This window comes from Lithobates pipiens, unplaced genomic scaffold, assembly GCF_037356315.1.
Source record: "Lithobates pipiens isolate NorthernLeopardFrog02 unplaced genomic scaffold, aLitPip1_a1.2 Scaffold_8, whole genome shotgun sequence".
NCBI lineage: Eukaryota > Metazoa > Chordata > Amphibia > Anura > Ranidae > Lithobates > Lithobates pipiens.
In genome coordinates this window covers 548,615,953-548,688,041 of record NW_027507903.1, presented here as the reverse complement: position 1 = coordinate 548,688,041, position 72,089 = coordinate 548,615,953, and the positions used below count along the sequence as shown (strand labels likewise).

At 44.0% G+C, this 72,089-nt stretch overlaps 2 protein-coding genes across 2 annotated transcripts in view; one reads left to right on the top strand and one right to left on the bottom strand.

Moving 5' to 3' along the window:
• The window catches only part of SFTPC (surfactant protein C), a 4,349-nt gene extending 4,022 nt beyond the window's left edge, over positions 1–327 (bottom strand). Inside the window, exon 1 of the mRNA XM_077469827.1 lies at positions 184–327. Within this exon, the coding sequence (XP_077325953.1) occupies positions 184–222 (39 nt within the window). The 5' untranslated portion in view covers positions 223–327. The remainder of the gene's footprint in view (positions 1–183) is intronic.
• A 26,218-nt stretch (positions 328–26,545) lies between these two features.
• REEP4 (receptor accessory protein 4) lies at positions 26,546–63,262 on the top strand. The gene is made up of 8 exons (XM_077469826.1): positions 26,546–26,647; positions 33,454–33,526; positions 35,114–35,190; positions 43,672–43,792; positions 48,091–48,204; positions 53,876–54,008; positions 56,789–56,949; positions 58,711–63,262. The coding sequence occupies exons 1-8, from the start codon at positions 26,616–26,618 to the stop codon at positions 58,774–58,776; spliced, it is 777 nt and encodes a 258-aa protein (XP_077325952.1). The 5' UTR covers positions 26,546–26,615; the 3' UTR covers positions 58,777–63,262.
• The last annotated feature ends 8,827 nt before the right edge of the window (positions 63,263–72,089 follow it).

Here is a 72,089-nt window from a genome sequence, read left to right as displayed (position 1 = left end):
AAACAAATCTAGGAACGTGAGTGCATAGATAATACACATTATTATAAATTATAAAATAAATTAGAGTAATAATTATATAATCCAACCCACTGGCATCCTTCCAAAAATGAAATAACATAGTGTTTATTAAACCTTATTCTCAGATTGTTTCTCCCTCTCTGGCTAAGCTCATACATCACTTACAGGTGGTGTGTCCATCAACACAGACTTGCTCTGATCCATGGCTGCTTGTTCCTTGTCTGCTCACTGCTGTACAATTATGGTGCAGTTGCTTCATCATACATATATATCCTTAAAATTGGAATAGCGTCATCAGTTTGAAGTGCTCCTCAGCTTTCAGCTTGTTAAGTGTTTACTTATGCACCAAAAATATTTCAACAAAAGGCATTCTTCTTAAGTTTCAAGAGTTTTCACGAAAACACTTTGTGCCAGAGAATTGCACATCATCGCTCAGTTAATGTCTTCTCTGCTGACAACCAGCAGAGTATTTCTTTGCTAACCCTTAACCTGCTGCCCAAGTACACCCAAGGTAGATAGTCAATGAAGCTGCATTTTACAATAAATTATTTTAGCCAGCCTTGTCAACCAACAACAACTGACAGGTTATAATGAGAAATGCAGAGCAGCAGATTTTCTGAAACTGGAGTGTATACAGTATTTGTCCCATTCATTTTTGCCTATTCTGTTTGTCCCAGTCTGTTTAACCTCCTTGGGGCTTATTCCTATCAGATTTTAGTTTGATGAAATAGGTACCATGAAAGATGATTGGGTCCTGAAGCCACTGTACATGCTGTATATGAATAAAACACTATCTTTAATGGTCCGTTCACACTAGATGCACTGTGATGCATTGTTGACTGTATTCCAACTGCGTAGACAGTTCAAAATTCCGGTTATTCTATGGGCATAGTTCGCACTATTGCAGTGCAGTAAAAAAAGTACAGCATGCTGCATTTTTCTGTATTGCAAATGCACATAAGCACACACAAATGCATGCAAATAAATAAAATGTAGTGCACATAAAAGCCAAAAGAAGAAAAAAGACATAAGTGACCTCAAAGAAAATGCAAGCTTGGGAAAAATGCACTGCAAATGCGCATAAAAAATGTGTGTCAAATGCATATCACTGCTCATGCAAAACTGTGCATTAAATGTACAGTTTCTGCTTTGACTGGCCCTGAGAAAACATTTACTAAGGTGTCAATTTATTGGGTTAAAGCAGTATTAAACCCAAAAGCAAGCATGTATTATATTGCAGCGTAACAATTCTTAGATGCCCTGCGCCAGAACTCTCGAACATCACAAAAGTTTGGACAGGAACCCCATAGAAGTCTATGAGACCTGAATTTAAAAAAATCAAAAGTCCCCATTTTGAAGGCTTATATCCAAGTTATTGGCTATAAAAAGGGTACGGGGGCCCAGGTACTGCCCTGGAGGACATGTATCAGTGCAAACATTTTTTTTAAAAAGATAATTTTTACAGGAACAGTGATTTTAATGATGCTTAACCACCTTCAGACCGGACCATTTTGCTGGTAAATGACCAGAGGTCTTTTTACAATTTGGCACTGCGCTGCTTTAACTGGTAATTGCGCGGTCATGCAATGTTGTACCCAAACAAAATTTGCGTCCTTTTCTTCCCACAAATAGAGCTTTCTTTTGATGGTATTTGATTGCCTCTGCGATTTTTTTTTTTTGCGATATAAACGTAAAAAGACCGCAAATTTTGAAAAAAAATGATATTTTCTACTTTTTGTTATTAGAAAAATCCAATAAACTCAATTTTAGTCATACATTTAGGCCAAAATGTATTCAGCCACATGTCTTTGGTAAAAAAAAAAGTCAATAATTGTATATTTATTGGTTTGCGCAAAAGTTGTCACATCTACAAACTAAGGTACGCTTTCTGGAATTTACGCAGCTTTTAGTTTACGACTGCCTATCTCATTTCTTGAGGTGCTAAAATGGCAGGGCAGTACAAAACCCCCCCAAATGAACCCATTTTGGAAAGTAGACACCCTAAGGAAATTGATAAGTGGCATGTTGAGCCCATTGAATATTTTATTTTTTTGCCTCAAGCGATTGAATAATGACAAAAAAAAATTTTTTTTTTTTTTTACACAAAGTTGTCACTAAATGATATATTTCTCACACATGCTATGGGCATATGTGAAATGACACCCCAAAATAAATTCTGCTGCTTCTCCTGAGTACGGGGATACCACATATGTGGGACTTTTTGGGAGCCTAGCCGCGTACGGGGCTCCGAAAACCAAGCACCGCCTTCAGGCTTTCTAAGGGCGTAAATTTTTGATTTCACTTCTCACTACCTATTACAGTTTTGAAGGCCATAAAATGCCAAGATGGCACAAAACCCCCACAAATGACCCCATTTTAGAAAGTAGACACCCCAAGCTATTTGCTGAGAGGCATTTTGAGTCCATGGAATATTTTATATTTTGCCACAAGTTGCGGGAAAATTACAAACTTTAATTTTTTTTTATTTTTTTTTCACAAAGTTGTCACTAAATGATATATTGCTCACACATGCTATGGGCATATGTGAAATGACACCCCAAAATAAATTCTGCTGCTTCTCCTGAGTACGGGGATACCACATATGTGGGACTTTTTGGGAGCCTAGCCGCGTACGGGGCCCCGAAAACCAAGAACCGCCTTCAGGTTTTCTAAGGGCGTAAATATTTGACTTCACTCCTCACTACCTATTACAGTTTTGAAGGCCATAAAATGCCAAGATGGCACAAAACCCCCACAAATGACCCCATTTTAGAAAGTAGACACCCCAAGCTATTTGCTGAGAGGCATGTTGAGTCCATGGAATATTTTATATTTTGCCACAAGTTGCGGGAAAATTACAAACTTTTTTTTTTTTTTTTTTCACAAAGTTGTCACTAAATGATATATTGCTCACGCATGCCATGGGCATATGTGAAATGACACCCCAAAATAAATTCTGCTGCTTCTCCTGAGTACGGGGATACCACATATGTGGGACTTTTTTGGAGCCTAGCCGCGTACGGGGCCCCGAAAACCAAGCACCGCCTTCAGGCTTTCTAAGGGCGTTACAGTTTTGAAGGCCATAAAATGCCAAGATGGCACAAACCCCCCCCCAAATGACCCCATTTTGGAAAGTAGACACCCCTAAATTTAGGGGTACACTAGTGAGACTAGGTAATAAATGGCGGGTGCCCTGAAACTATAAAAAAAATAACTAACCAACCAGCGTCACCTGTAACAGTTATATGGTGATCACTGGTGAAAGGGTTAACTAGGGGGCAATCAGGGGGCTTTATGCGGTAGTATATGGGGGTCCCTGGCGCTATAAAAAGCTGCGGCGAACCTAAATACCTACCTGCCTAACTAGCGTCACCTGTGACACTAATACATTGATCAGAAAAACGATCGCTTATTAGGCTGGGTTCACACTGGAGCGATGCGGGAACGCCATGAATCCGCAGCGGGTTCCCGCATCGCATGCCTCCCGGCGGCAGTTCACACTGCCCTATGCGAACTGCTGGGAGTGTCAGTGAAATGTTAATGACACCCCCAGATCAGTTCGCATATCGCAGTGCGATCTGCAAACTCGGATCGCATGGTGTGAACACCCATGCGATCCGATTCTGCTGCGGACCAAAAAAAGGGTCCCGTGCGAGTTTGCGGCGGGTGCGGCTGGTGCGACACGAATTCAGCCATACTATCTGTATGGCTGAACTCGAATCGCACAGAGATCGGATGTGATTTGCACTGCAGTGCGGTGCGAATCACATCCGTTCTCATAAACCGCTGCAATGTGAACCCAGCCTTAGTGACACTGGCGACGGGGGGTGATCACGGGGTTAAACCTTTATTGGGGGGGTTAGGGGGGTACCTTAGAACTAAAGGGGGCTAACCCTAACTGCCCTAACAGTTATTACAGTCACAAATGACACCCGCCGGGTGATCAGGGGGTTAAACCTTTATTAGGTAATAAATGGCGGGTGCCCTGAAACTATAAAAAAAATAACTAACCAACCAGCGTCACCTGTAACAGTTATATGGTGATCACTGGTGAAAGGGTTAACTAGGGGGCAATCAGGGGGCTTTATGCGGTAGTATATGGGGGTCCCTGGCGCTATAAAAAGCTGCGGCGAACCTAAATACCTACCTGCCTAACTAGCGTCACCTGTGACACTAATACAGCGATCAGAAAAACTATCGCTTATTAGGCTGGGTTCACACTGGAGCGATGCGGGAACGCCATGAATCCGCGGCGGGTTCCCGCATCGCATGCCTCCCGGCGGCAGTTCACACTGCCCTATGCGAACTGCTGGGAGTGTCAGTGAAATGTTAATGACACCCCCAGATCAGTTCGCATATCGCAGTGCGATCTGCAAACTCGGATCGCATGGTGTGAACACCCATGCGATCCGATTCTGCTGCGGGCCAAAAAAAGGGTCCCGTGCGAATTTGCGGCGGTTGCGGCGGGTGCGGCGGGTGTGACACGAATTCAGCCATACTATCTGTATGGCTGAACTCGAATCGCACAGAGATCGGATGTGATTTGCACTGCAGTGCGGTGCGAATCACATTCGTTCTCATAAACCGCTGCAATGTGAACCCAGCCTTAGTGAAACTGGCGACGGGGGGTGATCACGGGGTTAAACCTTTATTGGGGAGGTTAGGGGGGCACATTAGAACTAAAGGGGGCTAACCCTAACTGCCCTAACAGTTATTACAGTCACAAATGACACCAATGCAAAAAAAAAAAAAAAAAAAAAAAAAAGAAAAGCAATTGGTGTCACTGTGACTGGGGGGGCAGGGGTAATTGGGGGGTGATCGGGGGGTAAAGGGGGGGGTGTGAGTGTGCCTGGCATGTTCTACTGTATGTGTGGTGTGTTGGTGCAACTCACCGAACCTCTCTCCTCAGTGCCGGAACGAAAAATACCGACACGGAGGAGAGAATACATCACTTCCTCTCCTGTGTTTACATTACAGGAGAGAAAATGATGTCACGGGACATTTTCATTCGTCGGGAGCGATCGCGAGGGGGTGGCCATGAATGAATGGCCGTCCCCTCGTCCGGGATCGCTCCCGAACGAATACCGACCGTCGCAGGCACCGGGTGGGGGCCCGATCGGGCCCCCGACCGGCGGGCAGGCAAGGACGTACATGTAAGCCCTTATGCCTGCCCGTGCCATTCTGTCGACGTACATCGTCGTGCGGCGGTCGGGAAGTGGTTAAAGTGAAACAATAGAAATGAAAAATTCCTTTAGGCTGGGTTCACATATGAGCACGCAGCAGCTCAGAGCAGGAGTCCAGTGCATCCCCATTCACTGTTTCAGGTCCGATTTCAGCCCAAAAGCCCCGATGCGGAGATATGTGAACCAGCTCCATAGAGATGTGGTCACAATCTCCTGCTGTGCGAATTAGATGTGGGAAATTCACACTAGTAAACCCAGCCTTAAATATAGTGCCCGGGGGTCCCCTTGTCTGCCTGTAAGGTGGCGCTTCTGTACCGTGTATAGAACCTGCTGCAGCAAAACTGACACATATAAAGAAAAAAAAGACATTTAAATTGGCGGCAATAAAATACCATTGTCCACAATACAAAAATGTTTAAAAAAATGGCATGGGTCCCCCCCAAAATTCATAAAAGACCCTTATCCGAGCGTGCAGCCTGGCAGGACAGGAAAAGTGGTAGGGACGAGCAAACACCCCTCCTGAACAATACCTGGCCACATGCCCCCCCACCCCAAAGCACCTTGTCCCCATGTTCATAAGACAAGGGCCTCTTCCCGACAACCCTGGGTGGTGGTTGTGGGGGTCTGCAGGCAAGGGGCTTAATGGAATCTGGAAGCCCCCTTTAATCCCCCAGATCCTGCCCCCTCCCCTCCATTTGAATGAGTATGGGGGTACATTGTACCCCTACCCATTCAAAAATTCCCATTCAAAAATAGTGTCAAAAATAAAGACAGGAGGCAATTCCTTTATTGAAAAAAGAAAAAAACAATGTCCCCCTTTGTAGATCCATCATCAATCAGGATGCTCAGTCGCACCGCAGGACCCTAAAATATAATTTTCTCAAAAGGCTTTGGGCAGACCGTCAATCAGGCATCAATCTCTGCTAGAAAATCTATCTGCAAAAAATGTATAGTAGGTAAATTTATAGAGTATATTGCAAGCAGAAAATGATGTTGCAATTAGTACAGGCAGATCCTGTTCATAAATATGTTCAGAAATCTTTCAAATACTCCTATAAAACGGGAATTACAGGTTTTATAATTACAATATCTGTCATTTCATCATCTGAAGTGATACTTTCTATCATCCATGTAATGGCAAACCCTATTAAAACTAGAGGACTTTTTTACAGATTTCTGCATTTATGTCTATATATTTTTTGAAATGCCCATGCTCCCTGCTCTATATACAGAAGACTATAGGACCTTTCAAATTTAAGTTTTTCAAAAACACTTTTCTGATATAACCCTAGTGTGGAAAAATAAAAAAAAGAACCCAATGCCAGCAAGCCCGTGGGCATGCAGTTTAGAAGACAGGCCACCAAATGTATAAGCTTGGGAGCCAGATAAAAGAGCATGTTCCTACTAACCCCCATAGGGGAGTAAATAGAGCATGTGTGCTTTTACACTGAGAGGTTTTTGGAATATATATACACTGAACATTTTGAGACCAACTGTTTTATATACAGACCATGCTATAGCCTGTTTTCTTGATGAAAAGTTAATTTGAATTTTTGTCAGTTTATCACGATGATTGGATCGGCCTTCATTATTTATTTTTGCACGTGATTTAATAATATGAGGACATGCTTTAATTAAATAATAGTTCGTTTGACCATATAGATCATTGATAAGGTATGTTCTTTATTGCATAGACTGCTTTTAATGCATATTATGAAGATTTTTAAGATTTATTCGTCGTTATGTTGCTACTTTGATTGCAGAACTAAATTCTTGTTTCCAAAAACATGCTGTAAGGTAGGATTATTTATTTATTTATTTTTATTAGAAAAGAGACTCTGCTTTTTTTCTTCTATAATAAATGCCAATATCTCTGTCAGTTTTTTCTTTTTATTTGAATATTCACTGAGCCAAGCATGTGCATGTAGAGCCCTTTAAGAGATGGAGCAGCCCCAGTTGTTACCATGGGAAGGCTTTGTCACTCAACAGATTGGGGATAGATGATAGATGTAGTTGGTGTGGGGAGCCAGTTTTGGTTGTGTAGTGGAGGACCAGCTTGAGCAGGAACTTAATTATTATTTTTTCTTCTATTTCAATATGTTTATTAAAATTTTAAGTGAACAAGAACAAGAAAGCATAGTGTGCACATTAAACGCCCACGCAGGGGCTACAAACATAAAAAGTAGTACACAGGGCAAACCATCATAAGTAACAGGTAGCATAATGTAACTAGGGGAGGATCTCAAGGTAGGCTGCAGTATAGAGTGTCCTGTCCCCTTCATCATCCCTAGACGGGAAGCCCATCTCCTATTACCCCCTTCTATGGGGGGCAGCCATGATTACTAGGAACATTAGAGGCTATTAAGAAAAGTGGAAAGAGCTAAGAAACAAGAGAAAGAAGGTCAGAGTATAGAATAGGGAGGGAAGGGACAGGGAAACTTGCGCACGGACGCCCCACCGAGGGGAGTCAGATCAGGCCTAGGCATGCTGCTTGGAGTGTTGGGAACTTGTAAGAGATCCACGGCTCCCAGATGTTGAGAAATTTAGCGTGTGAATCGCGCACAATGCTGGACATGCGTTCCTGAAAGTCTAGCCGCTGGGTCTTCCAGGCCTGGGCAATGGTCCGCTTAGCAGCTATAAAGAGGTAAGTGGCCAGCTTCTGCTGGGGACCTAGGAGCGGGAACTTAATTTTAAGAGAGAGAGAGACTTTATTATAGAAAATGTGAGTTGTTTAGGACATGGACTCCCCTTAAGGACAGCAGGGTTGCCCCCAGATGGGGCAGGGGGTTGAGGAGTTGAGTCGAGTGAACATCAATTTCTGCTACATATTGGGGAAAACAGTGATAGAGATGCATGAAATGTTGATGTAAGTGTACGGGACGGAAGCCATGAGCAAAAAATGTGTTTACGATTGATTAAAATGTTTTCGCCACAGGAAGGAAACTGAGGATGAGCCATGTTCGGGTTGGCCATCGACAAGCAGAACCCCAGACATTATCGAGCGAGTGCGACAAATGCTGGCACGAGATCAGTGACCGACCCTACGATTGACAGAGGAAATGGGCATTAGCAAGGACACTGTGTGCACCATCGTTGTCACGTACCTGGTGGAAGGAGCCCGGAGTGCAGGGAGCGGCCTCTCATAAGCCTCTGGCTCGAGATCCCCTGAGAGTGGGAACAGGGACTCTAGAGGTCAGAGGGCACAAGTGCCAAGCAGGTGATGGTAGGTTTGGCCCTGGAGCTGGCGTCAGATAGAGGCGGGTGCAGGCAGGTGGTTCTGGAACAGCTGGTGAGCAGTCAGCGGCTGGCAGCGGGTACAGGTGAAAGTACTGGAGCGGCTGGCAGGCGGGCAACAGGCAGCAGCGGTCACAGATGGCAGGCTGGATCAACAGGCAAACAGCAGGGTCAAACACGGGCCGGGTCGTCAACAGGCAGGCAGCAGAAGTACAAAGGAGAAGGCAGAAGCGTGGTCAGGCAGTCCGAGGGTCAAGGCTGGCAGCAAGCAGGAGTAGTCAGGAACAGGCCGGGTGGATCAGAGCAGGAACAATCAGGTTAGCAGAGGTAAGTCACAGGAACGCTGTAGACTGGACAGCCCCGGGGCACTAGAACGGATTCCTTAAGAAGCCCTCTGGGCGCCAAGAACGGTCGCACGGCGTGCCCGCGCGCGCCCACGTGAAACCGTGCAGCCGTTCGTGACCCCGCGCACCCGCGTGCGCACGTTCGCGCACCCGCGTGCGTCCGTTTGCGCCAACGCGCGCGTCCGTTCGGGCCAACGCGCGCCCAGGGAAACCTATTAGCGCTCTACGAAGGATTTCTGTGAATAGGTCTTCCATGGGCCGCTGGATTTTGGGGACGACCATGACATTCGTCCGCAAAGATTTGGGTAAGCGGAAAATCTGTTCCCTGTTTGTGACATACAAGCTGACAGACGAACAAAACAGATGGAAACCTCTGGAGATATCATTACCATGTGTGACCAGGATGCATCCTTTCTGTGAACGTCACAGAGGATGAGACCTGGTGCTACCAGTTCAATCCCAAATCTAAGCAACAATCAATGGAATGGCATTTATTGTCTTCCCCACGACCCAAAATGAGTCATGAAAGGCGTACATTTTGCAGACATGGCGACAGTCCAAGAATGTGTGACAGCCTTTCTGCGATCGATTCCTAAAGAGACCTTTGCTGAGTTTCCAGAAGCTTTATGAACATTGACAAAAGTGTGTTGTGAAGGATGGCGGTTATTTTGAAGACCAATAAAGGTAATTTTTTCCTTGTTTTGTTTTCGCATTCACCAGATTATGGAGTACTGAAGAAGGATGTACATCCCAGTTTTTTTTTAAATACATTTTTCCTCAGCAAAAATGTTGTTCAACTACAACTGGTTGTGACTCTTCCTTCTTGAAGAGTGTACCAGAATGTGCCAGTGTCCCCATGTCCCCACTGAGCACCAGTGTCCCCCGTTCCCTCCACTGGGGTCTTTTTTATCATTAATTTTGGATGGTAAGCATTTTCTTCCTCCCAATGACCACCAACTATGGGCGCTTTTCCTCCCATTAGCCACCAATGCAAGACATTTTTTCTTCCCACTGAACAGGTATTACCTCCTCGAACATAAAAACTGTGCATTTTTTTCCTCCCATTTAAGTGGTTGTAAACCCTTAAATAAATCCAGTGAAGTGACCAGTCACAGAGATAAAACAAATCCTCTTGCATAAGTTGTACCTGTTTATCTGCTCTCTTATCTACATCTATTCAAAGTCTAGAATTCATAAAGTTTGTCTGAGCTGTCAGAAAAAGGGGATGGAGAGCTGAAATGACACATTGTCAAGCTCAGTGAGGAGAGCTGATTGGAGGGAAGGAACAACAAACCCCCCCCCCCCCCCTTACCCCGCCTTCGCACAGCACACAGGAACAGAACTGTGACTGTTAATCTGCTGGAGAACCCTCACCTGTTACCTTTTTTCTCTTGGTGTCAGGAAAACTTGTCAGAAGTGATTCATGCAGATAGCAGAGAGAAATGACACTTGTGCTCTGGATAGAGAAAATTACCCACTATAGAGGGATACTGTATACTTTGTCCATATTTCATTATATACAATATACATTGTAATTTGAATGAATCCTCCAAACAGTGTTTGCACACTGCATTTCTGCAGGAGCTGCAGACAGTTCTCTTGTAAAATAGAGTATCACTCAGCTGTCAGTCAAACTGACAGGCTGGTTCTGCTGATTATACATGTAGATTGGCAGCAGTGAGAGGGAGTGAATACCTTCCTTCTCATCATCTATCCTTGTTTCCACCTCCCCTGCCAATCGTCACCTTAGTGGCAACTTGGAAGAAAAAAATGCCCACACTGCTGCTGTTTATTGTAATGAAGCAGGTGATTTGAGCTGCAGATGCTTCTTAGCCCCTGTACACACGGTCGGAGATTTCAACAACCAAATCCGTCGGATTTTGTCCATCGGATCTTGTCCAAAACTGTTGCATACACACGGTCGGACAAAGTTGTCGAAAAATCCGATCTTTCAGAACGTGATGAAGTAATTTCGTTACGATGGGACTACATTCAGGCTAGTAGCCAATAGCTTTGATGTAGGAATTTGATCTGAGCATGCGTGGCACTTGGTCCGATCAAAATTCTCTACACATGATCGGAGTATGTCCGATCGGCCCAGTTGGTCGGGAAATATTTCCAACAAGTTGGAAAATTGGGTCCGACGGATATTCCGACGGAATCAGTCCGATGCATACCACACACAGTCGGATTATCCGACAACACGGTCCGATAGGACACATTCCGACGGATTCTCCAACCGTGTGTACAAGGGCTTAGGGGCTTACGTTTTGTCAGCTACTATCATTTGCAGACCTCACCACCTCTTTATTACATAAAACAGTGGTGGTATATCATTTTTGAGGGTTTAACAATGTGCAGGGGGCATAGAATTAGTGGGTCTCAGGCGGTCGCTTTATCAGGCCCCACCTTATCAGGCAGAGCTAGAAGCACTGCTAGAATATTCTGCATATGACACTTCCAGGTGTGTCAGATGTCCCTTTGCACTGTGATTATACAAGCAAGTGTAAAATATATCTGTCACTTGAACAAAATTACAAATCTTCCCCTTAACCCTAAACTAGGCTCCCACTGCTTCCTGGACCTACCCTCATCTCTGCACTACCACCATTCCAATAACATCCGCTACCTCTGCAAAGTCATTGGCAGTTGTTGACAATACCCAGTACTGTATACATCATTCACAACATAGAACTGTCTACTCCTCTCAAGTAAATCTAGACAGCCACAGTCTGCTGAGAAGTCAGCCAACTTAAATCGGGGGACAATTTTTTTTTTTTATTGCCAAATGGTAAACTATTTTATAAGCATATTTTCCTCAAATTATATATGCAGTGTATGTGGTATGTGCTTATGGAATGATTGTATGATATATATGTTATTTCTCACATTTTGTCCATGAGATAAATAAAATATATATATTTCTTAGATTTTTTTGGGATATGACTACCAAATGTTAAGAAGATAAGATAGAAAACATACTTTTCAATGCATTTATTGATATTATATATAATTATACAATTATATGTAGCGGTACTCCCATTAGGGCTGCTGATTTGGTTACTTAGCAATCCGCCAATCACCCTGCTGCCAGGCTCCCCACATTCTGACAAGACAAGAAACAGTCATTTGCACGGTTTTGTCACAGCAGCTTGATACCTTTTTAAAGACGAAAATCTTTATCTGAAACTCTCTCTCTGCGGTTCCTCCATCCCTCCTCTGTGCTCAGCACATCCCCGTGTGAATACTTGAAATATCCATGGAGAGGGAAGCATTTTAGTATTTTAGATTACATTTTTGTTTTGGAGATTGTGGAGCTGTGGAGTCTGAGCCAGGTTTTTATTGGATTGTTTGGATACCTTGTACAGGGAAGCATGTGGCTCACCTTCCTCCATTTTTATAGTCTGGTAAAAATAAAATATTGCATATACCATATGCGCAATAGTGTTGATTTACTAAAGATTTACTAAAGACATATAGACTGTGTACTTTGTAAGTGCAGTTACACTCGGCATTGGAATTTGTATCAGAGCTTAGTAAATAAGGTTGAGTTTAGCAAAGAATACCCAATTGCATGCAAGAAAAATAAAACAACAGCATTTTTGCTTACACATGATTGAAAGATGAAAGTTAGCAGAGCTTCTCCTCAATTAATCTCTGCAGTAAATTTCCTTGCAGAGTGCAACTGCACTTGTAAAATGCAAAATGCACAGTCTATTTGCCTTTAGTAAATCAAATCCTATACATCATATGTAGTAGGGATGCACCAATACCAGTTTTTAAGACTGAGTATGAGTACCTTTTCTCATGTGCTTGCTGCTACCAATTATCAATACCGTACCTTTTTTTAGCGTCATGTGACAGTATTTTTAGAGCTTGTTCACACCATACATGCATGAAAACTGATAGGAGAACCGCACAGACATTGATGATCGAGTTTGGGGTGGAGGAACTTGACTGGCCTGACATCAACCTGATAGAACACCTTTGGGTTGAGTTAGACTGGAGACTGCAAGCCAGGCCTTCTTGTCCAATATCAGGGCCTGACCACACAAATGCGCTTCTGGAAGAATGGTCAAACATTCACATAGACACACTCCTAAACCTTGTGGACAGCCTTCCCAGAAGAGGTGAAGCTGTTATAGCTGCAAAGGGTGGGCCAACTCAATATTGAACATTACGGACGAACACTGGGATGCCATTAAATTTTAGGGACTTTTAAAGGCAGGTGTCCCAATACTTTTCACAGTACAGTGTATGTGAACCAAGTCTGAAGGTATCAGTTTTAGTATTGGAGCATTTGCAAATGCTTAGTATCGGCACCGTTATCTGTAATGGCATCTGTGCAATGCTAATATGTACTTTATGCATCCAACAGGTGGAACTGTAAGCTTCAGTTCACATATGTACTAGGGAAATGCCTGCTGAAAAAACATTTTGCTGTGCTAAACAGCTGAAGCTCAAATTAAGCGCATGGCTGAAAAAGGTACTATATACATAGTTTCAGTTATAGAGACAGCCAGCCCCAAAGTAAAACACTACTGCTAAACTGTCTCTATAGAAAACAGAATACTCAGAAGAAAATCTGTGTAATAAATTTTAATTTGTAATGATGTGATAAGTAAAATATAAATTATATTAAAAAAAACAGCTCAACCTAACTTATAAACCTAAAATCATATAAAACTGACCTAAAACCTTTAAAAGTTTCTATTAAGTATCATATACTTTCTCAATACTTTCTCAAGCAATGACCGTCCACTTGCAGAACACACAGAAGTGCTACACAAATAACACTTAAGTGTTTTAATGTACCCGAGTGCTGGACAAACACACACAGCGAAATGTGAATGATGTTTACTGACTTCTAGTGTTACTCTTCAGAGCAACAATCTCTCATCTTGCAAATTTTGTCTGCTTCCTCATATCCTAGTGCACCTGAGGCTGCTAAAAGTATATTTAATAAAAATGTCAACACAAGAATGTGAACTGTCCTCTCTTAGAGAATAGAATTTGAAAATATCTGTGTCATATAACAATAGGCTGCATACCTGTAAGCTTGAACATGAACTTGCAGGCCTAAAAACTAAGATATTTTTGGGCTTATGGATTTATATAATATAAACCCTAAACACCCAGTAATTCATGGCCTTAGAAGAATTATAGTATCGGTAATAAAAATAATAAAAAATAAAATAAAAAAAGTATCGGTAATTATGTGTAATAGAATAAACCTGTATAAGGCATTAATGGACCAGTCCTTACAGTATCACCATAGCACGGAGTTTAACCCCCAAAATGTTTTTATTTATTTTTTATATGAGCCCCCCATTCTTCTTCCCAACTTTGGAAGTTCATAGAGGGACAGCATGGAGAAGGGATAATGCGACGTGTGCTAAGTGGATGTGGCTACATAGCACTGAATAATTGTGTGGTTTAAAGGGGAACAGTAAATAGAATCTGAGTCTACGCACAGAATACATTGCACATGTTTGCCGCAGTCCTTGTGCTACTACCATGCTACTTGGTGACCAGCAACTGTTGAAACAATAAACACATCAGTGGTATGTAACATACAGCACAACATAAAGATTGTAGCAGTTAAAGGGGTTGTAAAGGTTTGTTTTTTCTTTTCTAAATAGGTTCCTTTAAGCTAGTGCATTGTTGGTTCACTTACCTTTTCCTTCGATTTCCCTTCTAAATGTTTTTTTTCTTTGTTTTCTTTGTCTGAATTTCTCACTTCCTGTTCCTACTCAGTAAGCTGTTCAGTAAGCTGTTCGGCAAGCTGTTCTGGCTGACTAAACACCACTCGAATGATGGTGTGAAGTTTACTGAGGAGAAACAGGAAGTGAGAAATTCGGACAAAGAAAAAAAACATTTAGAAGGGAAATCGAAGGAAAAGGTAAGTGAACCAACAATGCACTAGCTTAAAGGAATCTATTTAGAAAATAAAAAACAAAGCTTTACAACCCCTTTAAGAATTTGTAATAGTATGAAATGAAACTGCAAATTTACTAAAGCTTTGTACAGGGGCAAAATATTGGCAGCTTAGCATGCATGTTTTTATTAATTCTATAATCTAACAGAACACCCAGATCCTTCTTCATCATTGATGCCCCAAGCCGTTCTCCTCCTTGAATGTAAAACTATGATGTATGGTTTTTTTTAGCCCCCAAGTGCATAACTTTACATTTGTCAACAATAAATGTAATTTGCCACATAGTTGCCCAATCAAACACTGCATTCAGGTCTGCTTGAAAGTCAGAGACATCTTTTAAGAGCGATATTCCACTGCATAGCTTGGTGTGATCTGCAAACACTGAAACTGTACTTTTAATCCTGAATATCATATATTATTTATAAATAGGTTGAAAACTAAAGATCCCAGCACTGCTCCTAAACTCCCAAAATTATATGAACTCCCAAACGTAATATATTGTGAAAGCAGCGATCATCAAGAATAAAACGGTGGCTGTTGCAAATTTTTTATGTCATACGTTTTCTAAACCCAACATTTGCAGTAATACCTCATGTGTGGTGCAATCACAGTTTCCATATGCTTGCCACTTGCATTGATGTGTATGCACGGGGGGGTTGGGGCAGGGTTGCCAACCATCAGTAAATCTACTGAGAGTTCGTAAAAATTTGTGATTGACAGTAGTGGGCTTAAAGTAGACCTAAGGTCAAAAACGACAACAAATAAAATTAGCCAATAGAACTTAACGGAAAAGTGCATTCTATACATCCAAAATATAGAAAATTGAACAAATCAAATCATTATTATTCAACTAAAAAATAAAATAAAAGCCTCATGCATGCGTCCTGCTTCTTAATATAGGGGGTCAACAATGCCAAGAGTTGGTGAAAGCAGGGGTCCGTCATAGAGAGATAATTCCAAAAATCATCCGGATTATTCTCCTGGAGCTCCTGCAGCAAAGGCATATGACATAATTGGTCAAGATTAATAAAGCAACCAGTTTTTGGTCCAAGAACTCCTCCTCCTGTTCCTGGACTGGACTTGGGTAAAAGCAATAACTCCAAGGCCAATAATAAATAACATGTTGTCTCCTCCAATTCTGCAACACGAACGGCCATTCAGAAACTAACTGGAAAGCATGAAATGAAAAGCACGAACTGAAAATCGCTAAACGAAAAGCGCAAAATGAAAAGCGCAAATCAACACTCACCAAACTTCTACTAGCACAAAATTAGCAGAAGGAACCTAAAGAGCTGAGAAACCACATAGTACCTAACTACTTTCATGTTTGTTGGCCGACAATTCCTTGCTATTTGTATGGAAGACAAAATCCAGGCACACGCCTTTGGACAAAAGTCAGAGGTTTTGTCTGTGGAAAATCCGATTGTGTGTACGAGGCTTTAGTTATGGTATTTATTATTATGTGCCATTTTCATGAGCTTTCTTAAGGGTTCACTGAAAATATATAGGATGCCTTTAGTTGTACTTTAAAGCGGAGGTCCACCCTAAAATGGACCTCCGCTCATCGGAATCCCCCCCCCCTTCGGCGCCACAATTGGCACCTTTCAGGGGGGAGGGGGGTGCAGTTACCTGGATAATCCAGGTAACTGCACCCACTTCCGGGATAGCTGTCTGCGGAAAGGGGCGTAGATTACGCCCCTTTCCGCAACTGCCCGCCCCTTTGCGCAAGTGCCCCGCTGCCTGCTGGGAAACACACAGTTCCCAGAGGCAGCGGGGACCGTCCGGATTGCGCCGCGCGGCTCGCGCATGCGCAGTAGGGAACCGGGAAATGAAGCCGAAAGGCTCCATTTCCTGATTCCCATACCCAAGATGGCGGCGGCAGGACCCGACAGACGACCTAGCGATCGGCTTCGGGTGCCGACATCGCGGGCGCGCTGGGCGGGTAAGTGTCACTATTTTAAAAGTCAGCAGCTGCAGTATTTGTAGCTGCTGGCTTTTAAAAAAAAAAAAAAAAAAGCGGAGTCCCGGTGGACTCCCGCTTTAAGCACTGTATGGCCATATGGTGTGACCAAAACCCCATATTTGCTTATTTGCTTATTATGCTCAGGTGCTTTAAATAGCCTTGTAGGATTGTAAATAAAATTTTTGTAAGTGTGCCCTATAATCTTTTGTGTTGTTTGTATGGTTTTAAAGCAGCACCATCTTTAATGTAACACATAGTTAGGGTGTGCCCCCCAAGTCTTTGTTTAGCTTACACTGACAGTCTTCAGGAGACCTGCATGGCATCAGTGATCTGTTGATCTGTGGTACAATGCTTTCCAGGCTCCTAAAACAAAAAATAGTACATGCACATTTTTTTTTACCTGCAAAAAAATGTGCATTTATTATTTTTCGGTAAAAAGTGAACTTACCCTTTAACTGTCACATTAGTCAAGTGTTAGGCATAGCTCCCAACTGTCCCTGACTTGGAGGAACTGTCCCTGATTTGGAACAATGTCCCTCTGTCCCTCGTTCTTCCTCATTTGTCCCTCATTTTGGTCTGATCCATATAGATGTACATAAAATGCACTTTTTATTAATCAAAAAGCGCTAAACCTTTCATCTGATTTAGTTCCATGTTTCCCCAAAAATAAGACCTACCCCGAAAGTAAGCCCTACTGTAATTTTTTGAGAAGGCTCCAATATAAGCCCTACCTGGAAAATAAGCCCTAGTTTGGAAGGGTTGTGTTGTGTGGTCTACACTGTGTATGCTTCTGTGGTGAATACCTTTGTTGTGGTGCTGCTCAGCTGATCCCCGCTGCTCTCCTCCTCTTCTGTCAGGGGGGGATCTCAGCCCCCCTCGCTCTGTAGTGTTCGGTGTAGGAAAAGACCATTCAGATGGTACATGGAAGCGCCGAGCAGCAATCAACTGATCCCCACTGCTCTCCTCCTCTTTTGTCAGGGGGGATTTCAGCCCCCCTCCCTCTGTAGTGTTCGGTGTAGGAAAAGACCATTCAGGCGGTACATGGAAGCGCCGAGCAGCGATCAGCTGATTCCCCGCTGCTCTCCTTCTGCCAGCTGTCAGATCTCGGGCCCCCCTCCCTCTGCAGCGCTCAGAGCAAGGAAGACCGATCAGGCGGGTCACGGAAGCATAGAGGAAGGCGCTGTAGGAAGGTATGGTGCACACTTTCCATGGTCTAGGGGCTGTAATACAGTACATTTTTTAATTTTACAGGCATTTTTAACTCAGTTCCAGGAGATGAGACAGCACATGACAAGCCCTACCCCGAAAATAAGCCCTACTGGGTCCTCTGTTGAAAAAATTCATATAAGATCCGGGCTTATTTTCGCGGAAGCAAGGTAATTGCTTCATTTGTAAATTCCAAAAGCCAATATAAAGGAATAGTAGTGGTAAAAAAAAGCACTTGTGGGTTTAACCAATCTTGTTTTTTTTTGTTCAATTCCCCTTTAAGGTGGTGTGGCAAGGGGTGTGTCCTATGCCTGCATACTTTTGCTGATAGGTGTCCCTCATTCCCATCTCAAAAAGTTGGGAGGTATGGTGTTGGGAACTGTGTCAAATGCTCTTACAAAGTCCAGATATAATACCGTATATCAACAGCCACTCCTTTGTCTAAGTATTTACATACTTCCTCATAAAAAGAAAGCAGCTTTGTTGACAGCTTTGGTCTTTTATGAATCCATGCTGACTATTTCTTGTAATATTATTTTATAGCAAAATTTCTTTGAAGTGGTTCTAAAGGCTGAAGGTGTTATTATCTTAAAATAGAAGTAAGGCTTTCAAAAAAAAAAAAAAACAACATTTATATTCTCCTAGGTGGATGCAGCATTGATCTGATTCTTCATCTGTCCCCCAACGTCTGTGAGAACTGAGTAATCAAACACTGCTGATTGCTCAGTTCTCCCCCTCCACTTTGAGCAGAGAGCTGTGACTGTTAGTCAGCAGCTCTCTGCTTTCTAGAGTTGCCACCTCATCCTTTTAAACCCGAAGACCTTTGAATTACACTGGGGTCTGAGGCTAATTAAATGCAGATAAGGCACCAAGTGAGTTTAATTACCACCTTAATCAGCCTCAGAATCTTTGTAATTAATATGTGTTCGGGTTTAAAGGGATGAGATGGCAGCCATACTGCTCTCCCCTCCAACACTCACTGGAGCGATGGGCTGTGGAGGAGGTGGGAAAGGCTGACTCAGTCTGTATATCCCATATGGCTGGGATCTTTCCAAAATCTGGAGCGGCTCTGTGATGTCAACTTCAGCCCACTGTCTGCTGAAAACAGATCACGGATCACAGGAATGCAGAATGATCCATAGGAGAAGTAGGGCCAAAGGAGCTTTGGCTATACTGCTCCTTTAAAGTATACATCCACCTTTGAGAACACGTTACATGTTCCACCCGATTTTAGGGTGGACCTTGTAATGTGTTCCCAGTGCTACAGCCACTGCCTGCTGACCCCCCCCCCCCCCCAGGGGCAGCAGTACAGGGAGAAGATCCCTGTATTAGCTGTCAGTTTTTGAAAGCAGCGCGGCCGTGCTGGGCTCCACCCACACAGATGTGTCATTCATTCATGAATGAACTACGAGTCCCTGCAAGCTTAGCAGCTGTCGGCTTGTAGTTCTCAATAAATGGGGCTTCCGTTGTCAGCTGTGTCCTCTGCACCCACCTCCATAGCAAAGCCGCGGCTCACAGCTCAGCAAGGGATCGGGTCAGATTGGCTTTAAAAAGGTATGTATAGCGATTTCTTTTTTTCCAGGGATAGATTGGTTAGTGTTAGATCATGGATGTCTATAGATGCAGAGATTTTAGTGTTACTGTGGACTTAATCTGGGACACATTACAATTCAGGACCACAGGTTCTGCATTGTATGCAGGGCTGGACTTACCATTGGGCTTGACTGGGCTCAAGTCCATGGGCCCTGCCCAATAGGGGGCCCTGCGGGTCTTGCCGAGATACATAGCCGAGTGTGCTCGGTTCGGCTCCACTCACAGTTACGCCCAGTCCCGCCCTATGATGGACATAACACAGGGACTCTCGGCTCCGCTCGGGACTGCGAGAGGACCCGAGAGCCGCTGAGAGGACCCGAGAGCCACCAAGAGGACCCGAGAGCTGCCGAGATACACAGGACTCTGTATCTCGGCGGCGCCATTTTTAAACTTCAAGGCTGCAATGACATGGCTGCCAAAGACACTGGGGGAAGGCTGCAAATGACAAGGCTACACTGGCAAGGCTGCAATGACACTGGACAAGGCTGCAGATGGATGGGCAAGGCTGCAGATGGACACTGATAAGGCTGCATTGATGGGCAATTAAATGTAAGTTTTTTCCTTAAAATTCCCTACTAAACTTGGGGTGCGTGTTATACGCCGTTGCGTGTTATACGCCGATAAATACAGTAATGTATAGAAGGTAGGGATCCGAAAGTGACTCAAGCCCAGGGGCCCCCACAACCCTAAGTCCTGCCCTGATTGTATGCGATGATGTGACCGATGGAATGGTGAAGAGAAGTGGCCTTAGGGGACGCGGGTTACATGGTTTGGAAGGGGAGAAACCTGCAGGAGTGTAAGATAATCAAAACTGTTATTTATTGGTACTCTAGTCTAGACAAAAAAAAACAATGAACCGTTTGGAGAGAAATGGGGCCATTGCAAGGGCAGCTTTGCTTTACATTTTCCCCAGAGTTCAGCTTTAACCTTCCAGACCGCCTGCCTGCCGTCGTTATACATCGTTATTTTGACGTTGAATACCGTTGTTATGGCAGCAGATAGCTGCCATAACCCTGGTATTTTCGGAAACGGCGAGTGATCCGCTTTAAGATAAAAGTGGTATTCTCGGCGAGATTATTTTTTAATCAGCGGCAGGAGAGGGGCCCACCCCCCCCCCCCCCCCAATTGTCTCCGCTGCTTATCGGAGCCGCCGGCAGTGGCAGAGACAATCCAATCCTTTCCCTTCTGAGGCATCAAGTTGAGTGAGGGAATGATGGCCCCCAATCAACTCTATGACGATGGATGACGGAAGTGACGTCAAATTTCACTTCCGCCCTACGGCCTTGAAGGGAAAAATAATTTTATTGAAAGAATTTTCTTTTCTTTTTTGTTGCATTTAATTGTGAATGTGACATCTGAGGTCTTTTTGACCTCAGATCTCACATTAAAGAGGTCCTGTCATGCTTTTTATCTATTACAAGGAATGTTTACATTCCTTGTAATAGGAAAAAAAAGGGATCCAAAAAACATTTTTAAAATGGACAGTGTAAAAAGAAAATAAATAAGAAAAAGAAAAAAATTTAAAGCGCCCCGTTCCTCTAGGCTAGCGTGCAGAAACTAACTCATAGGTAAGTCGCGAATATGTAAACAGAGTTCAAACCACACATGTGAGGTAGATCGTTAGAGTGAGAGACAATAATTCTAGCCCAAGACCTCTACTGTAACTCAAAACTGGTAACCTGTAGAAATCTTTAAACGTTGCCTATGGAGATTTTTATGGGTCAACGATTGTCGCCATTCCACGAGAGGACGCAATATTGAAGCGTGACATGTTGGGTATCAATTTACATGGCGTAACATTATCTTTTGCAATATAAAATGCAATATTTTTTACTTTTTGCTATAATGAATATCCCCCAAAAATATATAAAAAAAAATTTTTTCTCAGTTTAGGCCGATACGTATTCTTCTACATATTTTTGGTAAAAAAAATCACAATAAGCGTATATTGATTGGTTTGCACAAAAGTTATAGTGTCTACAAAATAGGGGATAGTTTTATGGCATTTTTATTAACCACTTAAGGACCGCCGTATTGCCATTGTATGTCATTACAATGGCACAGGCAGGCACAAGCACGTAGGTACATGTACGTGCCTGCCTTCCAGCGGGTGGGGGGTCCGATCGGACCCCCTCCCGCTGGATACGGTCCGGTTTGCTCCAGGAGCGATCCGTGATGAGGGGATGGCCGTTGGTTTCTGGCCACCCCCTCTGGATCGCTCCTGGCCAATGAGAAGCTTCCTCCCACTGTGTATTGTTTACACAGGAAGGAGGAAGTGATGTCATTCTCCTCGGGGCGGTTTTTTTGACCGGACTACGAGGAGAAGACTAAAAGTAAGTGTGCACCAACACTACACTGACATGTAGGTACACACAGGCACACAAACCCCCCCCCGATCCCCCCCCGCCCCCCCTCCCCCCCCAGTCACAGTGTCACTGATTGCATTGATCATTTCTTTACTGAGCACTGCATTCAGTGTCAGTTGTAACAATAAAAACTGTCAGGGCAGTTAGTGTTAGGTCCAGGGTAGCCCCCTATCACCCCCAATAAAGATTTAACCCCCTGATTGCCCCTAGAGTTAACCCTTTCACCCCCTTTTGCCAGTGTCACTAAGCGATCATTTTTCTGATCGCTGCATTAGTGTCGCTACTGTCGCTAGGTAGCTAGTTATTTTTTTAGGTTCACCGCCAGGTTTTTATATATCGCTAGGTACCCCGATATACTACCCAATAATGGTTTTAACCCCCTGAATGCCCCTAGTTAACCCTTTCACCCCCTTTTGCCAGTGTCACTAAGCGATCATTTTTCTGATCGCTGCATTAGTGTCGCTACTGTCGCTAGGTAGCTAGTTATTTTTTTAGGTTCACCGCCTGGTTTTTATAGCGCTAGGTACCCCGATATACTACCCAATAATGGTTTTAACCCCCTGATTGCCCCTAGTTAACCCTTTCACCCCCTTTTGCCAGTGTCACTAAGCGATCATTTTTCTGATCGCTGCATTAGTGTCACTAGTGTCGCTAGGTAGCTAGTTTTTTTTTTAGGTTCACCGCCAGGTTTTTATAGCGCTAGGTACCCCGATATACTACCCAATAATGGTTTTAACCCCCTGATTGCCCCTAGTTAACCCTTTCACCCCCTTTTGCCAGTGTCACTAAGCGATCATTTTTCTGATCGCTGCATTAGTGTCGCTAGTGTCGCTAGGTAGCTAGTTATTTTTTTAGGTTCACCGCCAGGTTTTTATAGCGCTAGGTACCCCTAAATACTACCCAATAATGGTTTTAACCCCCTGATTGCCCCTAGTTAACCCTTTCACCCCCTTTTGCCAGTGTCACTAAGCGATCGTTTTTCTGATCGCTGCATTAGTGTCACTAGTGCCGCTAGGTAGCTAGTTATTTTTTTAGGTTCACCGCCAGGTTTTTATAGCGTTAGGTACCCCCCATATACTACCCAATAATGGTTTTAACCCCCTGATTGCCCCTAGTTAACCCTTTCACCAGCGATCACAGTATAAGTGTCACTGGTGACGCTGGTTAGCCAGTTAGTTATTTAGGTTCCCCGTCAGGTTTTTATATAGCGCCAGGGACCCCCATATACTACCTAATAAAAATTTGAACCCCCTGATTGCCCCTAGTTAACCCTTTCACCACTGATCACCGTATAAGTGTTACGGGTGACTCTGGTTAGTTTGCTTTTTATAGCATCAGGGCACCCACCATTTATTACCCAATAAAGGTTTAACCCCCTGATCACCCGGCGGGTGATATCAATTAGGTTTTAGGGTCAGGGTCTGCGTCGCCCCAGGTAGCGCTAGATTAGTGCCAGTACCGCTAACACCCACACACAAAGCATAAACCTCCCGTAGTGGTATAGAATCTGAACAGATCAATATCTGATCTGATCTGATCTATACTAGCGCCCCCAGCAGTTTAGGGTTCCAAAAAAATGCATTGTTAGCGGGATCAGCCCAGATACCTGCTAGCACTTGCGTTTTGCCCCTCTGCCCAGCCCACCCAAGTGCAGTATCGATTGATCACTGTCACTTACAAAACACTAAACACATAACTGCAGCGATCGCAGAGTCAGGCCTGATCCCTGCGATCGCTAACAGTTTTTTTGGTAACATTTTATATTTAAATCCAGAAGGCAGTGCTTGGTTTTCGGGGTCCCGTACGTGGCTAGGCTCCCAAAAAGTCCCCCACATGTGGTATCCCCGAACTCGGAGGAGGAGCAGAATTTATTTTGGGGTGTAATTTGACTTATGCCCATAGCATGTGTGAGCAATATATCATTTAGTGACAACTTTGTGCAAAAAAAAAAAAAGTTTGTAATATTCCCGCAACTTGTGGCAAAATATAAAATATTCCATGGACTCAACACGCCTCTCAGTAAATAGCTTGGGGTGTCTACTTTCCAAAATGGGGTCATTTTGGGGGGTTTTGTGCTATTTTGGCATTTTATGGCCTTCGAAACTGTGATAGGTAGTGAGGAGTGAAATCAAAAATTTGCACCCTCAGAAATCGTGAAGGCAGTGATTGGATTTCGGGGTGCCGTACGCGACTAGACTCCCAAAAAGTCCCACACATGTGGTATCCCCATACTCGGGAGAAGTAGCGGAATATATTTTGGGATGCAATTCCACATATAACCATGGCATGTGTGAGCAATATATCATTTAGTGACAACTTTTTGTAAAAAAAAAATTATTTTTTATTTTTTTGTCATTATTCAATCCCTTAGGACCAAAAAAAAAAATATTCAATGGGCTCAACATACCCATCAGCAATTTCCTTGGGGTGTCTACTTTCCAAAATGGGGTCATTTGGGGGGGGGGTTTGTACTGCCCTGCCATTTTAGCACCTCAAGAAATGAGATAGGCAGTCATAAATTAAAAGCTGTGTAAATTCCAGAAAATGTACTCTAGTTTGTAGACGCTATAACTTTTGCGCAAACCAAAAAATATACGCTTATTGACATTTTTTTTGCTAAAGACATGTGGCTGAATACATTTTGCCCTCAATGTATGACTAAAATTTAGTTTATTCGATTTTTCTTATAACAAAAAGAAGAAAATATCTTTTTTTTTCAAAATTTTCGCTCTTTTTCCATTTATATCGCAAAAAATAAAAATCGCAGAGGCAATCAAATACCATCAAAAGAAAGCTCTATTTGTGGGAAGAAAAGGACGCAAATTTCGTTTGGGTGCAATATTGCATGACCGCGCAATTACCAGTTAAAGCAGCGCAGTGTGAAATTGGAAAAAGACCTCTTGTCCTTAAGGTGTTTATTGGTCCGGGGCTGTAGTGGTTAATCATTTTTTTTTTACTAGTAATGGCGGCCAACAGGACAATACATTTTATTGTGACTGCGACATTATGGCGGACACGTCGACAATTTTGAAACGTTTTTGGGACCATTGGCATTAATACAGCGATCAGTGCGATTAAAAATGCACTGATTACTGTAAAAATGTCACTGGCAGTGAAGGATTTAACCACTAGGGGGCAGTATAGGGGTTAAGTGTATGTTTTTTTTTTTTACTGTAGGGGGAGCGGCTTGGCGTGTGACGTCACTGATCGTATTTCCCTATGACAGGGAACAGATGATCAGTGACAGGCTGACTAGGAAGCACGGGGAGAGGTTTGTTTACATTTACCTCTCCTCGATCTTCAGCTCTGTACGGTACACGGTGCACGGTACACCGGCGGTGATCGGGTCCGCGGGTCCCACGGCCACGGATCTCAGGACCGGGTCGCGAGTGCGCTGCCAGCAGCTCGCGTGCAACCCACGGCTGGGTACTTAAAGGGCAATGTACCTGTACGTGCTTGTGCCCAGCTGTGCCATTCTGGCAACGTATATTGGCGTGAGATGGTTCTTAAGTGGTTAAAGGGGCGTTCCAGGCGCTATTTTTTTTTAAAGTCAGCATCTACAAACACTGCAGCTGCTGACTTTTAAAGATGAAGTAAAGGCGCTTTTTTTTTTAAATGCAACTTGCAAGGCAAAGGCATAATGAGCTAGTATGCTTAGCATACTAGCTCATTTTGAATAACTTACCTGAGAACGAAGCCCCCGAAGCGGTCCTCCTTCTTCATCTTCACCGCTGCCATGTATCCCGGAGTGACTTCCGAGTCTCGCTGCTCCGGCGCTGTTATTCACCAGAGCTGCGATGACGTCACTCCTGCGCATGCGCACGGGAGCCGACACGAGCGGCATATCGCCGTGATCTGCGGCCTGCTCTCCGCTGTCTACGGCGCATACGCTGTAGACAGCGGTGCCTGTCTTTTTGTAAATATCTCCTAAACCGTGTAGGTTTAGGGAATATTTATTGGACCTACAGGTAAGCCTTAATCTAGGCTTACCTGTAGGTCAAAGTGGTTTGTAAGGGTTTACAACCACTTTAATAAGGACACTTACCTGTCCAGCGAGCCCACGATGTCTGCCGCCCGAGGCCGATCCGTCCATCTGATCCACCTCCGGCTCCTCCATCCTAACGAAGGGAAACAGGCAGTGGAGCCTTGCGGCTTCACTGCCCTTTCCTACTGCGCATGTGCGAGTCGCACAGCGCGTTGTGAATGGTCCAAATGTTTTCTGGGACACACACATGTCCCAGAAGGCAAAGGGGCCACTTACCGAAGAGGAGGAAGCGCCGCGGAATAGCAAGAGGCAGATTAGGAAGACTGCCTAGCAACAGTGGTTTCAGGTAAGTTAAACTTTTTTTTTTTTTTTTTTTACATTTTTTAAAAGAATTTTAGTGCCATTTTTTATTTTAGGGTGCCCCTCCACTTTAAGTGGTTAGGGTTGAAGCCAGTGGCAGCCAGGCACCTAGCATCCTCAGACAATGACGTGTCTGCCAGGAGAGGTCTATGAATAAAGTGACACTTGTGGTGTCAGGAGAAGGCATTGTCAGCAATGGGACACACCGTGGTGTCATCACCTCCGATCACCAATCCACCAACTGTCACTCTATTAATGAGTAAACCACGATGCGTTTCCATAGAGACCTCCCCCGGAAGGCGTGTCCCTCCCGCCGCTCATTGGCTACAAGCTATTTTCTTCCAAGTTTGAGCGGTGATGGCCCCGCCCACGGAAGCGGAAGTAGTCCTGAGTGGTGAGGGATCCCAGTGAGGAGGAGAGTGAAGATGGTGTCGTGGATGATCTCCCGGGTGGTGGTGTGAGTACCGATCCCTCTGTACAGTACACACAGCAGGGGGGGACTACAAGGCCCAGCATTCCACCCTGAGATTTGTATATGCTCTATGAAGGGAAGAGCCCTGTCTGTGTCCATCACCCCTCTCCATCCGGGGATCTGTGTCCTTCGTTGTGTGTAAAGAGCACCTGTTATGGCCTTAGAGCCCCTTGTCTCCCCTGTATTACCCTGGAGGGAGGGAGAGCCGCCTGTTGTCATGGCCTTAGAGCCCCTTGTTACCCCTGTATTACCCAGGAGGGAGGGAGAGCCGCCTGTTGTCATGGCCTTAGTGCCCCTTGTCTCCCCTGTATTACCCTGGAGGGAGGGAGAGCCGCCTGTTTTAGATGAGTTGATCCAGATATTTGGGATGAAATAATGATGGGCTGCCTGGCCTGTCCTCTGGGTTGTGCTTGTTGAGGATCCTTTAACCTCTATGGCGGTGTAGCGATGCGTTTAGGGGCTTCCATACAGGAGAAAATCACAGCAAGAAAGTGCAAGCACCTTTATTTCTTTGTATCATGCCGTACTGAAATAGATGATACTTCACCATGTGTATTGGCACAGAATAGCGCGGTGCATTGGGGTGTTATTACAAATTAATGTCACCGCCGTAAGCCTGCAAAAGGAATGCACTTTTTTTTTGTGCGTTGTGGGAACACGTATGATTTTTGCACACGTTCCCACGTTGCACAATGGTGAACCTGGCCCTTGCGCTTCTATAGGGATCAGTGAGATCTCAAGGGGGTGGGATTTAAATTTTTATACACCTGTAGTGTCATATTTTGCTCCCTATCGTGTAATGCTCCAGAAGTGACGATGCGGCCAGAAATTTTGCAATGCGCGATGCGTTACAAACACTTGCAACCAAAGGGTTTGCGACCATGCAGACCAGTGAAACCGCCAGATAATGTCACGGAAGTGAGGGGAGGTAATCCCCTCCCCAGGCCACGGTTATCCGCTCTGTCTAAAGTTAATGTCACAATTACCCACGTGACATCTGATGGTTTCACTGAACGGCATTGTCGCAAATCCTCTGGAACGCATGGAGCAAGTGTTTGGAACGCATCGTGCCTACGCAGTGCAACTTTTCTGCCCGCAACGTCACTTCTGGAGCATTCTACGATGGGGCGCAAAATAGGACACTACACACCCATGCTTGTGAATGTGGGTCAGGAGGCGTCCAGAAGCTCCTGTCAATTAGTTCTGAATGATCCCAGACTGAGGACCCCCACGGACATGGGCCCTTGCCCCATGAGAGTCACAGGTAACCTGAAGTCTGACAGTTGATTCTCTGCCAACTGCCACTTCTTCAGGTGATAACTGACGCAGTCTGAACCGACATGTGTGTGAGCCCACCAGGAGGCTGTCTCCTGTAGATGCCAATCATGGGAGGCTGGGGGGGCGGTTGCCTGTTTTTGACAAGTACCCATCCCCGCTTCCAAGAGATCTTGCCGCAGCAAGATCACTAGAAAGTTTGTCTTTTCGTTGCCAGGCCATTCAGGCAGTGCCCTTTGTGCATGTGCAGTAGCGAACCTTAACTAATGGGCTCCCTTGGCACGAATGGCGACGGCAGCACCTGAGAACCCATGAAAATAATCGGCTGGGGTGCCAACACCACTGGATTCCAGGTCTGGTAACTTTACTAATAAGTCAATAGCTATAATATGTGTAGCTGCTGACTGTTAATGCCCAAGCTTGTATCTACTTGGGACCATGTCACCATGACCATCCTGTATCTGGTGGGCAAAGGATCACTAAGGCCTCATTCCCTTGGTCCTCCTGCGTTTTTATATAATCGTAGGAGACATTGATCTGTTAAGTGTAGTACTGTATTTGTTTTAGGTTTACATGCAAAATGTATGTGTATTTATTGTGTGTTTATGTCCCGTTCACACAGGCTGGCAGTTCTTCTACGTGGAAGAATACCAAATCACAGCTAAGGCAATTGTTTTCTATGTGTCCTGTTTGCACTGTAAAAAGACTGGAGGTGTGGTGCAGTAAGACGCAGTAAAATGCAGACATGCCTCATTTTATCGCAGTGCACAGGAAGGCACCACATCGCCACACAGCAGTGCAATACACCATACTGCTGTGCGGCAAAATGAGTGAAGTGCAGAAACAATGTTGACAAAAGGAACGGCGTGATGCGTTGAAATATGCATCACACCACCCCTTCACCGCGCCTAACTGCAGCTGAATCTGACAGGTGCCCGCACACTAAGCCACTAGAGTTTAGTGTGCAGACTGTCTGAATGGTCCCTGAATTGCATTACACGTATTTAGGCACATGTACATTGGAACTCTTCTGGCAGCAGAAATACACTAAACCCCGCAAAAACCTGTTTAGCACTCAGATGTTGGTTCATTTCATTGGCTGGAGTACTGGCCATACAAATACCCAAATGCTAAACATGGCTATCACTAAAGCCCCATACACACGATCACTTTTTCTGCTGAGTTTTTCCTCCAGATTTACCAAAACCATGTAATATGAGGGCAGACCTTAGGAGTTTCAATGTGTGTGCAACCAGGCAGGCCCTTGCTTACATGGTTTTGGTAAATCTGAAGGAAAAACTCAGCAGAAAAACTGATAGTGTGTATGGGGCTTTAGGCATGTTTACATGCGTTGTGTTTTTTTTTTTTTTTTTGGCCAAAACGTTCCTCTCCTGAGAGTGATTCTTCTGCTTTCAGATGAGGAACATTTTAACTGCCCCTAAACTCTGTTGCACCTCAACTCTGGTAAAAGCTTGGTGTGTTTTGGTCCTTTGGCGCTTACCATGTCCCGGAATTCTGTGTTTTCCTTTTAACTTGGAGCCTACTCAGTCCAGTGAGGGGAAAATATTCTTGAGGGCTCGCTCATACATACTGCAGGCCTGGTGCCCCTCTGAAAAGCAATCTATGATGGATAATGTCGAGGGGCATTTGACATGTCCCCTCCTCCTCCTGTGGCTCTTTTAACTCTGAAAATGCTGGTTGTGGTGCAGCCAAATTCACTTAAATGGATCACATTCATCCGTACCGCTTGACAAATGTGACATGCCTTTCATTTTTGCTGCAAAGCACAGTAAAATGTTTACATTTCTGAGTGGCTGCACGTCTTTTGTTCAGGTGTATGGTTAGAGGGCGCTAAAACTGCAACTCATCCACCTGATTTTACCACCCCAAGCCAACTTTGTGATCGAGCTCTAAATCTGCCCATAGATCAGATCTTGGCCAGATCAGCAGGAACCGGCTCCATCCATGGGCAGACCAGCCTGCTGGATTTTTTTTTGATGTGATAGCTGCCAGCAGTGACCATTTTGATTTGCTGGCAGGGAAGGATTCCCGCTGGCAAAACACAATAGCGAGGGAGGGATTCCCCCATCAACACTCAGTGTGCTGGAAGGAAAGGAAACTGCATAATCTGTGGGCTACTTTAGACTGCCTTCTAATAGTTAAAGTGGCTCTAGAGCTTAAACATTTTTTTACCTTAAAAGAGAAGTCTGGGATTTTTTTTTTTTTTTTTTTTAGGAATCATACTTGCATAGGTGCATGCTGCATCTGCGCGTTACTGCCAGTGTGATTGAGGCCTATGAGAGCATACTCACTTTCTCCTCTGGCACTATGCCAGCATTTTCAACCCCTCTCTGCCAGGCCCGGTAGTATGAAGAGCTTATGACATATCACTGCAACCCAGCAAAGGGTGCCTGATTGGCCAATTACCGTGCTTTAATGTAGCACCAAACCACACACACGACCGGGTCCGGAAAAAAAATCATATTTTAATCCTTGGACAAACATGTCTCTGTGTATTTACTTGTGTATAAAAATTGAAAATGGCAATCAATTATTAAACCTACTTACAGAGAGACTGAGTAATTGTACTTAACTAGAATGTTACTCGTCGAATGTAATGTGTATAAGCAGCATGAGTGAGTCACTACTGGATTTACTTGAGGAGGAGCTGTTCTCTGTATATGATGTATGGAGGCCTGATGAGATAACATGGTGAGAGATCTGCGATGTAATCCAAAGATAAGATTTTAGAATCCTAATAGATGCAAAAAAAAAAAAAAAAAAAAAAAAAAACAGGTACTCGCTGATCTACAAATTAAGCCATCGTTCACATGCTGACAACACAAATTCTCTATGTTAACAAATGGTGGAGTATCAGTAGGTGTTTAGTTTAAGTTGAAGTGTAAAGCCAAAAATATGAGAAAGATGTACATGCTCAAACGCACATTGGATTTTAAAGATCATTGTCCGTATAAGGGGTAAGCTGATTTCACCCAAATTTTTCAAGATGTCAATTTTCCGGAGCTATGCAAACTGCATTGTTTTAATCAATGATCAGAAGGAGGCCTTGCATACATCTTACAACTATATCGGGGTCAACATTTGGAAGATTTTCAGACCTAGTAGGAGGAGTTTGATCTACCGACCCCAAATTTTTTTTTTTTTTCAATATTTGCAGCTCAGGCATGCTATCCAAGCCCAGTCTAGACATATGCCCTGGGATTCTGTTACACTCACAAGTCTTAACGAAAGTCTAGCAGCGTCATCTAAGAGGGGGCAAATAACAAGGCTTTATGTATAATACACTGCAACAAAAAAGGTCAAAATCAAATTCTCCTATATGCAGATTATATTGGCAAATGGGTATTGGCCCCCTGAATCATGGGGCGTGGTCTGACATTCTTTATAACGCAGAACGGGTATCACTTTCTGCAATCTGAGACTTACCCGATTGTTCGTTACATACCCCCCTGAAACTTTTTAAGTGGCATAAAAGGGAAACTCCTCTATGTCCACTATGTGAAATGATGTTGGGACGCTGGTGCTTGAGATGTGGAGACATCCTAAGCTGGTTAGATAATGGACTTGTGGATTGGACAATTGGCCTAAGGAGTCTAACCACTTCCCGCCATATAGCAGAATGACGGCCGGAAAGTGGTTTCATTATCCTGACCGGACATCATATGACATCCAACAGGAGAAGCAGCGATCACACTCCCGTGGCGATTGTGGTGTGTCAGCCTGACACGCGGCACCACCAATCTCTATAAAGAGCCTCTGGCGAAGGCTCTTTACAATGTGATCAGCTGTGTCCAATTGCAGTATACAGGAAGAGTTGTTTTTAGGCCTTTCCTCCACTCACTGACAGACGTGAGGAGAGCCGATTGGCTGCTCTCCTGAAGGGGAGGGAGGTCTTCACTGATTATCAGTGCTGCCCACCCATGACCACCAGGATTGCCAATCGGTGCCCATCAGTAATGCCTGCCAGTGCCTCATCAGTGCTGACAATCGGAGCCATCTATCGGTGCCTGACACTGTGTGGCCTTTTAGTGCCACCTCATCAGTGCCCATCAGTGCAGCCTCATCATCGCCTATCAGTGAAGGAGAAAACATACTCATTTACAGAATTTTATAGCAAACAAACTTTTATCTATTTATTTTTTTAAGCAAATTATAACCCCAGTGGTGATCAAATACCACCAAAAGAAAGCTTTACTTGTGGAAACAAAATTATAGTGTTTCATGACTCTGCAATTGTCTTTTAAAATGCGACAGTGGTGAAAGCTGAAAATTGGCCTGGGCAGGAAGGGGGGAAAGTGCCCAGTATTGAAGTGGTCAAAAAATAAATAAAAATCACGCACACACAGATATAAATTGGGTTGACACACTGCTGTTGATGGTAAGGCTTTGTTCACACCGGGAATACTATACCATATGCTCATGCAGGGCTGAGTTTACCTGCATGGGGATGCACAGGTGTTCCATGCAGACAGCCTCGTTGATGTCATATTGGGACACAGCTGCTGCATGGGCACAGCCGCCGTGTCTCAGTATGACGTCTATGTGGATGTGTGTCCCAGGGTGAGCTCTGGGACATGCACACGCCTGCACCCACACAGATGTCATATTAGGACACAGTCACTGTGTGACATTAATAGGACTTCCTGCATGGGATTGCACGGTACACCTGTGTATTTCTATGCAGGTAAACGGGGCCTGCACAGTTGTACAGTTTAGTATGCCTTGTCTGAACAAGACCTAAGAGTCTCCAGTTCTGCCCAGCCTCAGTGATGTCATGCATAGGCAGCCGCCTGATCTCTTGTGTCTACAGCTATTAGATTCTTTATTGCCTGACTTATCTACCTTCCACAATGGGAAATTTCTGTTTGCTCTCAGTAGTAAACAGAAAACAAATCTAAATGCTGAAATTACTATATGGCCCAGGTCATTTAGTCTAAATGGGTTTTACTTGATGAATATTGTGTCCCTGAATTGTTTTATTAGTATACAAGCAATACAAGAGGGAGGCTTCAGTTTACGGTGAGTCATGTTTTACATGGCGTCTCTTTGGTAACATGAGCTGTCCTGAATATGGGGCAGGAGCAGTAAACAAAAGTAAGCTGGAGTGATTTTATAGAAGTGATCATATCAAAGCAGAAGGCTTTAGTTGGATGATGCTGGTAAGTAGCCTGTGATCATTTGTATACAGGACAGTAGATATGGGTGTTTCTGAAAGCCATATTCTTCAGACTGGTGTGGGGCACAGACAGGTAATTCCCTTCTGGTGTATGTGTGCAGTCACAACACGGTGTGTTTGTACTGGCATCATCTAACTCCGATGAATGACGTATGAACCTTGTGTGTGTGTTGGGTGCAGGATACTGTAAATGCATAATAAACACGGAGTACATACACCTGTACCTCGGTGCTGGTTTCACGTTAAAGTTATTGTAAACATTTTATATACAATTGTCTCTTCCTAACTTGTGTTACTACTTTTTTATTTTTTTTAACAGCCTTTCATTCGGTTTGTTGTACCCAGCATATTCTTCATACAAGGCTGTCAAAACCAAGAATGTTCGGGAATATGTGAGTATTTCTCACCTTATAAAGTCCAAATGGAAGCTCCAGTACTCAGCCTTGTGGTGATTGTTGCTTGCAGTGCATGCCATGTATATCGCCGTGCCAGAACCAAGTGCAAAGTCACCAGCGCTCCAAATAGATGTATGACGTGTATGTTCATTGTGTGGACAGTGTCCCATAGGGCCTCATGCACACTGCCCCTTAGGCTTAAAGGGTTTGTAAACCTGTGTGCTTTTTCACCTTTAATGCTCCATTGTTCTCGGCTCTTGATTGGATAGATTGATAGCAGCGCAGCCACTGCTATCAAACAAATCCAATGATGTGGGCGGAACCGAGTCATACATTTGGCGGCTATGAACACCAAATGCTGGACTCGGGAGTGCACCTGTAAGGTAACCCCTGCGGGAGAGCGCTTCTGCCAGGGCAGGGATATGCAATTAGCGGTCTCCAGCTGTTGCGAAACTACAAGTCCCATCATGCCTTTGCCTCTGGGTGTCATGCTTGTGGCTGTCAGTCTTGCTATGCCTCATGGGACTTGTAGTTCTGCAACAGCTGGAGGTCTACTAATTGCATATACCTGTGCTAGGGGGTTAACTGATGTGGGGAGGAGCCATGAGAGTCAACGGGACATTTTACAACTCTTGAGTGATTGAGCGTCGGTTATGATCTGTCAAGTTAACTGTCTGTTTTCCTGCCATTTACATGCTGCATTTGCGTTTAGAAACTTATTTTTTTTCTATTGTCACAAATTAAAAACGCCTGTACGTGGCTAAATGCGAGTTAGCCAATCGGCTTCTAGCTTCATCTTGTTCAACTAAGCTTTGACAATAAAACCTGGAAGCTGATGGGTTTATTTGCAAAGCTGCACCAGATTTTGCATGCTTCAGTTGTAGTAAATCTCCCCTATGTGTTAGCTCTTTTGTGTAGAAGCCTCTGACAATGAGACTGGAAGCAGGGTGTTCAGGGAAGGGAACAGATCATTTGTGGAACTTTATGATGTTGTGACTTTACATTGGAAATGTGAAGGAAAGCATAATGATACAGGGTAGTCCTGTCTCTAGAATTAATATGCTTGGGTGGATGTCTTTAGTATACTTTTTTTTTATTTGTGCTTAAGCATTGTAACCCTGTATTACAAGTGGCATTGTATGCTCTTTGCATGTTATAGTGTATACTCCATTAAACATTCAACAATGTACAATTCCTTAAAGCTTCGACAAGTTCTCAAACAATGTAGAATAGTAATGTTTACTTTGTTTCTGTACTCCTCTTTAAAAAAACATATAGCATAACCATTTTATAATGGGCATATAGTCCTATGGATGAGGAGCTACAATTCCAAAAATATGTGCCATGCTATCTCTGCTAAAGTCAGTCAAGTTACTTTTAACAATTTGATGACCATTTGTTTGTCCATATATTCTTTTCCTGAATTGCTAAGGACATGTTTCAGCCCTAATACAGCTGTAAAACCTTGTCTATCAGTATGTTGCTTTACACCATTCAAGATCTAGTATATTTCAGTAACTATATGTACTGCTAATATAGGTAGGTATTTCTGTTGATGTATTTTTATGGTATGTTTTATTTCAGGTGCGCTGGATGATGTACTGGATCGTGTTCGCACTCTTTATGACAGTAGAAACGTTTACAGATGTTTTTCTTTCATGGTAAGATAACCCCACACCCCTATCCACACGGATGTATAAACCTGTCACATTTGCAATATCCAAACAGCCGGGCAGTATCATCTGTCATTCTCTTAATGACTTATGCACAGTGAATTACCTACTTTCTGTTACCACTTAGTTGACTGTGTGGGGTGTGTAGGTCTTTTTAAAAAAAAATAAAAAAATAAAAAAAAATATTTGCATGCATTTTTGTGCAAATGTTGCGTTCTGGTTCTGCACAATGTATGTAAATGAGCATTTGCAAGTATTTGCATGCATGAGGCATTAAGTTACTGACCAAAACTGATTTAAAAAAAAAAAAAAAAACGTGCCTGTGTGCATAGGCACATTACAATTAATGGGTTGTATTTTAGCTCAGTAAAAAGGAAAAGCTGTACTGAGCTTTTTCAAGCTGCAGTGTGCAATGCCTCTGTCTCTGGGTGTCATGCTTGTGGCTGGGAGTCTTGCTATGCCTCATGGAACTTGTAGTTCTGCAACAGCTGGAGGTCCGCTAATTGCATATCCCTGCTGTACACCTGTTTATACTAGAATCTTTTGTTGATGGGGCCATACTTTAGGATGAAGACCTATGCTGACTTCCATTCTGCTGTCAAATTACAGCTGTTATTTGCTGCTGGGGCACTCCCATTGGACTGGGGGAGTGTAAGATGACTGAGCCTGAGGAAAGGCCCAATAGTAGGAAAGTGAAACTAGTTTCAGAGAATAGGGGTAGTATGCCTCTTTTATAAAAAAAAAAAAAAAAAATTACCATAGTTTTCTCTAAGCGTCTTAACCCCCACCAGATAAAAGTGCGGTCCTCCAGGCCCCATATCAGTATTAGTGTTTCCTCTGGATGGGGGGGGGGGGATTGGGGGTGTGTTAACATGTTTCCTGGAACTGGTTCCCCGAAGTCTCATGAGTGTGTCTCCTGTGGCGATGGGGTGGTATTCCTACCTTCTTAGGTCCCAGAGCAGCACATCCATTGGGGGAGTAGGTTTGTGACTTCTGTTCCTGCTTCTCAGTGCATGGGGAATGCCAGCACTGCGGTGTTCGTCTGAGCTCCCGCCCGTGAGCCGCATGTCGTCAGTCAGCTTGTTTTCCCTGCTAAACAGCCTGGCTGGAGTATGCAGGGGAATAGAGGAAGCTGTGCACGTTCCAAGCTGGTCCACAGGAAGAACCCAGCAGGGTCACTTCCGGGGTGTCTGACGTCATCATTGGGCGCCGGAGATGCTAGTTCCGGTCTCAAAATGGTGCAAACAGGGAGGCTGGTGGCTTTAAAAATGGTGAAACCCAGCAGAGGCCACTACAGGGCCAGTATGGACTCCTCTGCAATACTTGCACAGGTAGCGTAAGCAGACCCCTAACACCAGCAGCTCACATGTAAGCCTGAAGTGTATTTTACTTGCTTGCACATCCTGTGAGTGTTCTCCCCCTTGTAACCAGTAGGGACTAGGTAAAGGGGGCACATATTCTTTTTCTCCTGCACGGGATGTTATGGAATGTATGTGGCATTTATTGAGGTCATTTGTTCTCTTGCAGACCAAGACCTGGGACAAGGCCCAAGCGCAGCCACCAAAAAAGGAAATGTGCGGTTTGCGGAAACAAATTGAGCTCCTCATGGAGCAAAGCAGTTTGCCGCACCTTTATAGACAGCCTAGTTAAGGATGACCCAGTTGTGTCTTGTCAGAAAATGCTGACTTCTGTTAGCAATGAGCTTATTTCTACGTTTAGCTCCTTTTAAAACTCTAATTGACAAGATTCAAGTCCCCTCAGAGGGTCCATCTCCAGTTAGGACTTCAGCTGGTCCTATTGTGCCACAGCAGAGTGAGGAGAGTGAAGACTCCTGAGGCTGAAGCTGGATCTGCCCAGTCTTCGGAAGAATCGGGGTCAGATACAGGGCCCAGGGATAGAGAATCTGCAGGGGGCTTGAGGTATAAGTTATTATTGGAAGATGGAGATGACTTATTAAAGACTAGCTATACAACATTTGATATAGAAGAGAAGGTACAATTGTCTAAACATGACCTTGTATACAAAGGCTTGCATAATAAAAAGGCTAGAATTTTTCCTGTGCATAGTTCCCTTCTTGATACGATCAAGCTGGAGGGGTAAAATTTCAGAGATTTCCGGTAACCTATAAAAAGGTTTCCATTTGAAGAGGACACAGCACAGCCATGGAACAAAAATCCTAAGCACCTCTTTCAAAAGTTTCAAAAACTTGGACCTAGCATTTGACGATATGGGCATGCTTAGGGATCTGATGGATAAAAGAGGAGATATCCTTCACAGAGCCTGGGAATCTTAAACCAGCTCTGGCCTCCACTTGTGTAGCCAGAAATTTAGAAATATGGTTGACACAGATACAAACACATTTGTTGGCAGGTACCTCTAGAGAGCAGATTCTGAAATCTTTCCCTCTTTCGTGTTGTGGGGTTTTTGGCTGATTCTTCCACAGACTCTGTAAGAATGACAGCTAGAGCCTTCGGCCTTAGTGAATTTGGCCAGAAGAAGCCTATAGCTTAAAACCTGGTCAGGCGACTCTGCCTGAAAGTTGCGCCTATGTGGTCTTCCCTTAACAGGAGATAATTCTTTTGGGCCAGGTCTGCATGAGGCGCTGGAACGCATGGCCAATAGAAAATAGGCCTTTCCAGAGAGTAAGAAAAAGCAGACAGCCAGAAAAAAATTGTGGCAAAAGTAGGCAGCAAGGTCCTAGACAAAGGTACAATAGGCCCAAAAAATATTGGCCTGGGCACAAGGGCAGATGTGAGGGCGGGGCGGGGGGGGGAGGGGGCATCTTGTTTAACACTCAACAACCTGCCAAGCCACAGTGACTCTTGCCTCCCAGTGGGAGGAAGATTGAGGGCTTTTCTCCCACAGGGGGCAGCAGTCACCTCAAGTCCATTCATCCAGGACCTAGTGACCAATATGGGTAGTGGGTAAAGGCTGGAATTTTCTTGCCAGCCACCAGAGCGGTTATTGGTCACCTTCCCTCCCCAAGATCGGGTAAAAGTGAGGGCCCTGGGTCTCAAAATTGGAGACTTGTTAGATCAAAAGGTCCTGATCCCAGTTTCCCCGATTAGATCAGGGCAAGGGATTTTATTCCCATATGCTTGTCACCAGAAAGCTGTTAGGAAAATATTGTCTTATCCTGAACCTCTGGTCTCTAAACCAGGGGTCATCAACCCCCGGTCCGCAGCCCACTACCGGGCCGTAGCGTCTTTGCAGCTGGGCCGCGGCAGACTCTAAGACACCGGTGGATTGAGAGGAAAGCGGGCGGGTGAATAAGAGCAGCGGGCTGGCGAGCAGAGATGACATCTCTCTCCGCCCACCTAGCATCCCCGCTCTCCGCTCTTCTGCCCTCACAACGTGCGGAATGACGGCGGTGAGCAGAGAGATGACATCATCTCTCCCTGCCTGCCTAGCATCCCCGGTCTTCCGCCCTCACAGCATACAGAATGTCGGAGGTGCGGCGGGGAGCAGAGAGATGACATCATCTCTCACTGCTCGCCCCACATCTCTGCTCTCCTGCCCTCATATAACAAAGACCACTGAACCAGTGTCACCAATGCAGTGACAATCCTCATCTGGTGGCACTGGCGGGTGATGTGGCAAGTGGCATTCCTCAACTGGTGGCAGGCAGCGCGGCAAGTGGCGTTCCTCATCTGGTGGCACAGGCAGGTGATGTGGCAAGTGGCATTCCTCAACTGGTGACAGGCAGGTGATGTGGCAAGTGGCATTCCTCAACTGGTGGCAGGCAGCGTGGCAAGTGGCATTCCTCAACTGGTGGCAGGCAGCGTGGCAAGTGGTGTTCCTCAACTGGTGGCAGGCAGCGTGGCAAGTGGCGTTCCTCAACTGGTGGCAGGCAGCGTGGCAAGTGGCATTCCTCATCTGATGGCACAGGCAAGTGACGTGGCAAGTGGCATTCCTCATCTGGTCGCACAGGCAGGTGATGTGGCAAATGGCATTCCTCAACTGGTGGCAGGCAGCATGGCAAGTGGCATTCCTCAACTGGTGGCAGGCAGCGTGAAAAGTGGCATTTCTCATCTGGTGGCAGGAGACTTGGAAAGTGACACACTCAGGGCTCCCACTGATTCTGCATTATGGTGAGTTGAACTATTTTATTTATATTACAATGTAATATAAGAAATAATGCGATTCAATCATTCTGACACCATACCAACCATGGTGCCATGATGACTGAAGTACCATTGCCCGATAAATTGCCGGCAAAATTCGCTTAAACGTGTGTGCGTACATCACCCCAGTCCCTCGCCGGGCCTTGGCACAATTTTCTTCCACGCAGCCGGTCCCCGGGGCCAAAAAGGTTGGGGACCACTGCTCTAAACCATTTGATCAGGTATAAGCACTTTTGTATGGAGACGGTGTTCTCAATCAAAACCTTCTTTACCCACACTTCATGGCCACTTTGGATTTGAGGGATGCCTATCTGCACATCCCTATTCATCCAGCCTTCCAAAGAGTCTTGAGACTAGTGGTCAAGATGGGAACAGAGATTCGGCACTTTCAATTTTAAGTCCTCCCATTCGATCTGTCCTCAGCCCCATGCATTTTTACAAAGGTTTTGTGGGAGATGCTGGCTCCGTTAAGGTTAAACTATTATCCCTTACCTGGACGACCTCCTGGTGGTTTCGGAGTCATACCAAAAGTTATTAGCAGATCTCCAGACTGTACAGGACTTCCTTCAGTCTCTAGGCTGGTTAATAAAGAGAAGTCTTCCTTAATTCCAGCCCAGAAAGTTATACCTGGGGTATGAATTTTTGCTCAGTAGACCAAAACATTTTTCTCCTGAGAAGGTCTCAAGAATGATGCAAACAATGTTGGCCTTGCAGACCAATCAGTCGGTCTCGCTGAGACAGGTTTTAAGAGCAGTGGGTCTGATGACCTCTTGCTTTCCTGCAGTGCCATGGGCAGGAGATCTACTAAGGAACTGGGACAGAGATGCAAGTTCCCTGGAATCAAGGGTCTTGTTACCCTCCTGGGTAAAAAGAAGCTTGTGATGGTGGACGCACCTACACCTAACGAGGTCCACCATGGTCCATTCCTATATCCCAGAGGATCACAACGGATGCTAGTTCCTGCAGATGGGGAGTCCACCTCAGCAACACAATGGCACCATTTCATACCTCAACAAACAGGGAGGTACAAGGAATCGGATACTTCAATCTATTGCCCAGGAGATTTTTACCATTGGCAGCAGGGAATCTATCCTCAATTACAGCAGTGCACCTGAAGGGGACACAACTGTCTGGCAGATTCTCAGCCGCTACTGAGTATGTTGAGGCAATTGGTCCCTTCATCCCAAAATCTTTGTGGGCCTCACCAAGAGATGGGGATGTCCCGAAGCAGACCTTTTTGCAGATCAGAACAATCGCAAGACAGAAGTTCTTTTCTCTGAACCCAGCAGATCAATCATTGAGGATAGATGCTCTGGCGAATCAGTGGCCATTCAGCCTCTGTTACGCCTTCCAGCCAGTCAGGCTGTTTCGGGAAGTCCTCCAGAATTTTCTTCTTGAAGAAACAGATCTTTTCCTAATACCCCCTTTCTGACCCAAGAGACCATGGTTTTCCCTGTTACAGACTCTGGTCTCAGAGCCTCCACTGAGTGTTCCGAAGAGAGAAGACTTATCGCAGGGTCCAGTGTCAAACCCACATGTGGTTTCCTAGAGCTTGACGGCCTGGTATCTGAATAAAAGATACTAAGTGCCCAGGAGTTCTCTGACAAAGTAGTCGAGACCCTAGTAAACTAATTTATTACTCCTCCACCTTTTGTCACTGCGCACTCAACAAGAGCCTTGTCTGCATCTTGGGCTGAGCAGGCTGGAGGCTCACTGGAACAAATTTGCAGGGCTGTCACATGGTCCAGTTTTTTACCTTCATTAAAGTAGAAGTAAACCCATCGATTTTAAATAGTTAGAAAAAAAGCATGCCGGGAATGCTTACTGCACATTGGCTGTGCTCTCAGCCAAACTATCAAACCATCCAATGGCTGGTGTCATAACGAATCACATGTGCAGCACCATAGCAGTTGAAGATTAAACAGAGGCAAAGATGGCAGCTTCCTTGGCTGAAAAAGATAAGGGAGTTTACTTCCACTTTAAGCATTATCACCTGGATCTCCTATTTGCTCAGGAGCAGGTGTTTGGTCATAAAGGTCCTTCAGGCAGTTGTCCCTTCCTAGACTGGTAAGTTCTGCCTCATCTCATGGGCTGTCCTGGAAGACGCTTAGAGAAAAGCTGAGTTAGACTTACCGGTAACTCCTTTTCTGAGAGTCTTCCAGAACAGCTGGATTTCCACCTGGTTTTGTCTTGAAGTTATGTGTATTCTGCATATGTTTTACAGGGATGTCCTACGTTTCTCGAGTATACTAACATGGGGCCTGCAGGACCGCCCCTTTATCTGGTGGGGTTTACTGTGTTCCCTGTCCTGGTAGGAGGCCCCCTAGGCCTCATGAGCTGTCCTGGAAGACTCTCAGAAAAGGAGTTACCGGTAAGTCTAATGCCGCGTACACACGATCAAACAATCCGGTGGAAAAGTCCGGCAAACTCAAGTCCGCCGGACAATCCCCGGTGTGTAGCCTCCGGTGGACTTTTTTTATCCAAAAGTACGGCGGACTTAGAAAGTAGTTTTGCACTCAGTCCGGCGGACAATCCAGCCGCGTGTGCGCCAGTCCGCTGTACTTTTGAAATGAACGGACTTTTCCCGCCCGGAGAAAAGTCCGCTCATTTTGAGCGCGTCTCCAGGTAGGAGAAAAAATTGGCGTGGGGTCCCCCCCAGGTCCACATCAGACCCTTTTCCGAGCACGCTACCCAGCCGGCCAGGAAAGGGGGGGACGAGCGAGCGCCCCCCCCCCCCCCCCTGAGCCGTACCAGGCCACGTGCCCTCAACATGGGGGTGCCTTGGGGAAGGGGGGGGGCCCAAAGCACCTTGTCCCCATGTTGATGAGGACAAGGGCCTCTTCCCGACAACCGTGGCCGTTGGTTGTCGGGGTCTGCCGGCATCCTACCCATTCACCTGTGGAAAAAAGTAAAAATAAAACGCAACATACAAGGGTTAAAATAATTTATTGCACAGCTCCGGGGGTCTTCTCGCCGGACTCCTCAGCTATCTTCTGCTAGCGGAGGAGCCCGGCTTTCTTCTTCGCCGCCCTCTTCTTCCGACTTCGGGGGTCTTGTCCCCCTCTTCGGTTCTTCTTGCCAGGCCACCCATTCTTCTGTCGCCGACTTCTGTTCTTCTCTTCAGATGTTGCCTCATCGCTCTCTCTGCTCACAATGACGAGGACAAGGCGCGCGGGTACGCGGCCAGGTACGGCTCAGGAGGCCGGCCGGGTAGCGTGCTCGGACAAGGGTCTGATGTGGACCTGGGGGGGACCCCCACGCCGATCTTTTTTTTTCCGCGTTGGGGTTCCCCTTTAAGTCCATACCAGGTGGAGGGGCCAGCGACGCCTCCTTCGCTGGCCCTGACTACCTGGAGACGCGCTCAAAATTAGCAGACTTTCCTCAGCGTGTGTGGGCGAGTCCGTTCATTTCAAAAGTACAGCGGACTAGTACGCCTTATTAGTCCGCTGAAAAAGTGCTGTGTGTGGGCAAGTAGCCCATTCGGGAAGTCCGCCGGATAGTCGGCTACGTGTGTACGCAGCATTACTCTGCTTTTTCTAACATTTGAACATCTCCAAAAATATAATTGTGTTCCAAAATGATTCGTTTTTCTTTGATACATTTGTACTTGACTCTGAAAGCACTTCAGGTGCCTATTAAAATTGTAGAATGTGTAGCTAAAGTATAAACGTTGGAAAAGAGCTGGCAGACAATTATAGCGCAGTCTTGTATGTCTGCAGATACTGGTGCCCACTTAAAGAGAAAGTAAACCCTGATGGGTTTACTTCCTCTTTCATTCCCTGCAAAGGTAAAGCATAATGGACTACTATGCATCGCATAGTAGCCCATTATGTGTCACTTACCTGACACAGGAGCCAGCGAAGTCACCGCTGTCCCCTGTAGTCCGGCGCATCCATCTTCTCGGTGGGTCTCGCCACTCTGTCGCTGTCATTCAGCGAAGCTGCAATGACGTCACTCCTGCGCATATTGCCGTTGACGGGTGCCGCTGTCTACGGCGCATGTGCCGTAGACAGCGGTGCCTGTCTTTCGGCAAATATCTCCTAAACCGTGTAGGATTAGGAGATATTTCTTGGACCTACAGGTAAGCCTTCATCTAGGCTTACCTGTAGGTCAAAGTGTGTTGTAAGGGTTTACAACCACTTTAATGACATTTTAATACATAATCTCTACATTAGGTGTGTTTTTTTTTTTTTTTTTTTTTTTTTTTTTTTTTTTTTTTTTCAGTTTTGATAGAAACGGAAGGGAGATGAGTTATTTGCTAAATGTGTCTAGTTTTTGATGCTTTACTCTGTACTGTGTTCTGTTTTGCTCTGTTTTCATTGATTCTCATTCTCTGGTTTTGCAGGTTCCCATTCTACTATGAGATAAAAATGGCCTTTGTCATCTGGTTGCTGTCTCCATACACAAAAGGTGCCAGCCTGCTGTACAGGAAGTGTATTCATCCTGCTCTGTCCCTAAGGGAAAAGGTAATTGGAGTATCCATTCTACTTCTCTACCCCTGTATGTAAACGTATAATATGGCCATAGGTTGACTTTGAATAGGACACTTGCCTGTCGTGGAGTCCAACGATGTTGGACCGCTGGAAACATCAGCTGTCAGGTTCTGCTTCTGCCAGTAAGGGAACCCGGTAGTGAAGCATTACGGCTTCACACCGGGTCCCCACTACATATGTGTGAGGCACCTGCTGCACTTTCCTACTGGGCAGGCGTGGTGACATTGATTGCCTTAGACGAGACATCTGGAAGTGGGGACAGGGTACCTGTTAAACACCACCACAATACCCCCCCCCCCCCCCCCCCGAAGGGTTCTAAATGTGGCACTGGAGGGGGGAAAGAGACAAACGAGCGGAAGTACCACTTTTCTGTATCCTGTGTGCTGGTGGTTTCAGCTCACTGTTACAGATCAGGGATCCCTCGCTGACTCGCTCTTTAGGTAATGTACGTGTGTGGGCGATAAGAGTTGAGGAGGGATCGTTGCAGGAGTAAACAGTGGCCTTGTCTGTGGTAATTTTCATTTAGCCACATTTTGTTTTATAGGCATTTTTTATTTTTGGCTAGTTTAAAAAAACGCTTCTAGAAGCAAAACGGAAGTTTTAAATGTGGGTTACTGTCTGTCAAGTTAACCACTTAAAGTGGAAGGCCACCCTAAAAAAAAGAAATAAATATATAAAAAAAACATTTGAAAAAAAAAATGTTTTTACCTGTCCAGAAATCCCTGTTCCTGCTCCTCAGATCTTTGGTCTTCTCTTCCTCCGCGCTGTGTTCTGGGTAATGGGGCTCGCTGTGTTCTGGGAACGGTGTGTTCCCTAACACAGCGCGTCCCATTCACAAAGCGCCGCGCGACTTGCGCATGCGCAGTAGGAAACGGGCATTGAAGCTGCAAGGCTCCACTGCCTGTTTCCCTTAGTTGGAATGGCAGCGCTGGGACCCGAGAGCCGAGGGACATGTCAGCCCCGGCGGCCGACATCGCGGGTGCCCTGGAAAGGTAAGTCTCCATATTACATAGTTACATAGTTAGTCAGGTTGAAAAAAGACACAAGTCCATCCAGTTCAACCTACTTTTGTTTCAGCTGCGGACTTTTTAAAAGATTTTTTTTTTTTTTAGGGCTGAAACACCGCTTTAAGGACCGAGCCTCTTTCAGAGAAGTTAAAGACAGGTGTTTGTTTTTGTTTTTTGTTTTTTCTAGAAAATTACTTGGAACCCTCAAACATTTGTTGTGTTTTTTTTATTTTTTTATTTATTTTTTATTTTTTTCTCATGATGCTCAAGCACTCTGCAGTGTAGTTGAGCATCATGGGAAATGTAGTTCCAAAACATCTTGGGGTGCCAAGGTTCGCCATCACTGCCCTAGAGAGTAAAATGACGGTCGTTTCAATACTTTGTGTCACACTGTATTTGCGCAGTGGTCTTATAGCACACTTTTTATTTTATTTTTTCCTAAAAAAAAAAAAAAAAAAAAAAAAAAAAAAAAAAAGACCGCAGTAAAGAGAGCCCAATTTTTTTTTTTTTTTATATTGTGAAAGATAATGTTACGCTGAGTAAATTGATACCCAACATGTCATGATTCAAAATTGCGCCCGCTTGTGGAATGGCAACAAACTTTTACCTATAAAAATCTTCATGGGCGATGTTTAAAAAATTCTACAGGTTGCATATTTTGAGTTAGAGGTCTAGTGCTAGAATTATTGCACTCACTCTACCGATCGCGGAGATACCTCACATGTGTTTGAACACCGTTTTCATATGCAGGCTTTTTTTATTCTACTGTCATAAGATTTTAGTTTATAGCCGGGGGCATGGTTGGGGGTTTGAGAGCAGCCATAGAGTGTAATAGCACTACTGTTTGTGCTGATTACTGACCATGAACTTTAAATATTATATTGCTAGGTTCACTATAAATGAATACCTATACCCAGCCACTGGTTCTTTAATCTCTCTCTGCCTTAGGTCCCTTTCACACTGGTGCCCTTACAAGTGCAGTATGCTATTTTTCAAAAATGCATATTGTTTAAATGTTAGTTTAAATAAATTAACGCAACCCATATGCATTTCTAGATACATTTTTGCATGCGCTTTTATCGCTGGTTGTTTTTGATGCCAGCACTCTTTGACATCCTAATAACCAATCACTCATCCCTGCTGTCAGCTGGGGATTCCTCAGCTGACAGCAGAATGTAAACAATGGAGCCCTCATTAAAACATTATTTTAAAGTGTGGGGCCCTTTTAGGTCCTGTGGATTTCAAGGGGGACACCACACCAATAAAAAAAAAAATTGTGCCAGGTCTGAAGTAGTTAAGCATCCTGTAATAGTCTAATAAAGCAAATGCAAAAAATCAGGTTCTGCAGTCATAGCAACCAGTGGAATCCATCATTCATTTTAGAGCAGACACATAATGAACTATACATTGCCAGTGTTGGCAATAATTATGGTTGTTAATGCATGCTTTAAAGATTTGTGAACTCGCCCTGCAGTGACTATGCGCTTTTGAGGATTTTGCATGATTGTGATTGTGTGTGTTTGTTTCCTTTTATATATATATATATATATATATATATATATATATATATATATATATATATATATATATATATATATATATATATATATATATATATATATATATATATTATGCACTTTTTTATGGGGGCTTTTTAAATACAACTTCCACATTACCAGAAGCCCTACTCTGATTCCACTACAAAAAGTAATATTTGACTAATATCTGTTTTATAATGCTGACAATTTATGCAGCACTTTACATACAGTCCATTCACTCCCGTAGTCTTTGAGTTCATGAAGGAGACACTCTACAGTATCTCACATGCACATTAGGGCTAGTTAACCTTCCAGCATGTCTTTGGTACATATTTAAACTGTGTTCCTCACTCCTATGGGTAGTAATATACTTTATCCTCTTACAGGTCAATGTAGTACAGATTTATGTGAAGATGCAGCAGAGTGAAGGGGCTAAGGCTCAGTGGGGGTGAAGAGTTGGGCTTTACAGTACACACTATTGTAAGACATTTAATTTGTGCTCTGGAGCCTTGCAGAAGCTAAGGCTACTATAGTAGAGTAGTTGGGGCTGGCATAGCAGAGCTGTACTATGGCGATGGCAGGACTAAGTCTCTTGTTTGATATGTTTGGCCGTTTCCACTCGTTGATTTATATATGCTGAGGGATTTCATGTCTGGCTGCACTCACATTTTGGAGCACAGGGATGACCCCCAACAAGCACACAGTTAAAATTGTCTATCTAGGTGTCAAAATTGTGAGTACATACGGTGCTTTACAGTGGTTGGTTCTAAACTCTTACATATACCCAGTGAAGTGACTGGCCTCAGGTGATGCATAGATGAAGAAAAATCTCCTACATAAATTGTACCTGTTGTTTTTATCTGCAGTCTTCTCTACATCTGTTCAAAGTGCAGAATTTATATAGATTGTCTGAGTGTCCAGAAAAAAAGGGGTTAGGGAGCTCAGTGAGGGCTCAGAGAGCTGACCCCGGCACATAGTAACCCGCTCCGCCGACTGGTGTTCAGAGAGCTTTAAAAATGTGTGTTTTGAAGCAAATGTAAACAAGCCCTTAGTGCTTCTAATTGAGACAAGTACACATTATAGAGGGATATGCTTTGCTCATATTTCATGTCTGAGGTTTACAACCAGTATTAACAAAAAAAAAACCTTTTAGTTGTGCTTACATAATGCATTTTGCAGTGACACATTCTTTCATGCCTCTGTTTTATATCTCCCATTTCTGTGTCTGCTGTTCTGCATGTCTTCCTTATTCTCTCATGTTTACTGGGCCATTCACTCCTGTTCTGGTCTACGAAGTACTCAATCCTGACTGCTAACTCGTCTTCTTTCTCACATATTTTAGGTGCCTCTTTTATGTGTTAGTTTTGTATGGCTGATAACAGTACACATAGCAGATACTGACACTTTTTTTTTTTTTTCTCCCCATTTTCTATACCTGCTTTGATAAGATAACACATGACAGACACTTGGTTGGCAACCTGTAGAAGGTCTAGTAGTGATTGTTGTGCTGGTATGGGCCTCTCCCCACTGGCCTGTGATATGAGGAGTCCTCCGTGATGGAGCTCCCCTCGGGCTACTCCCAGATTCCAGCAGCTTCTTCTGTCCTGACCTGTTTCTCAGCTCAGAGAACAGCTGTGGGAAGAGCGTCTGAGACCTGCAAATACCTCGGCGTTAACCTCTTCCCTGCTGAGCATGACTCATGACCTGTATATGTTTTTCTTTCTAGGAGATAGATTCTTATATTGTACAAGCAAAGGAACGAGGCTACGAGTCTGTGGTCACCCTTGGTCGAAGGGGTCTGAATATTGCAGCTACTGCTGCCGTGCAGGCTGCCACTAAGGTACTTCATAAGTCTATTTTGGGAGATTTTCTTATTAAACTACAAAGTGAATACAAAGAGCAGTGGATTGGTGAAAAAATTTATGTATTTTTTTATAAAGGGCTTAGGAAAGCTAAAACCATTCATAAAATGCAGGCCCCAATGTGGAGCCTCCGCAATTCCATGGCATTCTCTCTGGTTAACGCAGCAAAGAGAACTTTGGTTGAGAGGCTGGTCATATGATCATGACAGGTCTGGTAACTGGGCTTTGTCCTGTGTGTGGGGTTCTTTTTTTTTTTTTTTTTTTTTTTTTTTTTTTTTTTAATTGGCATTGCAATGCAATCTATGGTTAAAACAAATGCGAACATCAGTCAGAATGAAAATCATCAACATCTCCAAGAAGATAGGGGCTTCACATCCAGGTTATTTATAGAACAATATCATGGTAGAAACTAGACAGAATACCAAAAACATGCAAGCTTTCGAAACAGAACCAGTGATTCTGAGGAGCCTAAATTACAGACTGCCACAACTTTCAGGTAACTTGGTTCCCCCTGGTGGTGAATTTCCAAATCAAATAAATGTGTAGTATGGTGTCATTTATTCAAAGGACCACATGTAACAGCTTGCCTAAAATGCAAACAAAATTATTTATCGACTTTAAAGTGGTAGTAAACTCTTGACGCACAAAAAATGTATCCTGCAAGGCAATATCATAATGTGCTAGTATGCATACTAGCACATTATGAAAGACTTACCTTGAAACGAATCCCTCCGGCACACCGCATACCCGTGCTGTTCCTTCAGAGCACATCTCTAGCTGCCGCTTGCCAGAATAATATTCAGATGTTCATTTTAGCAACGGGTACGTTTTCTTTTTTTTTTTTTTTTTTTTGTGTTTTTTATTTATTTTTTATCATAAGCTCACCTGTAGGTAAAAATCAAAATGCAGATTTTACTACTACTTTCAAGCAGTAGCAAACTTTTTTTTATTATGTTGCAACTTGCCAGTTCTTGTGATGACTTTTTTTTTTTTTTTTTTTTTTTTTTTTTTTTCACCTGGTGCTCCAGCCAGGTTGTCTTTTCAGCAGAACAAGTTGTCCTGCATATGTAGCAGTTGAGAGTAACCATTTACCACTGATGGGGGGGGGGGGGGGGGGGGGCTTGACAATTGTCTGCTTTTTATTTTGTATATATATCAAATTTTATCCTACAAGAGGGGGGGGGGGGAGACTTGTGACTGCTTATAAAGTGTTAGCTGGAGTTCAGCTTCAATTTCCTAAACCCCATACACACTTCAGATTTTCTGCTGATTTATTTTTTTATTTATTTTTTTTCCCCTTCAGATTTACCAAAACCATATGAGGTCAAACCTTAGGAGTTTCAATTTGTATGCAATCAGGCGGGCCCTTGCACCTACATGGTTTTTGGTAAATCTGAAGACAAAACTCAGCAGAAAATCTGTTAGTGTATCTAAGTCTACTAGTCCATCTAACACTCCCCTTCCCCAGATTAACAATGCTGCTTTCCAAAGGTGCCCCCTGTGCTACTTCATCCAGAGTGGATCCACTCTAATACAGGAGGTTTTTTACTGGCCAGATCGCCAGGTGCGTACAGAGGGGAAAAGAAACCTAAAACAGGATTTTTAAAACTGCTTACCTCTAAAATCCTTTTCTTTGCTGTACATCAGGGGACACAGAGCCATAGTACTTACTATGTGGGTTATAAGGCCACTGATAAGTGATGGACACTGGCATGCCTTAAGGCAAGAAGTGTACGCCCCATATCACCCCTCCCACTACTGGGAGTCCTCAGTTTTGTAGCCAAGCAATACAAGTGTATACCAAGAAGGGAGGGACCTCTGTGTCCCCTGATGTACATCAAAGAAAAGGATTTTACAGGTAAGCTGTTTTAAAAATCATGTTTTCTTTTTACATCAAGAGACACAGAGCCATAGTACTTACTATGTGGGAAGTCCCATAGCAATGGCAACTGAAGGAAGGGAGACACAACAAAAAAGGAGGCCAGGGGACTCATACTGTGCCCAAAGGCAATATCCTCATGACCTTTAACATCGGTTTGATAAAATCTGGTAAACGTATGAACTGAAGACCAAGTTGCAGCCTTACAGATCTAAACCATAGAGGCCTGATGATGCACCGCCCAAGAGGCACAACCAGGGTGAGAGTGTGCTTTAACATGAAAAGGAGGAATTTTCTTCTTTAAGCCATAAGCCTGAATAATGACTTGATGAATCCATTTGGAAATGGTAGATTTTGATGCTGCCTGTCCTCCTTCTTCTTTTTTTTTTTTTTTTTTTTTTTTTTTTAGACCTTCTGGCAGCACAAACAAAACATCTGTTTTGCGAACCTGAGTGGTCGCCATTAAATAGACTCTGATTGCTCTAACTACATCAAGGGAATGTAGTGCCTTCTCTTCCCTAGATAGAGGCTCTGGGAAAAAAGGAAGAACAATATCTTGGTTTAAATGAAAACCTGTCGCCACCTTTGGTAGGAAATCGGGATGAGGACGTAAAACCACCTTATCCTTATGCATTATCAAATATGGTTCTTTACAAGAAAGAGCTGCTAGTTCCTGATACTCTTCTAGCAGAAGAAATAGCAACCAGAATGATTAACTTTCTAGTCAAAAGACCCAAGGAAATTTCCCGTAAAGGTTCAAATGGCTTATTCTGCAAAGGCGATGAGACCAAATTTTGATCCTAAGGATTTAGAGGGGCCTTGATAGGGGGATTAATCCGTGTTACCCCTGAAGAAAGCTACACATCAGAGAGTGGGAAGCAAGAGGCTGTTGAAAACATACTGACAAGGCCGAGATCTGGCCCTTGATAGAACTCAAGGCAAACTTTAATTTCTAATCCCATTTGCAGGAAATCAAGAATCCTACCTATGACATATTTCCTGGGGTGCCAAGCCCTGGATCCACACCAAGAAACTTATGCCTTTCAGACTCTATAGTAAATGATTCTGGAGGTTGGCTTCCTGGCATTAATCAAGGTAGACGCTACTGAATGAGACAACCCACGATCCTTTAGAATGTGGGTCTCAATAGCCAAACTGTTACATTTTTAGCGTCTGTAAGGTAGGATGGAATACCGGACCTTGTGCGAGAAGGATCCCTTGTTCTCAACACAAAGTTGTCGACCTTGTTGTTGAATCTGGACGCTAATAGGTCCATGTCTGGAGTACCCAATCTCTGACATACCTCTAGGAAGATGTCGGGGTGAAGAGACCATTCCCCCGGAAATAATTGTTGGCTACTCAAGTAGTCCGCCTGCCAATTTTCTATTCCTGGAATGAATATTGTCGACAGGCAAGGAATGTTGTGTTCTGCCCAAGCTAGAACATGATTCACCTCTTTTTGGGCTGCACCACTTCTCGTGTCCCCTGGTGATTGATGTAAGCCACAGCCCTGGCATTGTCGGACTGAATCTTGACAGGACAATCCCTTAGTCTGACGTCCAAGACTTTAGGGCCATACGTACTGCCCAAATCTCTAAAATGTTGATGGGCAAGGTCCTTTCTAACTTAGACCATCTGGACAGAATCTTCCTCCAGGACTGCCCCCAGCCTAGAAGGCTGGCATCTGTTACCACTTTCCAGGAAACTGGTAGAAACGATTTTCCCTGGAGGTTGCTGGATATCAACCACCAATTTAGGCTCTGACGTATGTCGGGAGCCAAGCGTATTGGAAAAATCCAAGACCTGAACCTTTTTGTTCCAGGCCAGCAGGATGGTGCTTTGAAGCGGTCTTGAATGAAACTGAGGAAACCTTCAGGAACAGGGGAACCTCAGGTTACCCACAAACTTGGACCTGCAACAGCACCCTGCCAGTAAACTTTATGGCCTTACTACAAAAAAAGTACTGGATCCCAGGGCCCAGCTCTCTAAAAAGAGATGCATTCGCAAGCAAAACCTTTTTTCTTCGGAACACGAGGCCTGGGTACCATTCATTTAGCCCATAAAAGGACATCTGAATGGATCGGATCAGCATGGCTAGCTCTAACATGGATTGCTCCAGTGGAGCTGAGCACAGCGCATCTTTACTTGTGACCAACACCTTAGACACTGGCAAAAAAAACTGAGGACTCCCAGTAGTGGGAGGGATTATATAGGGAGTGCACTTCTTACCTTAGGGCATGTCGGTGGCCATATAACCCACATAGTAAGTATTATGGCTCTGTGTCCCCTGATGAAAGGAAAGAATAAAAAAAGACAAAAAAAAAAACAAATGCAGCTGCCACATCTAATGATTGTTAAGCTGCAATATATTACATTTTAAGCTTTGGGTTTAATACTGCTTTAAGCTACATGTGGACATGATCAATGTAGTTTTTTTATGGATGGCTTTCGCAATTGCATAGGATTATATTATGCAGTAAAGAGTTTGTCATAAAGTATAGAAAATTTAGTTTGGTATGATTGGCTGAGCACAGACACTACAGATCCAGGCAATGCCAGGCTATTCCTCCTCTGATGGCTCCAAAATATAAATAAATAAATGGTTTTGACTGGATCACACCTTTGCTGTAGCACATAACATAACATGTTGCTGCTTTGCAGGGCTATACTTTTTTGTACGACACCCCATGAAGTATGGCAATACATCTACATTGTAGCACAATGCAGCACACAGTAGTGCGTTGTTGGGGGGGTAAAAGGGGGTCATCTGCGACTTTACGCACTTTGAGTGCACTGGCAGTCCAGGTAGGCCCCTTGCACATGGGCGTCATAATTTACCGATGTTTACTCAGGTGTAAAGACATGAGTAATGTTGAGTATAGGCGAGTAAAATTCTTTACCAGTATTATAATATAGTCACTTGTACTTTCGTAAACATTAAACGAGTAAACTTTTGTGTATGAGAGTAAATTACATGCACTCAAATTAGACCTTTTTCTAGTTTTTTGTTTTACTGCTCTATACTGAAAACTGTATTACTAATCTCTTTTCAGCTGAGTGCAATGTCCTATAGAGAACAATGCATTATCATTTCAGATCAGTAAAAAAACCTCTTTACTCCCATGTGCAAGAGGCCTTATAGATGCAGATAAAAAAGAATTATCCCCCTTGGGAACGTGACTTTAAAGGCGACATGAACACCAATAGTTAAAGTACAAATTTTATTACAAAAGAAATTGAAACGGAACGATAAAATCTTGTCTCTGCAAAGACAAATGCATAAATAAAAAAAAAAAAAAAAAATTTGTTGTGATACATATAGAGAGCTTTAGTAATCGCCAAAGTACCCAACACGTTTGTCTTCTTTTTCTTCAAGGGTAATACCTGGGAGATCTGTATTCATATAATGGTTCATTTTATCATTTTATATGGTCATGCATTTTATAATAAAAGACCTGTACAGGGTCAGTTGTACATGGAGGAATGGCTGCCCACAAGGTCAATATTACCCCCATGGAGGTCCACCCAAAGAGGGCCACAGGTGTAAGGCATCAGACAATTTACCCTGGATCACTATGTTTAGTTTTCAACGGACGAGACATCAGTCACACTGAGCCTGGGGATGCCAGGGGAATGTCCATTTAGGTAGGGAATTTCTCAAAGGCCTGTGCCTAATATAATAGTGGGTGTCACTGAATTTTGCTAAAGTTCATTATTACTATATGTTGTATACCGAAAGTTTTTCTGTAACTAAATTATTTTATGTTTAGGGACAAGGAGCCCTGGTTGGGCGTCTGCGCAGTTTCAGCATGCAAGATCTAAGGGAGCTTCCAGATGATACCCCACTGCATTACAATGACCCACTTTATCCAGATGGAGCTGATCTCCAGCGACGCCCCATTAGTGAGTCATGACTGGGGGGGAATTGCTATATTTTATAGCACTAACTGAAAATCTGTTTTTTTTTTTTTTTTTTTTTTTGTAGTTTATCCATTCGCCGACCGCGCCATAGCCAAAAGAGGATTTTTCTGGGTGGACGTCCTCCCAGAATGTTGCTCTCACGAGCGCCCCCCTGGGGCATGCTCCCGCAAACATCTGTGACCGCCGGGTCTGGAAGACCCGGCGCATCAGGGATTGCGGTAAATACCTGCTGGTAGCGTTGTCTGTTTACCATGTGATCGCTCCGTCAAATGATGAAGCGATCACATGTAAACAAACCGGCGTCATGTCATGACGACAGTTCCTCCCTCCCTCCCCTCTGTACCGATCGGTACAGTTCGGGGGGAGAGGCCGAGAGATGGCAGCAGCGCTGCTCAGTACCAATACTCTTCCCCATACTGGGCAATACTCTGCAACACTGCAATAATCTGCCATAAATTTTAACAGAAACCAAGAATTTATTTTATTTTTTACGGAATTTTCAGTCTTTTGATTTATAGCGCGAAAAGAAAAACAACGGTGATTAAATACCACCGAAAAAAAGCTCTATTTGTGTGAAAAAAAGGACAAAATTTCATATAGGTACAGTGTTGCATGACTGAGTAATTGTCATTCAAAGTGTGAGCACCGAAAGCTGAAAATTGGTCTGGTTAGGAAGGGGGTTTAAGTGCCCAGTGGTCAAGTGGTTATATAGCTGTGGTTAAGTAACTACCATAAATAAAAATCTAGAAAATGAATAAATCATTAAATCAAATATTTGACCAAATACTTCTCTCCTTTTTTCTTTTTCTTCTCTGTCCCCTATTCTGGGAGGCCCTGACAACTATGTCGACTTTCCTCCTTTGCAAGGCCCGATTCTCATATTTACGCCTAGAGTCTCCCGGGTTACCATCATTACACATTTATACCCCCCCCCTCCCCTTTTCTACCTATTCCTGTAGGTCATACAATGTGTAAACATAACTTATATTATGCCATACTTATTGATCTGAATCCTCCTAACCATTACTGTTTTTTTTCTATGGCTCACAGCCACACTCTGTACCTTTTTTTTTTTTTTATTTTTTTTTACAATGTTGATTACATTTGTACAGATTATACCGTATATCGTCAAACTTTAATATATCACTTTTGATAGTGAAATTACCAAATATATTTTCAGCACTGAAGAAAGAACCATAGGAAAGGATCAAGCTGTCAGCCGGCTTTGTTGAGTGACGTAGACACAGATGTGCTAGTTACAGGTTATAATAATGTATGCAATCTGATCAGCACTGGGATGTGCTTAAAAATAGTGCAGTGAATTGCAAATAAACGCAGCTGTCCGTTTTTGGACCCAGACATCTGCAGGTAATCTGAATCGGCTCTAGACAGACGCTAGTGCAGGTACATTATGGGGGGGGGGGGATTTACTAAAACTGGAGAGTGCAACTGGGCATGGTAGCCAATTCGCTTCCCGGGTTTTATTGTCAGTGTCATAGAACAAGCTAACGTTAGACGCTGATTGGCTACCATGTACAGCTGCTCCAGATTTTCCACTCCAGGTTAGTAAATCTTCCTCTATGTAATTTTATAATGGTGAATGGGTTACACTAGAAGTGTTACTTTTTATCTGCCATGTTTTCCTGGTTTAATACAGCAGACAGAAGACACTTTTTTGTATTACCAGGGTCAGTGTAACCAACTGAAAGAAGGCAACAGAATAGAGCAAAAGTTTAACAAAGTTCTTTCTTTCAGGAGTCTACTGCAATAAGGGGGTTTTCTTTACTCCTGGAGTTCTACAGTAGTAAGGAAGTTCGCTTTTTTTTTTTGTTTTGCGTCAGCCCCCGTCCCCCCCCCGTCCCCACTACTTTCCAAGTAACGCCAGCTAGAGTCATAAAAAAATTTCAATTATATGTGTAGAAAGTTGAATGCGGTTTATCTGCCTCTGCTTGTAGTTTGGATACAACATTTTTGAAGCAACAGTGTTGTGGAAAGTAGTAGTGGGCTTGTGGCAGGATATGGATCTTGTCTACAATGTCAAGTTTTCCGGGCAGTGATGAGAACCATATTGGTGTGAGTGGGTTGAGTCAGTGGATAGGGTCTTGCCTATTTGAAATGAATACGGTACTATTGTGCCTCCTAAAAACGAACCTGTTTCTTGTCTAGTATGGACAAAGTACAGGTTTGCTCTTTGTAATTTCCTTGAATAAGGAAGAGTGAACAGTACAAGTAGGGGCAAGAATTTAAAAAAACACCTTTTAAGTGCTGAAATACTAAAGCTAGTCAGAGTTTAGAAAAAAGGGGGCAGAGAGCTGAAGTTATACTCTGATTGGAAGGAAGTTAAACTTTGCCGTTCCCCCCTCCTCACATGGCACCCAGGAACAGAGCTGAGGCTGTGAATCGGCTGGAGTTCCCTCCCCGTCACCATTTTTCTCTTGGTGTCAGGAAAATTTGTCAGAAGTGACTCGTGCTGATAGCAGAGGAACGAAGCAGGGGACAGAAATGACACTTGGTGCTCTTAATTGAGACAAGTACACACTATAGAGGGATATGCTTTGTTAATATTAAAGCAGTTGTAAACATCAGACTTGAAATAGACTGATAAAATTACTTAGAAAATTCCATGTCGAAACTGGATTTTTTATCTGTTTACTTTCTACAGTACTTTATTTTGCTGGTTTGGGAGTCTCAATATGTAATGTTGATGAAGTGATTGCTTGGGATTCGCTAAAACTTGTTTTGTGTTTGCTTTTGTTTTGCAGGTTATACCACTCAGTCCCAAGCTGACAGTGACTCTATGGATGAGAGGTGGTCAGATTCAGAAACCAGAACAGCAGCAAGAACACGGGGTGCTTTGCCTTCAAAACCATTGCAGAGGAGCCAAAGCCTGAAGGTCAGCAAGAAGAAGGGGCTGAGTAGAGAGGTGAGAATCGGCCTATTGTCAGCCTTGTACATACCGCTGAAGGCACGGTGTCCTGCGGCACATCATATAGCCTGCCCAATCCTAATGTATTATGTATCATTTATTCTACAACACAGTGCTGCTGTATTGTGCTTGATATGCAGAGAACATGACACTTAAGCACTGTACAGCATGTCATATAAATGATCCTATATTGCTGTATCTTGGTGTCCTTCACACAGTCCTATGTTATGCTAGATCACACACATGATGTGGTGTTCTTCAAATTGTACAGATTCATATATAGACCATTTGCAATAAATTTATATAGGATGTGCATACATTTTACCGCTGAATGCAATAGTACTGTGATGTGGGCATAGCATGCTGCTGTTGTGACTAAAGGCTAAATACAAAACAAATTGCTACAACTGCAGTTTTACCTGTCAATGGACTTCCTATGTCTTGTCCATTGCACATACTTGCCATACTGCATAGCTAGGCATGTGACTTCACATTTTTCTATCACAGTTTTGCAGCATTCTGTGTTGCTTGTTGATTTGACAATGTGACAATATATCACCAATGGGATGATGCACTTTGTAGTTCAGTACGTAGCTAAGTGAAGCAGGAAGCCTCAGTAGAGAATCGTAATGTTACCTGCCAGGCTATGCCTTGTGGTAGAGCTATCTTGCAATATGGGCTGAATATGTAGCGTAGAATTAAAGGCAATTTTTTTTTTCAACTTTTTCATGTTGTATTGAGTAAGGGAGGGTTATAACCCCTGTCTGCTTTTTGTTAACATCCCTTGTAAAAGACATGAGCAATGACAGGTCCTCTTAATGGAGAGATCTGGGGTCAAAAAAAACATCTAGATTTTTATTTATTTTTTGCTTTAAAAACAAAAAAAATTGTTTATTTCCACCCTAGACCAGGAGTGACAATGTCACTGCAAGGCCATAGAGGCGATGAAAGACCATCTGGTCTTTGATCATTTCTGTGACCAGGCATCTGTACAGTTGGATCGTTTCTTGGGCACACTGGTGAAAAGGTTAAGTCCAAGAAACGGTGGCGGGAAAAGGAGTATGAGCTGCTCAGCCTGCATTCGTGAGACAGCCAGCCGCTGGCTGAAAAAAAAGAAAATAGGTTATGGCTGATGGCTTCACTTCAAAGCAGCCATGTGTATATACATATTGTGGTTTTGAAGTGGTTGAGTACAGATTCTCAACTCCTTTAGTAAATCAGCCTTGATGTGGTGATAGTGACATGCCATGTTCCTAGGACATCATAGTGGTGTTTAACATGTGTTCTATCCCGATCCATGTAGCTGTTTTGATATGAATGAATAACTTGTATAGTGCTACATATGCAAACTAAATCACCTCAGGACGCTTTTGCTGCCAGTGTCCGCCTGGGTTTTCAGAAGAGATGGGTCTTGAGCTTCTTCCTGAAGGCCAGATAGTTTTCCTCCGAGAGCATATGACAGTACAGCCATAATAATAATATGGGTATAAGAGCTATATAATACGGATATGATGTGAGTAATGGCTGCGTATTTGACATATAGTTGTCTTCTAGTTTGATTTTCATGGCTGTTTTTAAGTGTTGTATACCCTGACCTTCATTGCTGTTCTGTTACCCTGATTCTTCATGGCTGTATTGTGTATGTATTTATGCCCTGATTTTCATTACTGTATAAGAACTCCCCCTCCCTAGCCAGTCTTTACCAACCCTGCAGCATTTCATTCAGTGCCTGACCTCTTGTAATTGTGTGAATTGCAGGCATCTGTCAAGAGCAGCAGAACGCGAGCGAAGAAGAAGGTGGTTCAGTCTGATGCAGAGATGTAACCAATGGAAACTAGGAGTATATCTGAAGAACTAGCTCCACTCGTGCCCTCAAAGAAAGCTGAAAACACTGAATTTTATTTTCCTGCTCACACTGGCTGTGTTACAAGGCATGGCTTCACAGTGTGCGTCATCTGTAAATATTGGATATGTGTTGCTGTCTGTCACTATGTCTGATGGGATATGTCCATGTATACAAGTACATGCAGATCTATGGATATGTCTCAATCTACAGATACAGTTGTTTTCTTTAAATTCCCATTTATCCTTTTGCCTGGAAAGCCATAATTCTCATTCCTACCAGTCTTTAGATCATCGTTCATCAGTAATAGTGGGAGTGGTTTATGGACGCCCCTCCCTCTGTCTGCTGTACAGTGCTATTAACACATAACTACATGGAAGGGCTGGATTCTTGGAACTATAATTTAATGGATAGGGCTAAATGCCTTACCTCTCTATACATCCTATATGTTCCTATCACATTCCCTTACTCTTAATTCCTTCATTTTCATTTTGGGAGAATAAAGTCTTACTTCCAGGCATCCAGGTAGAGACTGATCTCTAATGAACTTGGTTTGATTGGAATTCTGCATGTTTGGAACTGATGGGGAAATTGCCACTTCCATTTTAAGCGGTTTTCTTATGCAATTCCCCCATATCCTACATTATTTTTTATTTTTTTGTGTGTGTCTTTGTCTATACTAAACTTTGCCACCTCATCCAAGAATCAGAGAAGCCGCTACACTGCTGTACACCACCATGATAGACATGCGCGCTTCCATGCACGCTTCATTACTGAACAACTTGTGTAAGACTGCACTGCAAACTTTGTATGTTTAACACTGCCAAAGAATTCAGTATATGTCTCTTGTACCATATAAGTGTGTTACTCTTGTTGGGTTTTTTTTTTTTATCCCTTTTTAATATTTTTTTTTCTCACTTTGGGAATTGAGGATTCTGGTTCTGTCTCCTGAAGATCTTTCATCTTTGCTGTTTGATCTTTGCTGTCCTTCCGATTTCTCAGCATTGGGCCACATGTTCTAGAGACTTTCATACTATGCCTTTTTCGTAGTGAAGCAGCTGACGAAAATCCAAAGAGATGTGAGCTGTCTCTGGGGAACATGCAGCTCAGGATTGACTTAGGTGTATAGCAAACTTTTTTAATGTGTGTCATCGCAGCGTCAGAATTCTGGAGTTTTGCAGCTAGACATGCCTAAATGTTCCATACTTGTGTTTTATACAGTACAGCTAAACTAATTTCGGCAAAAGCTGAGGGAGGTTTGTAGTTGGTGCAATGTGATTGCAGAGCTCTTTTGTCGTTGCCAGTTTTGGCAATTGTGTACATGTGGCGTTTACTCCTTGAATAAAGCAAAAAGCCATGTCACTTTACTAAAATCAGACCAATATAAAATGGATTGTGATTGGTTGTTGTGGGTACATCAGTTTTATTCCCTACTCTTGTTTTAGAATAAGCCCTGTAGTCATTAACAACGTAGTCCTGCAGACATTGTATTCCATATACATAGGTTTTGGGTGTCCATTAGCAGTGTTTTGGGAGTTTTTGCCTTTTTAGTAAAAAGTTACACAAGGCCTGAATGAGCTGTTATCACCTATTGGTGCTTTTTGCATAGATCAGAATAAATCTGCCTACACTAAAGTATGAAGTCACCTTCTTTTATTCAGCACAAGTGGGCACGGCAGACAAATGCTCAATAAATGGTGTTCTACATCATGTTCTGTTATGTCCTTTTGTACCCAGTAGGAAATGATCAGACAGTTTGTTGTCTTGTGGGAAGTGTTGTATAGAAGTTATTAATGTAAAGCCTTCTTGCTGGTCTCATTGGATAACTCTTCAGCCTTTACATGCATAGCCAAACAATGAATCCTACTTTGTATTGAATTTGTTTTTGCCCTGCCTTTACTAAATCAAGATTGTTACTAGGTGGAATTAGATTTTATAGGGAAACCCGCCTTTGCCTAAAGTAGTATACGTTTGTAGTATAGGCACCTTTTTAATGTCAACAAATAGTTGTGGTAACCTAGCATGACAGGAAGCTGTACACCAGTGTTGCTGCATTAGGCATAACAAACATTGTCCCAGCTCCTCTCTCTGGCATCCTTCACCCCTACAGGGGATTGATTGTTGAGATATGAGCATCTGATATGGTGATGGGTATGGGCTTTTGAGCGCTACAGGGGACACTAGGTACTTGTGTTTGGGCTTTAAATTGTCTGTGCACAGGTTTCTTCTCAAACCAAGACTAAGCTTGGTCCCCTATGCATGCTATGCCCCACTGCTGTAAGTCAGATACTACATGTTCTGTCACCTGAATGACGGGCGGGCTTGGCACTGGGATGGAGTAGTACTTAATCTTGATGGAAAGTGTTGCGTCTCTGTGTACAGCTTTGGCCTAGGATTCATAGGGATCCACAGACCCCCCTGGATTTCTAATGGGATTGACAGATGTCTGATCTACAGACTTTATTGTTGGCTTAAGCACACTTAACAACAAAATCAAGTTGTCAGGTTTACTTTAGGCTCCGCTGATTAGCAATGGACAACCAGCCAACAGGGCTTGTTTTAAAGAACATCTCCATCTGTTTCAGCAAACCTGCGGCCTTTTGTCTCATGACTCTTTGCTGTGCACATTCCCTTTTCTCTGTCTGAAACGCAATAAGGGCTCTACAATACATTTGCAATCTCAGGAATTGGTGTTCCCACAATTTAAATAGTCAAGTGGGCTGGTGCCCTCAAGTTGTGTATGGGTGAGAAACGCAAGGCCTGGGCTAGTAGGCTGTGCCTTTTTAAGGCTATTTTACATTTTTAAAAAGTAAATTTAGATTTCTAGCATGTTATGGAGCTGGGCAAAATATTTGATCTATGCTGTAAACTATCTTGCGATCAGAATATAGTCACATTGTGCACAGAATACTTTTTCTTTTTTGCAAATGTGCCTCTGTTGCTTGCAGGATGCACAGTTGCTGTACACTTCTTCTTTCAGTTATTGTGACGGTATGTGTGTACAACATTTTTTTTGGGTGCACTAATTTATTTTAACTGTTCCATATTTGTTTTAATAGTATTCGATCATTTTGATTTAAATATTTTGTTGTACTGATTTAAACCAAGAATAATTTGCAGTATTTGTACGTAAGAAAACCTTTAACGTGCTAACCTTAAAATTGGACCCTTCGCAATTTGGAAATTCAAAAACAAATTTGATTTTATATATTGTGTATCTCTTTTGTTCTTTTATTGCTGTACCTTGAATGAAGTAGTGGTGCCCCAGTAGAAATCTTCATACACTTCCATGGAGAGACTGTAGATGCATAGAAACTTGGCTCTGTAAATGAGCTGTAGTTAGGAGCTGAGAGCCATGTCTGGAAGTGTTTTCCATGCCGCATCTGAACATGCTCAAATGCTCTATACATTTTAAACGAAATATACATTTAGTTGAGGGAACCTAAACTTGACTTTTATGTAACACAGGATCTTCATGTCTGGATTGGCAGACAATGTGTGCAGGCAACTGAACAGAAACTTGTATAGATTCAAGCCTCCTGGCCGAGAAGGCCCCAAAAGCAGATTTTTTTTTTTTTTTTTTTTTTTTTTTTTTTTTAGACCACATGCTTATTTTAGATCTGGGATTCAGTGAATTGGTTCAGATTCACTGCCCTGGAACCAGCAAGTGGCATATAAGTTGGGGAGAAGCCACTACCAGTACAGCCTTCTCCATATAAGTTTTTTTTTTTTGCCCTGTTGAAGGTCCTCTTTAAGAAAATGCAGAGGGTGCTCTTACCCTTCATGTGCAGGCTATGCACGCTTTACTTTATAAATATTTTACTACCTGTAGGATATTTTGGTAATTCCAATTGCCCACAATGGTGTAACGACCATGAAAGTCTTTTGTTATAAAGATACAGAACATTGTTTTATGTTTGTTTATTTTCTTATTTTTTCCCTTTTTGATCTGGGAAAATGTTAGTTTTGAGAGTGACTTGGGAACATGTTAGTTTTGGGAGGGACTTTAGTTACAAATTTGCACTCTCTCCCTGGTAGTCCTGAAATTCTGATCCCACGTCTATGCAAAAGAGAACTACAAAGGTCCTTTGTCTTTTTTTTTTTTTTCTATGTATTTATATATGTGAAATGTCTACTGTATATGAAGCTGCTCAGTGTTCTGTTAATGGAACAGCGTAATGATTTTCCAAATACAATGAATTCCATGTATTGTGAAAATGCACATTCATTATGCAGGTGCCAAAGTTTTAGCCGCCTCTGGTGGAGAAACTGAGAGCCGTGCTGTCACCTGATGAACAAAGTGTCCTTTTCTCTTGTCAAATCTATGTTTACAAGATGATCCTTATGTAGCTTGCGGTCTTCACCTCAAGTGCCTGCTATTTCTTACCAGTTTTATATTGTTGGCAACTTCTATATAATTTTTTTGATATCCTTGTAAATAAACTTTTTTTTTTCGTTTCATTGAAATTGTGTAGTTGACATTTTTTAAGCTGATTATTTTTAAGTGAAAGGGTTGATGGTGTGAATTTCTTTATTTTTTAATGCCATTTTGATAACGTGTGTGTGTGTGTGTGTGCAATACAATGTGAGATAAAAGCAGGTTTTGGTCATAGTTATAGGTACAGTGTGCTTGGGTTGGGTTACTAAACCCAGGACCCTGCATTCACTATATCTGCTCTCCCACAGTATACAAAGCATGGAGATGCAATTATTTTAAATAACCTGCTAAATGCCTTTTCTCATTAGCAGTACTGTGACTTCTATCAGTGTCTGGTTTAAAGCTTTGTAGGGGGCGTTATTTAATTTTACTCTTGACTGTCCTGTGAGGCTGCAGGACCCCTGACCCTCTGGACAGTGCTGATCACATGATCTCCCAGGAGGAAAAAAATAAAATTGAGCATATGCAGCTTGACACACACACACACACACACACACACACACACACACACACACACACACACACACACACACACACACACACTGATTGGGGACAGTGGAAGAAGGGGGATGACAGAGGCTCTTTACCATGTGTCCAATCACAGCTCATCAGTGTAAACCGGATAAGCCATGTATTGGCTTTTCCTCTACTCACGCTGACAGACGCAAGTAGCGGAGAGCCAATCAGCTGCTCTCCTGACGGGGGGGGGGTCTGCACTGATTATCAATGTAGTCCCCCGCTCCCCCCATAGATGCCCATTCATGACCATCAAGTGAGCCCACCAGGGATCATTGCCAATCAGTACTGCCTTATCGGTGCCCATCAGTGAAGGAGAAAACTTATTTACAAAGTTTTGGTAACAGAAACAGAAATAACTTTTCTCATATTCACCGACTGGCACAGCTCCTCTCTTAGCCATTGGGTTGTTGTGCCACCTTTAGGAGAAGACTAGGCATAACATGTTATGAAAACAAAGAACTTTTAGTTCTGCCCAAGGGGCGGTCCCTTGGATAACCCCCCAGCCTGCCATGCAGCACTCGGTTTTATTTTGCCTAGTGAAGGAGAAGGACCTAGGAACCCTGTGGGCCCATCGGTCCTTGTTTTTTTTTTTTTGTTTTTTTTTTCTGCAGAAGCTTTGCTTTTTGCGCTAGACTAAAGATCCTGTGATCTGCTATTAACAGCCGGCTGGGTGACAGGCTGGATACCCTTATCCTTGTAGTCTCCCCAGCCTGGCCAGCGAGTGTGTGCAGACCAGAGCTCCGTGCTGGGTCGGCCACGATGTACCTCCACTCCAGAGGTGGTCGGTGAGCTTTAATGCTGCGGGGTGCACATATGACCGGGCTACTGATGTCTGCATCAGTGTGCCAGGCCAGCAGCCACCCCGTACTGATCGGAGAGTGGTTCTGTGATGGAATGTCTCCCAGCTCTGCAGGACTGGTAAGTACAGCTCTCTCTGCCTCTGTGATGCTGAGCAGCTGGGCATTCCCTGGGAGGTCGATTTGGGGGTCCCTCACCTCCCTCTCCTCTCCCTGTCCCTATATTCCCTCCCCCCCCCCCCTCGTGGGGGATGCTGCATGTGGCTGCTGAGTGGGGTGTGTGTCCTGTGCAGGGGCTCTCCAGGGGGCCTCTCACCTGGGGGGGGGGGGGGCTGCGTTGTCTGGCTGTGCCTTGATGTGTGTTTTTCTCTCCCTGGGGGTGTCTGATGAGGCTGTGACCCCTGCAGTGCTGTTCACCGCCATTTTCTGTCACTGTCCCTCATGGTATTCAGTGTTCAGTGGCCATCTTAGGTGAGGACAAGGAGCAGCATGCTCTCCTGTAGCTTGGTGGCCATTTTCCCTGTGGTTTTATCCTGGATGCCTGGCGGCCATTTTCTTAAAGCCTGAGCACGTTTTTTGGTCAGTCTCTAAGAGCAGCATGCTTTTCTGTAGTCCGGCGGCCATTTTGTCTGTGCTTTATGTCCTTATACTGGACGCTCAGCAGCCATTTTCTTTGAGCCTGAGCACACTGTAGATCGGTTTCAGCACCATAAGCAGCAGCTCTGGATGACGGTGTGATTTCCTATGCACCTGGGAGCTGACAAGTAACACAGGCACTACTTGCTGGACAGTGGCAGAACCAGTCAGGGTGGCGAGTCCTGTGGGAAAGAGCCCCTCAGCCAGCAGCAATTAGGAGGGTGGGACCATCACTGTCTTAAGTCCCCAACAGGTGGCAGACAGAGTAGGGTCAGCATGGCTTCAGAAATTGATGTTTCTTCGCCCGAAATCTAGGCAATTGCAACTGGTTCGCCTGCAGAATGTGCAGTGCCCCTGGACGCGCAGTTCATTCGTTGCCAAGATAGAGGCGGTACGTGGGCGCAAAGGTGCTAAAAAGCAGTCTGCCCCCCCACCCCGTCCTCTGGTGAGAGCTTTGACGCAGACTCTGGGCCCTGCTGAGGCTGGTGATCCCCTGCTCTGTCTGTTCAGATGAGTCCGGGTCCGTGCGCGACAAATCGCTTGTTGGAGCAATTATCACAGCTGTGCATGATGCTCTGAAGATTCAGGAGCTAGCGGATCCCTCTGCTGATGTAGCGGTCCCTTTTGGGTCCTGTAAGCCAGCCCGTTCGCCTAAGGTGTTCCCGTATCTGACTTATTTTGACTAGTTCATTTACAAGGAATGGGGTCGACTGCAACGGACCTTTTCGGTCCCCAAATACATGGCGGTGCATTACCCCTTTGAGGAGAGCCTTCTCAAAAAGTGGTCGGCTCCTCCGGTCGTGGACCCCCCCCCCCCCCATTATTCAAGTTAAACAAAGTAACCCCAGTAGAGGGGACTCCAGCATTTTAAGGATCCCACGGACAGGAAGGCAGAGGCAGTGGCTCGTTCCTTGTTTGTTTTTTTACGGTTGTGGGGTCAGCAATGCGACCAATACTGGCATCCACACTTGTGTCACAGACACTTAATGAGTGGGCAAAACTGTTGCACCACAGATTGGGAGAGCAACAGGCTTCTCCTGTTTGCGTGGAACTAGCAGACCAACTAGTGCAAGGCCTGAAGTACGTTTGTGATGCGGCCCTGGATACTCTCCCTCTGTTATCCAGGGCTTTAGTGTCAGCAGTGGTACTGAGGCGCCTGATTTGGTTGAAATGCTGGTCTGCTGACCAGGCATTCAAAAAAGCACTGACGAATCTAACCTTCCTTGGCGACTGGCTCTTTGGAGCCTCTTTGGATGACATCGTTAAGAATGCCACAGCGGGTAAGAGTACTCTACTCCCACAGGCCAGGAAGGCTAAGGAGCCACGCCATAGGCAAGGGCCCTCATTTTCTGCTCAAACTGCTTTTTAGTCCGCTCGGGGCTTTGACCAAACGTCCCCAGCCTGACAAGACAACCACTGAAGGACAAAAGCGTCCTTGGAACCGCTAGCCTGCTAGCAAAAGTGCTACTGCATGAAGGTTTGCCCTCAGCCACAACACGGGTGGGGTGGGGGGGTCACCTTCGGGAGTTCACAGCCCGGTGGACCTCTCGGCTGTTTTGACCAGTGGGTCTGCGATCTGATTTCCACAGGCTACAAGATGGCGTTCCTCTCTTGGCGGCAAAACAGATTCTTCCCCTCCAGCATACCCATACTCCCGACTCGCCCTCTTGGGGGCGGTAAGGGACCTTCTGAATCCTGGGGTGATAGTACCTGTTCCGGACTCGGGACGTTTCCAGGGGTTCTACTCAAATCTGTTTGTGGTTCCTAAGAAGGAAGGGGTAAGTCCAATCTTGTATCTAAAAGCCCTCAATCACTTTGTAAAAGTGCAGAGGTTCAGAATGGAATCAGTTCACTCCGTAGTCGCTGCACTCCATCAAGGGGACTCCCTAGCATCCTTGGACATCCAGGATGCGTACCTGCACATACCCATATGCCTCCGGCATCAAAAGTTTCTGCGTTTTGCAGTCGGGGAAGCCCACTACCAGTTTGTGGCTCTCCCTTTTTGGTTTAGCATCAGCCCCCTGATTCTTTACCAAGGTATTGGCTCCTGTTTTGGCATTGTTACGGCAGGGCGGGATTGCCATCGTGGGTTACCTAGACGATCTCCTCCTGAGAGCATCTTCCGCCACAGAGTTAGAGGAGGATGTGGCAATCACCATGCAGACCCTGCAGGAATTTGGGTGGCTGTTGAACCTAAAAAAGTCAGTGATCGTACCGACTCAGCGTTTGGAGTACCTAGGCTTGCTGCTGGACTCCATGGAAGCGAGAGTATTTCTCCCTTCTGTCTCGAGGTCTGATTTTTATTTATATTTATTTTATTAATTTTTTTCCTCTCCATCCTGCTATACCATCGCTTGTTTTAACGGCATGGCTATTGAGAGCCAGATGTTGAGGAACCAGGGTCTTTCGGACTCTGTGATCCCAACTATGCTGAGAGCAAGGAAATCTTCTTCTCTGAAGATATGTCATCGTACTTGGAAGGCCTACATCTCCATGTGTGAGGAGAAAGGATGGCATTCGCGCTCCTTTTCTATATCCAGGGTCCTGCTGTTTCTTCAGCAAGGAGTAGTCAAGAAACTGGCTGTGAGCACCATTAAGGGACAAATATCAGCTTTGGCTGTCTTTTTTTTTTTTTTTCAGTGACCCCTGGCGTCTCACTCTCTAGTGAAAACATCTGGTCAAGGAGTGCGGCATGTAGTTCCACAGGTGCGTCCACCGTTACCCCCGTGGAATCTGAACCTGGTGTTATCGGCGCTGCAAAAACCACCATTTGAAAATATCAGAGAGATCACTCTGTTGACTCTTTCCCAGAAAGTGGTCTTTCTGGTGGCCATTACATCGGCCAGGAGGGTTTCGGAACTGGCGGTCTTGTCCTGCAAGTCACCATATCTGGTTATCCACAAGGATAAGGTGGTGTTGCGTCCCTAACCTTCTTTTCTGGCGAAGGTGGTCTTGGCGTTTCACATCAATGAAGACATTGTGTTGTCAGACTCCCTGTTTGTTTCAGTGGTTGGTCCAAAGAAAGGCATGGCGGTCTCGTCGGCCACCATTTCCAGATGAATGAATGAAATACTTGTATAGCGCACAATGCGAACTGAATCGCCTCTAGGCGCTGTGGCGAGCTTTGATCATCTGCTAAAAGAGGAAGGTCTTGAGTTTTTTCCTAAAAGCCAGGTGATTTTCTTCCAGGCGGATGTTGATTGGTAGAGCATTCCATAGCCGAGGACCTTGGACAGCGAATCTCCGATCCCCCTTCGATTTGTACCGGGCTTTGGGCACGAGGAGGAGGTTTTTGTTGGCTGATTGAAGACTGCGGTTTGGTGTGTAATGATTTATTTTCTCCATTAGGTATTGCGGAGCTTCTCTATGCACGCATTTGTGGGTGAGGCAAAGGGTCTTGAACTTGATCCGATTTATTTATTTATTTATTTTTTTACGGTTAGCCAATGTAGGCTCCTCAGCAAAGGAGAGATGGATTCCCAGGGTTTTTTTTCCTGTTATCAGCCTTGCCGCCGTGTTTTGGATCAGTTGTAATCGCGATCAGGTGGATCAGACAGATTGTAGTACAAGCCTATGCCTTGAAGAGGCAGGTGCCCCCCTTTCCGGTCACGGCCCACTCCAGAAGGACAATCGGAATGTCTTGGGCCTTCTGACATCAAGCGTCTGTCGCTCAAGTGTGTAAAGCGGCGACCTGGTCGTCTGTTCACACTTTTACTAAGTTCTACAGGGTAGATGTCGGTGCATCGGCTGAAGCCTGTTTTGGCTGCAAAGTTTTGCAGGCGGCTGTATAGTTGCAATTGCATATGCAATTTTTACTTTTCCTGTTTTTTGGGTAAAAATGCAGTACCTTTTTAATTTAACCACTTCAATACAGGGCACTTAAAGTGGGAGTCTGCCGGGAGTCCTTTTTTTTTTTTTTTTTTTTTTTTTATTTATTATTTATTTATTTTTTTTTTTAAAAGCCAGCAGCTACAAATACTGCAGCTGCTGACTTTTAAAATAGTGACACTTACCCGCCCAGCACGCCCGCGATGTCGGCACCCGAAGCCGATCTCTCGATTGTCTCTCGGGTGCTGCCGCCGCCATCTTGGGTATGGGAATCAGGAAGTGGAGCCTTTCGGCTTCATTTCCTGGTTCCCTACTGCGCATGCGCGAGTCACGCTGCGCAATAAGGATAGTCCCCGCTGTCTCTGGGATCCGTGTGTTTCCCAGCAGGCAGCGGGGGACTTTTGGAAAGGGGTGTAGATTCTGCAGAAAGGGGCGTACCTTCTGCAGACTCTACGCCGGAAGTGGGTGCAGATACCTGTACTGTACAGGTACCTGCACCCCCCTCCCCCCTGAAAGGTGCCAATTGTGGCGCCGGAGGGGGGGGGGAGGATTCCAATGAGCAGAAGGTCCACTTTAGGATGGGCCTCCGCTTTAAACACCTTCCCGCCCAGACCAATTTTCAGCTTTCAGTACTCCCACACTTTAAATGACAATTACTCTGTCAAGCTATACTGTATCTAAACAAAATTGTTATCATTTTTTTTTCTTACAATTAGCTTTCTTTTGGTACTATTTAATCACTGCTTGGTTTTTTCTTTTTTGCGATATAAGCGGAAAAAGAGCGAAAATTTAGAAGAAAAATTTTTTTTTTTTCGTTTCTATTGTAAAATTTTGCAAATAAGTAATTTTTATTCATAAATTTGGGCCAAAATTTATACTGCTATATAGCTTTGGTAAAAAAACAAAAACAAATTAGTGTATATTATTTAGTCTGTGTGAAAGTTATAGAGTCTACAAGTTGGGGTGCAAATCACTGTAAATTGATCACATCTGATCACACCTGATGTACTCATTTCTTGAGACACTAACAATCAAGGAAAGTACAAATACCCCCCCCAAATGACCCCTTTTTGGAAAGTAGACAGTCCAAGGTATTTAGTAAGAGGCATGGTGAGTTTTTTGAAGTTGTAATTTTTTTTCCCACAATTCTTGGCAAATTAAGACTTTTTTTTTTTTTTTTACACAAACTTATTGTATTGACAGGTTCATTTTTTTTTCTCTAAGTTTTTGGAAAACGTGGGGAAAAAATTAAAATGCATTTTTTTTTTTTTTTTTTTACACAAAGTTGTGCATTTATAAGATATTTCCAACACATAGCATGTACATAGCAAAAATTACACCCCAAAATACATTCTGCTACTCCTGAGTATGGCGATACCGCATGTGTGAGCCTTACACAGCCTGGCCACATACAGAGGCCTAACATCCAAGTAGCATCTCCAGGCATTCTAGTAGCAAAATTACACATATAATTTCATGATGACCTAGCTCATTTTTTGAAGGCCCTTGGAGCACCAGGACAATGCAAAGGCCCACAAAATGACCCCATTTGAGAAATGAAGCCTGGCCACATACAGAAGCCTAACATCCAAATAGCACCTCCAGTCGTCCTAGGAGCATAAATTGCACATATAATTTCCTGACTACCAATCAAATTTTTGAAGACCCTTCATATTTCTAACACATAACATGTACATACCAAATAACAAAAGATTACCTGTGGTTTTAGTAGTGTAGTGGTCCACAGAAGAGAGCATCAGTCCAGGCAGCAGGCAGGGATGTGGTCAGTGACAGCAAAAGCAATTGTCCAGGCAGCAGGCAGGAATACTTTCCATAGTTAGTTCAGGCAGGGATACTGTCAGCACAGCCAAAGCATTGGTCCAGGTAGCAGGCAGAGATGTCCAGGCAGAAATACTGTCTATAGTCAGTAGAGGCGGCAGGCCGAGATATGGTCAACACAGCCAAATTATTGGTCCAGGCAGCAGAAAGAAACACAGTCCATAAAGTCCTGGGTCATTACAGGCAGCGATATGGTCAGCACAGCCAAAGTATTGGTCCAGGCAGCAGGAAGGGCCATCAAGCTTGGGGCCAGGGGGACAGGGGTAGAGCTCCCCCCCCCCAAATCTCTTTGAAGCCTTTGGGCAACCAGACCCTGTTCTGGGAGCACAGAAAACCAAAAACTGATTTTCTCTACTCGGAACGCAATTCTGAAGCCCCTCACATATGTGAGACCCCTGTGTACTGAAGTAGAAGGGCAAAAGATCAGTCCAAGTGGCAGGCAAAAACCTGGTTGATTTAACAGGTGCACGTGGAAATCTGAAACGTGGTTAAAACGGCAGACAAAGGCATTGTCGGTAAACAGGCCGAGGTTGGTGCACGTGGCAGTAAGAAACATGGTTAAAACGGCAGGTAAAGGCATCGTCGGTAAACAGGCTGAGGTTGGTGCACGTGGAAGTCCAGAAACTTGGTTTTAAAACGACAGGCAAAGACATTGTCTGTGAACAGGCAAGGATCAGTTAACATGGAAGGTAGAAACATGGTGGCAGGCCAATGATGCACACAGGTAATTGAAATGGGGTAATGGCAGTCTGTTACTAATAAGGGGAACTAATATCTGATGTATGTGTGATAATTTTTGAAACAATCATCGATACACAGGCCAGGTTGGGAGGGACATTGGGCACAATAATAACTTGTATCTCTTCTAGCTCTTCCACTTGAGCATACACGACATCTCTTTTGGCGTCTTCTTCCGGATTCTGCGGGGGGGAATGTTATAGGGAAAATGTTGCTCATGAAGTGCTTCCTGGGACGGGTCCTTGCTGGTAAATAAGGGCAGTGATAATGTTTTCAATATATTTGAGGTAGCTGATGGGTTGGTTTTGGGATGATTTTTGATAGCAGACAAATGAATTGAACATGGCCATATGAAACAGATGAAATGCGACTTTTTTATACCAATAATTGGACGTGCAGGTTGACAAATATGGGTGCAGAATCTGATCATTTAAATCCACCCCCCCCCCCCCCCCCCCAATATAAAGATTGTAGTCATTGACACATTCAGGCTTTACTA

Excerpts from the sequence above, each read along its gene's own strand:
- REEP4 (XM_077469826.1), top strand. The coding sequence starts at position 26,616 with ATGGTGTCGTGGATGATCTCCCGGGTGGTGGT. Across the intron at positions 33,527-35,113 it reads CCAAGAATGTTCGGGAATAT|GTGCGCTGGATGATGTACTG; the intron begins GTGAGTATTTCT and ends GTTTTATTTCAG. Across the intron at positions 48,205-53,875 it reads CCGTGCAGGCTGCCACTAAG|GGACAAGGAGCCCTGGTTGG; the intron begins GTACTTCATAAG and ends TTTTATGTTTAG.